Consider the following 72,089-nt stretch of genomic DNA (forward strand, 5'->3'; position numbering starts at 1 on the left):
GCAGGAGAAACAAAAGCAAAAATAAACTATTGGAACTTAATCAAGATAAAAAGCTTTTGCACAGCAAAAGAAACAGTCCACAAAACTCAAAGACAACCTACAGAATGGGAGAAGATACTTGCAAATGACCTATCAGATAAGGGGCTGGTATCCAAGGTCTATAAAGAATTTCTTAAACTCAACAGCAAAGAAACAAACAATCCAATCATGAAATGGGCAAAAGACATGAAGAGAAATCTCACAGAGGAAGACATAGACATGGCCAACAAGCACATGAGAAAGTGCTCCTCATCACTGGCCATCAGGGAAATACAAATCTCCTTTTCTTGATACTTGTTTCCTATTCCAGTGGCTGCGATTATCCAAAACTTTTCTTTAGCTTTTTCAGGACAGATAAAAGACTGTTGGTCTTAAGTGCTCCATGTTTTGTACTGACTTTGTTATTCATTCAGGCTAATTTCAACGGAGATGATAAATTACCCACAGCATTTCTTTCCTTTTAGACTTCAGCTTTCATCCTATGTCCTAAAAATGTTTTCCTTCACCTTTCAGTGCCTTCAGCCCCTCTTCTTCTGAGGTTTATAGAGGTTATCTGTAAGATTAGCAGGCCTTCTACAGTGTACCTGACCGTACGTGAAATGGAAATTCGTCTGATATTAGTATTTTTTATTTTATTTTTATTTTTTTAGAGAGAGAGTGTGTGTATGTGAGTGGTTGGAGGAGAAGAAGAGTAAGAGAATCATAAGCAGGCTCGACCTCCAGAGTGGGGCCTGATTCAGGGTTCAATCTCATGACCCTAAGATCATGACCTGAACAAAAATCAAGAGTCAGATACTTGGCCACTGAGTCATCCAGGCACTCTATATCTGATATTAGTATAACCATTCATTTTTTTTTTTGAGAATTTGCTTTGTGTGTTCAATTTTTTGAACCTTCCTTTAAAAACCTCCCATTTTTAGTTTTTATTACTCTGTGATTTTTTTAAAATTTAATTTTTTTAAAAGCAGTTTTAGTTTACAACAAAATAAAAAGGGAGGTACAGAGATTTCCCATATACTCCCTGTTCCACGCATATGCTTAGCTTTCCCTGTAATCAGTGTCGTTCATTTTTACCAAGGATGAACCTAAAATGACACATCATAATCAGCCTTTAACCATTAGTGGCAAATTGCGAGGGCTGGTAGTTTCAAGAACAATAACTAATTAAACATACTGCCTTAGCTGTCCTGTTTAATTTTTTTTTTAAGATTTTATTTATTTATCCATGAGACACACACACACACACACACACAGAGGTAGAGACACAGGCAGAGGGAGAAGCAGGCTTCACGCAGGGAGCCCGATGTGCGACTCAATCCCGGGTCTCCAGGATCACACCCTGTGCTGAATGTGGTGCTAAACTGTTGAGCCACCCAGACTTCCCAAATATGAGCTCTTTAAAGAAAATTTCTGCTGTTGTCAGTTGTAGCATTTAAAAAATGCATCTATTATCACAGCAAACCTATTAATATTATTCTACTTCATGTATAAAATAAGAGTTCAAAAATGTTTACTTCTGTTTCACTCCTTCTTATCATTCTTCTATTTTTACCGTATATTTTATTTCTCCATGTTTCATAAATCCTAGTATATTGCCAGTATGTTTTGCTCCCTTACTTTTCCTCTGTCAATGGCTTCAGTTACCAAGTACACAAATACTAGGCTGGCTAATATTATCTCATAAGTTGTCAGGTCGCTGTACTTTTTTTTAGCATTGTTCTTTTCATTAGTTTAAATATTTTACATACCTATACTTTTAAGTTCTTTTTATTCCCTAAACTGTCAAATTCTGCTATAAAAGCCCATGTATATAGGCAGTACCTCTTTTATAAGAAAACATTCACTAAAATCATACAACATTACAAGTAACCCCATCTTCATATACATGAAATAGAGCTCACAACATTCAAGCAAGATATAAAATTATGCAGAAGGAAAAATAAATACTGTTAATTACCAGAAAGTTTGAAAACTCTCACTGACAAAGGACAGTGTGTCTGAGTCCTGGAATTAGTTTGCTACCCTTTTCCAAGGTTCTACCAGATGTAGCCAGATCTGAACTTCTATGAATTGTTTCAGCTTTCACTCATGTGACACCTAATCTAGGCATGCTGGAAGAATAATGTAATTATTTGATTAATATTTTGGAAAATAGAGGTCTTAGTATTGAATTATAATTTCTATTAGACTACACTTAAATACATTTTATCTGGTTTAAATACATTATACCTGGTTTGGATGAAGGGCCTCCTGTTTTTCAGCTCCAATTTGTTCTGTATAGCTTCAGTCATGAAGATTGTGTTACTTCTTTGGCTCACTATTCTGTCTAGATTTTCAAATTCTATTCTAGATTTGGGCCTTGACTTCCTGCCAAGTGGCTGCTGCCTTAGACTTTTACTTTAGCTTCTTTTTGGCTATGTCTTTCCTACATATTGATTTCCCCATGTTCTTGGACTTCTGCTTCTCTAGGCATGGACTCTTTTCACTTATAAACATGGACTTTGCCTATCTTACTCATTATTGCAAATGTAGCACCATAACAAAGATTTGTCTATATTAGGTATAAGTGCATATTTTGCAGATAATATAATGTTAACTGTGGGCCCAAAGGGCCATTACCATTCTCTGTATGCACTCTGTCTGCATTGTTCTCTTGGCCCAGTTTCTAGTGTCAGCTGGGCCTCCCGTCAAATATGTCTTACTTTCTCAGGTCATTGAAGGAGGGTCTAATTATGGATAATGTGTGAGTAAATTGAAAAGTCTTACCAACAAAATCTAAACTTCAACATTTTCTGGATGACTATTTGGTTTGAACAGACTGATTTCCTACTCATATGTTTTATTGAATAGTTATAACACTTTCATTATTAAGCATTTCATATAAATATATTTTATCAATATAATAGAGTACAAAAGAACCAATTTAAAATATACATATGTGCATGTAAATAGTGTTAAGAGAAATTTAAAGAATTACAAAATATGATTATTTTCATCTACCTTTTGACAAACCTTTGACACTAACATCTATTGCTTCTCCTAGCACTAATATTCCTGCCTTATCATGAGTAAAGTCTCTATTTACATTTTTCCTTGGGTTCTGTAACTTCCCAGGTTCATACATGGTTCTATTTCAAATCTGTTGCTATAGGATTTGAGGACTATGTGTTGTAAGAAGCCAATAAATGAACCATCTCATATTGTACTGTTCTCACATTGGTGTCTAGGACATAAGTACTCATGTAATGTGGCATTTTAAGACAAAGACATTATTATTCATCCTCTAAAACACTGCCTTCCTCTTCTCCACATGGAAAAACATAAGAGAAAAATCACAGCCAAAGAGAAGGAATTTTGTTTTAGCTCTTTTCCAAGGATACATTTTTTTCCTTAATTCAATTGCTTTCCTACCCATTTTTCATTTGCATTTTAAAGCTATATGATTTAGTGCAGTTCTGATCCATATAGCATCTACTAGTCATTATTGAGCCCCTGAAATGAGATTGTTCCAACAAAATATACTGTGAATGTAAAATACATACTGTATTTCAAAGACCTTGCCTACACCAAAAAAATGTAAACTATGTTATTATTAAATCTTTTATATTTATTTTGCATTGAAGTGATAATGTTTTAGATATATTGATTTCAACAAAATACATTAAGATCCATTTAACTTTTTCTTTTTATATTTTAATGTGGCCACTAAAATATTTAAAATTAAATGGCTCACATTAGACAGCACTGTTCTAGGGCAGCCTGGGTGGCTTAGCGGTTTAGTGGTGCCTTCAGCCCAGGACGTGATCCTGGAGACCCGGGATTGAGTTCCACGTTGGGTTCCCTGCATGGAACCATTTTCACTCTCTGCCTCTCTCTCTCTCTCTGTCTGTCTCTCATGAATAAATAAATAAATAAAATCTTAAAAAAAGCACTATTCTAGAGGATATCATTATTAGTGTCAATTATTTTAGTGGGATAAAGTTGTAATTAATCTGTTCACCTTGTTTTTCAAATGATCCTATCAGTGCTGCTTTTTTGAAAATATTGCTTTGATGGGAGCCAAAAATATTTAAAAGTTGCATATAAGCACAACAATGCAAAGCCTTCAAAAATATATGTTTTAAATATAAAGATATTACCGTCTATTTTGGAAGACAAGACTTGTATCTAACTTTCTCAGTCATGGATGGTACATGTTTTAAATCCCTTGATGTAGCCCTTTTTGTGCATTCGGTGTTCAAGCTTTCTAACAGTTAACTGGAGAGATCTAGGTTTGTTGTACAATGTGACCCTGGTAGAGATTAATTATGAAAGTTTGTAGTCCCTTGACTTGTAGATGTTAATATATGATAGTGTTAAAACTAGTAGACTTTTAATATTCCCTAAGAGATAGTAGCTTCAATTTACACTAGCACATTGTATTTTCATATTTGTAAGACCTTCTTGTTTTTATTATGCACACTTTAAACCAAGTCATTTTTTTCTTATGTTGAAATGTGTGAGGAAATGAGATTTTTGGGAATTCTTTTTCAAGTTATAAAGAAAAAGGGCATCTATGGTATGAACCTAATTGGATCTTGACATTTTTTTAAAAGAAAGATTTATTTTTTTAAAGAAAGATTATTTATTTATTAGAGAGAGAGAGAGAGAGTGAGAGAGAGAGAGAGAGCACAAGCAGAGGGAGGGGCAATGGGAGAGGGAGAGGGAGAAACAGACTTTCTGCTAAGTGTGGAGTTGGACATGGGGCTTGATAGCAAGACCTTGGGACCATGACCTGAGCCAAAGGCAGATGTTTAACTGACTGATACACCCAGGAACTCCAACATTCTTCTTTTCCTTTTGAGAAATATATTATTCCTAGTTAAAATGTTTATTATGTGCTTTTAACTATTGCTTCTTAATTATGTGAGCCCATATGTGTTTTTCAAATGGTAGCTCACAGTGATATCCAGGAGCAGAGGACTGAAATATTGTTCTTCACTGTGAGACAGAGAAGACAAAGAAATGGATAGTTTGTTGAATGAAAGTTTAAGTAGTCTAAGGATGAATCAGTTAAGGCTGAAGAACCTAGATTTGGGGGAGAGTATTGATATTAAAATATTGATAGATTTTCCTTCCATGGTCAAAACAAGGAAACACACTTTTAAGTTGTTATTGAGGCATAAAATCTTATATTTAGAAAGGATCTTCTAAAACAAATTGCTCACTGTTCTCAGGGGTAGGAGATAAGTAACATGAAACACAATGGAACCACCTCATTTGTTCCCAAGAACCTACCTTTTTTGTGGTAGTTGTGCAAGGCTTACAATTCAGATCTTTAACTCTCTATGTAATGCTTTCTTATTTTGCCAGGTACCTTACGGCCTATAGGTGCCTTATTCCATTCCCATTCTCTCCCACTGAGAACAACATATCCCTGGAACTCATATTTATATTCCCCCTAACCAAACTTTGTACTCTGATAACAAAATATTCTATCTATTTTTGTGTCTTAATAGCTAACAGAATTCCCAGGATGCAAAGTGTGCTTAGAAACTGTCCACTTCCCTCATGGCAAGTGATGCAGAGCATTTTCTCATGTGCTTGTTGGCCATGTGTGTCTTCTTTGGTGAAATTATTGACCATGTCTTTTGCCCATTTAATGATTGGATTGTTTGTTTCTTTGCTGTTGAGTTTAATAAGTTCTTTATAGATCTTTGACACTAGCCCTTTATCTGATATGTCATTTGCAAAACCACAATGAGATACCATCTCACACCAGTGAGAATGGTGAAAATTAACAAGACAAGAAACAACAAATGTTGGAGAGGATGTGGAGAAAGGGGAACCTCTTGGACTGTTGGTGGGAATGTGAACTGGTACAACCACTCTGGAAAACTGTGTGGAGGTTCCTCAAAGAGTTAAAAATAAAGCTACCCTATGACCCAGCAATTGCACTGCTGGGGATTTACCCCAAAGATACAGATGCAGTGAAAGACTGAGACACCTGCACCCCGATGTTTATAGCAGCAATGTGCACATAACCAAACAGTGGAAGGAGCTTCGGTATTCATCGCAAGATGAATGGATAAAGAAGCTGTGGTCTATGTATACAATGGAATGTTACTCAGCCATTAGATGACGAATACACACCATTTGCTTTAATGTGGATAGAACTGGAGGGTATTATGCTGAGTGAAGTAAGTCAATCAGAGAAGGACAAATATTATATGGTTTCATTTATATGAGGAATATAAAAAATAGTGAAAGGGATTAAAAGGAAAAAAGAGAAAATGAGTGCGAAATATCAGTGAGGGTGACAGAACATGAGAGACTCCTAACTCTGGAAAACGAACAAGGGGTAGTGGAAGGAGAGGTGGGCAGGGGGATGGAGTGACTGGGTGCCGGGCACTGAGGGGGGCACTTGACGGGATGAGCACTGGGTGTTATACTATATGTTGGCAAATTGAACTCCAATAAAAAATATACAAAAAACCAGAAACTGTCCACTTAATATGAAAACAATGTTTAGATATTATGTTTTCAAAATTGTAAATTATTATTATTGGATAATATATTTTAATTTTCCAATCTTTAACTCATTAGCAGAGCTGTTTGTGCATACCATTAATTATGACAACCTGGATCCAAAAGATAAATGTCTAAAGCACAAGCCCACTGGGGAGGAGAATTTAAGAGTCTCTCAAATATAATGAAATTCATTACTTATTGTTGGATGAATGAGAAATCCATGCAAAACCCGTCTCCTCTTGCAATGCTTATTTCAAATAACTGCCCATTTGCAGAACCAATTACAGATGAATAGTAACACTCTATCATTTAGGACTGAAATTTTACTTCCATGTCTTTGTCTCCTATAAGCTTCCTTCTATGAAAATGAGAATAAGAAGGCATTACACATTACACAACTCTACCCAAAAATTTCCTCAAATACATATTCATGATTGTAAAGGCATAGCATATTCACAGCTGTGTATTACAAACCCTTAATTTCTCACCTTAAAACCTGCCCCAAGGACCCCAGTATTTTGTTAAAATAAGATAATATGTATGGGAAAAGCAAAAGGGGTCAATGATGTTGTTATAGGAAAAGTTAGAGAAAAGGGAACTATAATATAACTTAAGTTTTATTAATGAAGACACAATATCCAATTTACCCAGTGTAAATTTCAACTCACAGATTTGAATTTCAGTCTATTCACCAATTATTGATTAAAAGCTCATCCTATATTATGAATGCAGAGATCCAGTTGTCCTTACTACCATCCTTTCTTCAGTAATCTCTGGATTCCTTGCTTGATCTCCTGAGTTCGCACTCCATAAACAATGGGGTTGAGGGCTGAGAAGATGACATGATGGAGGATATTGAGCAAGACTGGCACATCAGGGGAGACTTTCTTCTTCACCACAAGAGTGAGCACGAAGACCAGAAGGATGGTGCTGAAGAAGAGGATAAGGATGAAATGAGAACCACATGTGCTCAGGGCCTTGGCCATAGCACCCTCTGCCTTGAGTCCCAGCACAGCTCGCAGTATGAGGCTGTAGGAGAGGAAGATGAGGATGAGGTCAGATCCTAGCAGTGTCCATCCTACAGCAAACTGGTAAAGGCGATTGATGGTGACATCATCACAGGAGAGTTTGGAGACAGACATATTGGCACAGATGCAATTCTCAATGACATTTCTCCCACAATAATTGAGTCGGGATGATAGAATTGGGATAGGCACTGTTAAAATCCCATTTCTGGCCAAAATAAAGGCAGCAGCCTTAGCTACAAATTGTTCTGTGATGATGGATGGGTACCTCAGTGGGTGGCAGATGGCCACATAGCGGTCATAGGCCATGACCATGAATGTGCAAGACTCCATGGAAAGGAAGCAATTCATGATGTACATCTGGATAAAGCAGGCATAGAAGTTGATGGACTTGAGGTCAAACCAGAAGATGGCCAGGACCTTGGGGATGACAGTGAGGCAGACAACAATGTCTAACAGGGAGAGGAGGCTGAGCAGGTAGTACATGGGCTCATGAAGAGAGGCCTCTAGCTGGATGGTGACCAAGAGAACACTATTCGCCCCCATGGCCAGGAGGAAGAGGAAGCTTAGGGGCAGGGACAACCAGAGCTTCCAGCTGGGAGACCTGACAAAACAATTCAGGAGGAAGTCTGAAACCTCAATGGAGATTGTACCATTTGGATGTGCTGTCATATTTTGCCAAATATTTCTACAGCGTTCTTTTTATGATCTGTAAAATTAGGATAAAAATTAGCTAGTGACTGAAGACACATGACTTTACAACAATTTGCTTCATCTGGGTGAAACTTGTTAGTTCTAGCAGGTCATCCAGACCCATGTGAATTCATCTGTTTATTCTTTGTGGTCTGCTACTAGGACATTCCTATCACTTTAAATAGTATAGAGGACTTAGGAAAGATGGTTTATTTATACATTTTTGATTAGTTCAAGATTTATTTTTAATGGAACTATTATGTTCTTGCAGAATGTATAAAGAAGGGAAAAAATTGCTTCAGAACTTCTTTGTGACAGGTTAGTCTCTAAATTTGTCCTTATAAGGTTCTTCCTTTTTTTAATGTCCACATAGGCCACCATGTGATCATTTAACTGTAACAATATGCACAGATAAGTAGTAGAACCAGGCACAAATAGGGACTCAGATAAATGTTCCTAGTTCCCCATTCTACCTCTATTCTGAGTTTTCAAATGGAGTTTGATTTAATTGCATTTAAAAAAATGATACCCTGGGAATCCCTGGGTGGCTCAGTGGTTTAGCACCTGCCTTCAGCCCAGGGCATGATCCTGGAGTCCCTGGATTGAGTCCCACATCAGGCTCCCTGCATGGAGCCTGCTTCTCCCTCTGCCTGTGTCTTTGCCTCTCTCTCTCTCTCTCTCTCTCTCTCTTTCTGTGTCTCTCATGAGTAAATAATAAAATGTTTTTTAAAAAATGATATCCTGAAAATAAAGTTATTTAATTTTCATTTTGTCTAAAAATTTTAATTAGGTAGGTATGGATCCTGGCAAATAATTGCTCCTTCCCCTATACATTTGCATATTGTAGGATTCTTAACTTCTGGAAGAAACAATATTAAAAGGAGCATAAGTAATTGCCCATAGGAATGTGAGAGTGATACCTGTCATGGAAGAAGATGAAGTTGTTTGTTTTATTTGTAATAGTGTGTGGGTGATGAAGACTACCTTTAAAGTTTTCATCCGCTTTCTGTTTTTCTTTATATCATATCCTCAGTATAATGATCCAGCTTCTTTTGTCTAGTAGTTTTATGCTTTGCCTTGGTAGAGTGGCCCACAAGGCATGGGAGATACTGGAATTGCAGGAAGTCATGAAGACAAAAACCCGTGGACAAATAAAGCTAGTCTTGAGTTGTTGACCAAAAACTTTCTCCTGTCTTGGGCACTATGTTCATTGAACTCTGCCTATCTGTTATTTTTTTCTCATTAGATACATTTACTTATAAGTTTGAAGGATAAAGTAATACTTCTTGCTCAGCTCAGACCTTGCTACAATGACCCACAGCATGTACATCCTCAAGCCACCAAATGAAAATACTCCCTTAAACTGCTTTCATCATTTAGGTTTTGTCATTTGATCTTTACTGATTGCATCTTTTGTTCCTACTCTCTGTAAAAGTTTGACATTTGGCTCTTACAAGTCAGAACACCAAATCTTACCATTTCCAAGAAGATTTTCATCTTCAGGGATGTCAGAGTATTCTTGGAAAGAATTAGGGATTCATTGAATAGAAAGAGGGAAAAACTTGAAATGACCATTGAAGGGTACAGCCACATGGAAGAAATGGTAATTCAGACAGAAATGCTCATGGAGAAGTATAGAGGAAGAGGCAGATTTTCTTTGTCTTCTGAAGAACTTTGGGATAATTATTTCTAGCACCAGAATGAGACTTCTGAGGACAATGTAAAGGGACTATTTTATCTGTACTTTCTACTCGCTGACTCTTCTTTTCTCCTATTTTCTTTGGAATGTTCTCTTACATGTTCTTCAATCTACAACTCATCCAATAAGCATTGAACTATCTACTCAGCCCTAGAAACAAAGTAGCTGAGACCATCTATGTCCTTCTTCCCCTCTCCTGTTTTAACCTTGGATTGCAGTCAGAGCTAGGCATGACAGCACTTAGGCTGAGGAACCAGAGCAAATGACTACTGGTTCCAGGTAGGGACAGGATGAAGAAGCCAGTGAAGTTGAAGGGCAATGATCCAAGCAGAGACCCTGCAGGGCAAGCTTTTTTCTCAGGCTTCAGGATGGACCCCAACATAGCACTATGGAAGCTCTGTTTGAAGAAGAGGAGGGATTGTTAAGGACCACCTATCTCCATAAATACAGACACAATTGTGAGACATCTCTCTCAGTATTTTTTCAGACATTAATCTGAACAAATCAGTCATAGATATCTCTTTGATCCTATGATCTGTGCATAATTTTCTATTTTTGGTGACAGTAGTTTGTAGAAATTATTTAGATTGAGCTGAAATCTGAGGAATTACTTTCTGACTGTCGTTGACCCTCAATTGGGCTCTAGGCCTTCAATTTCTGAAGCTATATAGATTATATTTAATTCCTGTGCCATGATTAAAACATTTGTGGGCATATTCTTTGCTCTAAAGCTAGCAAATTTTCATTTTCAGAGATGAAAACCTAGTCTGATGTCCACATAGTATACTTCCCCAGCCCCCTCTGCTTATTAATCTCCTATGGACAAATTCCTGCTTCTCTGCATTTTTGGCACCACTGAGCAAAAGATCCTAAAAGGCAAGAGGATGGCAAAAGTAAAGTCTCAGAGCACAAGTTCTCACATGGCCTTCTGACATGAGTCAGGATGCCATCTCTATTATCCCATTTTCAGGCTAATTTCATCAGTACTGACTCAGGAATGAAATGGAGCACAGATCTGACTGAAGAGAAAGGTCCCTCTCCCCTGCCTCCCAAGTTCTGGCTAATATTGGTATAGTTGCCTCTCAGGTACCCTGTAAGCAGACTTACCTACAGAGAATGTGGAGCATGGGGTCCACTGATACTGGGATTCTGGTTAGTTCCTGAAGTATCTAAGGTAGTTATAACTACAGAGCCTCAGGGACTTTGTCCTCTGTGAATTTCCCATCCCTAATTCTTTGAGGCCAAAAGATCCTCCTGGGACAGACAGACAGGCAGGTATGAGAAGAAAATAATTTTCTTTCTCTCTAAAAGTGAGGAGTTAATCCAGCCCCAAATTGATTGTATGTTCTGTAGGCAGTCTTCTGGATGTAGGGGTGTTACATGCATGCATGCATCCATCCATCCATCCATCCATCCATCCATCCATCCATCCATGTTCATGCTCCTTTGCATTTGCATGCTCAGTGCCTTCCACAGGTCCAATAAGCTCATTCAGAAGTTCTCATGGGCTTCCTGCACATAATTGTTAGATATATACCTCCAAAATTATGCTATTGAGAGGATTGATGTTAACTTACTGTGACTTTTATGATGGCATCATAATAATAATGCAAGAGAACCTTAAAAAATATCCTGGAGGAAATGTAAAGTGCTTTTCAGAGAGAAATTTCACAGAAATTTTATTCTCTAACAAGAGATGTTTTAAATGGGATGTATATACAACAGAATATTAGAAAACACGATTTTTCCTTTATTTTTTACTTTCGTTTTGAATTTTTTAAAAAAAATTTTTATTTATTTATGATAGTCACACACAGAGAGAGAGAGAGAGAGGCAGAGACACAGGCAGAGGGAAAAGCAGGCTCCATGCACCGGGAGCCTGATGTGGGACTCGATCCCAGGTCTCCAGGATCACGCCCTGGGCCAAAGGCAGGCGCTAAACCGCTGCGCCACCCAGGGATCCCTCGTTTTGAATTTTATGTGAATTATTCACACCCCTCAAGTAATAGGAGCAAGCATCGTCAGTTATTTATTTTCATTATTTTTTTTTGAGTGTAGTTGACACAAAATGTTCCATTAGTTTCAGGTGTGTAGCATAGTGTTTCATCAAGTCTGTACATTATGCCATGGTCACCCCAAAGCTACCATCTGTCACCATACAAAGCTATTACAATACCATTGAATATATTTCCTATGGTGTGCCATCATCATCTGTCTCTTGAAAGTGCTTCTTTTACTGTTGGGGATTTACCCCAAAGATTCAGATGCAATGAGACACTGAGACACCTGCACCCCAATGTTTATAGCAGCAATGTCCACAATAGCCAAACTGTGGAAGGAGCCTCGGTGTCCATCGAAAGATGAATGGATAAAGAAGATGTGGTTTATGTATACAATGGAATATTACTCAGCCATTAGAAACGACAAATACCCACCATTTGCTTCAACGTGGATGGAACTGGAGGGTATTATGCTGAGTGAAGTAAGTCAATCGGAGAAGGACAAACAGTGTATGTTCTTCATTCATTTGGGGAATATAGATAATAGTGAAAGGGAATAGAAGGGAAGGGAGAAGAAATGTGTGGGAAATATCAGAAAGGGAGACAGAAGATAAAGACTCCTAACTCTGGGAAATGAACTAGGGGTGGTGGAAGGGGAGGAGGGCGGGGGTGGGGGTGAATGGGTGACTGGCACTGAGGGGGGCACCTGACGGGATGAGCACTGGGTGTTATTCTGTATGTTGGTAAATTGAACACCAATAAAAAATAAATTTATTATAAAAAAAAGAAAGTGCTTCTTTTGCTGTAGTTTTACTTCTCTTTCTTCTGTGTATCTCAATATCACTCCTATTTCTGCTTTCTTCACAAAAGTAAAAATGCAGAATTTTAAATTATGTCTTTCTAATTAATCTTAAGTATGGTTATTGAGGTAGTGTGCTTATGGGGAAGAGCTTGGATATTCAATTTATACAAATATTCTTGTTTTGTAAATCTGATGGTTTTTGTTTTGTTTTGTATTTAGAGAAAGAGTGAGCACATTGGGGGGCAGGAGGAGCAGAGGGAGAGAGAAACCCTGAGATCATGACCTGAACTGAACTCAAGATTCAGATACTTAACTGATTGAATCACCTAGGCACCTCATCTGATGTTATTCTTTGTTTGCACTCAACATTACATCTTAAACATCTCTCCATATTGTTTTGTGAAAGTCCACTTCATTTTTTTTACCATTGTTCAATTCCTACAATGTACAATGTACAATTCCAATTGTACATTTCCCTCTTCTTTTTTATAATAAATTTATTTTTTATTGGTGTTCAACTTGCCAACACACAGAATAACACCCAGTGCTCATCCCGTCAGGTGCCCCCTTCAGTGCCAGTCACCCATTCACTCCCACCCCCCGCCCTCCTCCCCTTCCATCACCCCTAGTTCGTTTCCCAGAGTTAGGAGTCTTTATCTTCTGTCTCCCTTTCTGATATTTCCCACACATTTCTTCTCCCTTCCCTTATATTCCCTTTCACTATTATTTATATTCTCCAAATGAATGAGAACATACAATGTTTGTCCTTCTCCGATTGACTTACTTCACTCAGCATAATACCCTCCAATACCATCCACGTCAAAGCAAATGGTGGGTATTTGTCGTTTCTAATGGCTGAGTAATATTCCATTGTATCCCTCTTTATGTAAGTAGTCAACACTCAAGTGACCTATAATTGTTACTGAAAATAACGCTGTCAATATCCTTGTATGCTTCTCTTTATAGACTTAAAATGGTATATGTGGAGGATTTTTTTCAGTGGAGGATTTTTTCAGTTATAACATACAAAATTTGTTTTTCACTAGGAGTTATCAAATTTCTCTCCAAAATATTTTTAAAAATCCCCCTAGAACTTCCTTAAGTTTATTTATTTTCACATTCCTTACATCATTAATGCTATGTTTTTTTAAAAAATAAAAACCTAGATGTATATAAATTAGTATTTTATTTTATTTTTTGTATTTTATTACTTTTAATTAGAATTTTTTTAATTTTATTTTTTAATTTTTTATTTTTTTAATAATAAATCTATTTTTTATTGGTGTTCAATTTTCCAACATACAGAATAACACCCAGTGCTCATCCCATCAAGTGCCCCCCTCAGTGCCCGGCACCCATTCACCCCTCACCCCCTGCCCTCCTCCCCTTCCACCACCCCTAGTTCCTTTCCCAGAGTTAGGAGTCTTTATGTTCTGTCTCCCTTTCTGATATTTCCTACCCATTTCTTCTCCCTTCCCTTCTATTCCCTTTCACTATTATTTATATTCCCCAAATGAATGAGAACATATAATGTTTGTCCTTCTCCGACTGACTTACTTCACTCAGCATAATACCCTCCAGTTCTATCCACGTCGAAGCAAATGGTGGGTATTTGTCATTTCTAATGGCTGAGTAATATTCCATTGTATACATAGACCACAGCTTCTTTATCCATTCATCTTTCGATGGACACCGAGGCTCCTTCCACAGTTTGGCTATTGTGGACATTGCTGCTAGAAACATCGGGGTGCAGGTGTCCCGGCGTTTCACTGCATCTGTATCTTTGGGGTAAATCCCCAGCAGTGCAATTGCTGGGTCGTAGGGCAGATCTATTTTTAACTCTTTGAGGAACCTCCACACAGTTTTCCAGAGTGGCTTCACCAGTTCACATTCCCACCAACAGTGCAGGAGGGTTCCCCTTTCTCCGCATCCTCTCCAATATTTGTGGTTTCCTGCCTTGTTAATTTTCCCCATTCTCACTGGTGAGGTGGTACCTCATTATGGTTTTGATTTGTATTTCCCTGATGGCAAGTGATGTGGAGCATTTTCTCATGTGCTTGTTGGCCATGTCTATGCCTTCTTCTGTGAGATTTCTCTTCATGTCTTTTTCCCATTTCATGATTGGATTGTTTGTTTCTTTGCTGTTGAATTGAATAAGTTCTTTATACATCCTGGAAACTAGCCCTTTATCTAATGGTCCCCTGCATATTCTTAGACCATAATGCCTTGAAATTAGAACTAAATCATAAGAAGCAGTTTGGAAGGATTTCAAACACGTGGAAGTTAAGGACCATCCTGCTAAAAGATGAAAGGGTCAACCAGGAAATTAAGGAAGAATTAAAAAGATTCATGGAAACTAATGAGAATGAAGATACAACCATTCAAAATCTTTGGGATACAGCAAAAGCAGTCCTGAGGGGGAAATACATCGCAATACAAACATCCATCCAAAAACTGGAAAGAACTCAAATACAAAAGCTAAACTTACACCTAAAGGAGCTAGAGAAAAAACAGCAAATAGATCCTACACCCAGCAGAAGAAGAGAGTTAATAAAGATTCGAGCAGAACTCAATGGAATAGAGACCAGAAGAACTGTGAATATATTTTGAAAATTCCATTTTATCTTATTTTTTTCTTTTGAGTTTTAACTATTATATTTTGGGGGCTTGCCTTCAAGATTATAGTATGATCTCTAACTATTAAGAGTTTACCTTCAAGTGGTAACACATATTTTCATATATTTTTTTTTTATTGGTGTTCAATTTACTAACATACAGAATAACACCCAGTGCCCGTCACCCATTCACTCCCACCCCCCGCCCTCCTCCCCTTCTACCACCCCTAGTTCGTTTCCCAGAGTTAGCAGTCTTTACGTTCTGTCTCCCTTTCTGATATTTCCCACACATTTCTTCTCCCTTCCCTTATTTTCCCTTTCACTATTATTTATATTCCCCAAATGAATGAGAACATATAATGTTTGTCCTTCTCCGACTGACTTACTTCACTCAGCATAATACCCTCCAGTTCCATCCACGTTGAAGCAAATGGTGGGTATTTGTCATTTCTAATAGCTGAGTAATATTCCATTGTATACATAAACCACATCTTCTTTATCCATTCATCTTTCGTTGGACACCGAGGCTCCTTCCACAGTTTGGCTATCGTGGCCATTGCTGCTAGAAACATCGGGGTGCAGGTGTCCCGGCGTTTCATTGCATTTGTATCTTTGGGGTAAATCCCCAACAGTGCAATTGCTGGGTCGTAGGGCAGGTATATTTTTAACTGTTTGAGGAACCTCCACACAGTTTTCCAGAGTGGCTGCACCAGTTCACATTCCCACCAACAGTGTAAGAGGGTTCCCTTTTCTCCGCATCCTCTCCAACATTTGTTGTTTCCTGCCTTGTTAATTTTCCCCATTCTCACTGGTGTGAGGTGGTATCTCATTGTAGTTTTGATTTGTATTTCCCTGATGGCAAGTGATGCAGAGCATTTTCTCATATGCATGTTGGCCATGTCTATGTCTTCCTCTGTGAGATTTCTGTTCATGTCTTTTGCCCATTTCATGATTGGATTGTTTGTTTCTTTGGTGTTGAGTTTAATAAGTTCTTTATAGATCTTGGAAACTAGCCCTTTATCTGATATGTCATTTGCAAATATCTTCTCCCATTCTGTAGGTTGTCTTTGAGTTTTGTTGACTGTATCCTTTGCTGTGCAAAAGCTTCTTATCTTGATGAAGTCCCAATAGTTCATTTTTGCTTTTGTTTCTTTTGCCTTTGTGGATGTATCTTGCAAGAAGTTACTATGGCCGAGTTCAAAAAGGGTGTTGCCTGTGTTCTTCTCTAGGATTTTGATGGAATCTTGTCTCACATTTAGATCTTTCATCTATTTTGCGTTTATCTTTGTGTATGGTGAAAGAGAGTGGTCTAGTTTCATTCTTCTGCATGTGGATGTCCAATTTTCCCAGCACCATTTATTGAAGAGACTGTCTTTCTTCCAATGGATAGTCTTTCCTCCTTTATCGAATATTAGTTGCCCATAAAGTTCAGGGTCCACTTCTGGATTCTCTATTCTGTTCCACTGATCTATGTGTCTGTTTTTGTGCCAGTACCACACTGTCTTGATGACCACAGCTTTGTAGTACAACCTGAAATCTGGCATTGTGATGCCCCCAGATATGGTTTTCTTTTTTAAAATTCCCCTGGCTATTCGGGGTCTTTTCTGATTCCACACAAATCTTAAAATAATTTGTTCTAACTCTCTGAAGAAAGTCCATGGTATTTTGATAGGGATTGCATTAAACGTGTATATTGCCCTGGGTAACATTGACATTTTCACAATATTAATTCTGCCAATCCATGAGCATGGAATATTTTTCCATCTCTTTGTGTCTTCCTCAATTTCTTTCAGAAGTGTTCTATAGTTTTGAGGGTATAGATCCTTTACATCTTTGGTGAGGTTTATTCCTAGGTATCTTATGCTTTTGGGTGCAATTGTAAATGGGATTGACTCCTTAATTTCTCTTTCTTCAGTCTCATTGTTAGTGTATAGAAATGCCACTGACTTCTGGGCATTGATTTTGTATCCTGCCACGCTACCGAATTGCTGTATGAGTTCTAGCAATCTTGGGGTGGAGACTTTTGGGTTTTCTATGTAGAGTATCATGTCATCGGCGAAGAGGGAGAGTTTGACTTCTTCTTTGCCAATTTGAATGCCTTTAATGTCTTTTTGTTGTCTAATTGCTGAGGCTAGGACTTCCAATACTATGTTGAATAGCAGTGGTGAGAGTGGACATCCCTGTCTTGTTCCTGATCTTAGGGGAAAGGCTCCCAGTGCTTCCCCATTGAGAATGATATTTGCTGTGGGCTTTTCATAGATGGCTTTTAAGATGTCGAGGAATGTTCCCTCTATCCCTACACTCTGAAGAGTTTTGATCAGGAATGGATGCTGTATTTTGTCAAATGCTTTCTCTGCATCCAATGAGAGGATCATATGGTTCTTGGTTTTTCTCTTGCTGATATGATGAATCACATTGATTGTTTTACGGGTGTTGAACCAGCCTTGTGTCCCAGGGATAAATCCTACTTGGTCATGGTGAATAATTTTCTTAATGTACTGTTGGATCCTATTGGCCAGTATCTTGTTGAGAATTTTTGCATCCATGTTCATCAGGGATATTGGTCTGTAATTCTCCTTTTTGGCGGGGTCTTTGTCTGGCTTTGGAATTAAGCTGATGCTGGCTTCATAGAACGAATTTGGAAGTACTCCATCTCTTTCTATCTTTCCAAACAGCTTTAGGAGAATAGGTATGATTTCTTCTTTAAACGTTTGATAAAATTCTCCTGGGAAGCCATCTGGCCCTGGACTCTTGTGTCTTGGGAGGTTTTTGATGACTGCTTCAATTTCCTCCCTGGTTATTGGCCTGTTCAGGTTTTCTATTTCTTCCTGTTCCAGTTTTGGTAGTTTGTGGCTTTCCAGGAATGCGTCCATTTCTTCTAGATTGCCTAATTTATTGGCGTATAGCTGTTCATAATATGTTTTTAAAATTGTTTGTATTTCCTTGGTGTTGGTAGTGATCTCTCCTTTCTCATTCATGATTTTATTAATTTGAGTCTTCTCTCTCTTCTTTTTAATAAGGCTGGCTAATGGTTTATCTATCTTATTAATTCTTTCAAAGAACCAACTCCTGGTTCTGTTGATCTGTTCCACAGTTCTTCTGGTCTCGATTTTGTTGAGTTCTGCTCGAATCTTTATTAACTCCCTTCTTCTCTTGGGTGTAGGATCTATTTGCTGTTTTTTCTCTAGCTCCTTTATGTGTAAGGTTAGCTTTTGTATTTGAGTTCTTTCCAGTTTTTGAATGGATGCTTGTATTGCGATGTATTTCCCCCTTAGGACTGCTTTTGCTGCATCCCAAAGATTTTGAACGGTTGTATCTTCATTCTCATTAGTTTCCATGAATCTTTTTAATTCTTCCTTAATTTCCTGGTTGACCCTTTTATCTTTTAGCAGGATGGTCCTTAACCTCCATGTGTTTGAGGTCCTTCCAAACTTCTTGTTGTGATTTAGTTCTAATTTCAAGGAATTATGGTCCGAGAATATGCAGGGGACAATCCCAATCTTTTGGTATCGGTTCAGACCCGATTTGTGACCCAATATGTGGTCTATTCTGGAGAAAGTTCCATGTGCGCTTGAGAAGAATGTGTATTCAGTTGAGTTTGGATGTAAAGTTCTGTAGATATCTGTGAAATCCATCTGGTCCAGTGTATCATTTAAAGCTCTCGTTTCTTTGGAGATGTTGTGCTTAGAAGACCTATCGAGTATAGAAAGAGCTAGATTGAAGTCACCAAGTATAAGTGTATTATTATCTAAGTATTTCTTCACTTTGGTTAATAATTGATTTATATATTTGGCAGCTCCCACATTCGGAGCATATATATTGAGGATTGTTAAGTCCTCTTGTTGAATAGATCCTTTAAGTATGATATAGTGTCCCTCTTCATCTCTCACTACAGTCTTTGGGGTAAATTTTAGTTTATCTGATATAAGGATGGCTACCCCTGCTTTCTTTTGAGGACCATTCGAATGGTAAATGGTTCTCCAACCTTTTATTTTCAGGCTGTAGGTGTCCTTCTGTCTAAAATGAGTCTCTTGTAGACAGCAAATAGATGGGTCCTGCTTTTTTATCCAGTCTGAAACCCTGCGCCTTTTGATGGGGTCATTAAGCCCGTTCACATTCAGAGTTACTATTGAGAGATATGAGTTTAGTGTCATCATGATATCTATTCAGTCTTTGTTTTTGTGGACTGTTCCACTGAACTTCTTCTTAAAGGGGAATTTTAAGAGGCCCCCTTAAAATTTCTTGCAGAGCTGGTTTGGAGGTCACATATTCTTTTAGTTGCTGCCTGTCTTGGAAGCTCTTTATCTCTCCTTCCATTTTGAATGAGAGCCTTGCTGGATAAAGTATTCTTGGTTGCATCTTCATCTCATTTAGGACCCTGAATATATCCTGCCAGCCCTTTCTGGCCTGCCAGGTCTCTGTGGAGAAGTCTGCTGTTACCCTAATACTCCTCCCCATAAAAGTCAGGGATTTCTTGTCTCTTGCTGCTTTAAGGATCTTCTCTTTATCTTTGGAATTTGCAAGCTTCACAATTAAATGTCGAGGTGTTGAACGGTTTTTATTGATTTTAGGGGGGGATCTCTCTATTTCCTGGATCTGAATGCCTGTTTCCCTTCCCAGATTAGGAAAGTTTTCAGCTAGAATTTGTTCAAATACATATTCTGGCCCTCTGTCCCTTTCGGCACCCTCGGGAACCCCAATTAAACGTAGGTTTTTCTTCCTCAGGCTGTCGTTTATTTCCCTTAATCTATCTTCATGGTCTTTTAATTGTTTGTCTCTTTTTTCCTCAGTTTCCCTCTTTGCTATCAACTTGTCTTCTAGGTCACTCACTCGTTCTTCCACCTCGTTAACCCTCGTCGTTAGGACTTCTAGTTTGGATTGCATCTCATTCAATTGATTTTTAATTTCTGTCTGATTAGCTCTAAATTCTGCAGTCATGAAGTCTCTTGAGTCCTTTATACTTTTTTCTAGAGCCACCAGTAGCTGTATAATAGTGCTTCTGAATTGGCTTTCTGACATTGAATTGTAATCCAGATTTTGTAACTCTGTGGGAGAGAGGACTGTTTCTGATTCTTTCTTTTGAGGTGAGGTTTTCCTTCTAGTCATTTTGCTCAGTGCAGAGTGGCCAAAAGCAAGTTGTATTGGGAAAAAGAGAAAAAGAGAGGAGAGAAAGAAGGAAAGAAAAGAGAAAGAGAAAAAAAAAGGGAAGAAAAAGAAAAAAAAACGAAAAAAAAAAAAAAAAAGAAGAAGAAAAAGAGAAAGAAAAATAAAGGAGAAAAAAAGGGGGTGGGGGAAGGAAACAAATCAAAAAGCAAAACAAAACAAAAACAAAAACAAAAACAAACAAACAAAAAATGAACCACCGGGGAGTATCTTCTGATTCTGTGTACTTTAAGTCCCTTGGCTTCTCCTGGAAGTTGTCAGTCTAGCTGGTGTTCTGGGGGAGGGGCCTGCTGTGCTGATTTTCAGGTGTTAGCAGTTGGGGGAGCTGCTGTGCCCCTGCCTGGTGCAGGGCTCAGTGGGGGTTGTTTACCCCGTGAGGCCACAGGAGGAACAGCCCCAGTGGCGGGGCAGCTCTGGAAACCTGGATTCAGCCCCCGCAGTAACTCCGGAGCTCTCCGTCTGCAGGGCCTGGAGGCCCCGGGCGGGGCCGCTGATCTGCTCAGCTGGGGCAGGAGCGTCCTCGCTGTCCTGGGCCCTCCCGGCCTCTGCCTGTCCCGGGGGGAGGCCGGACCCTGGGCTGTGTCCCGGCGCCCTGTGCTCCGGACCCTGCGCTGTTGGATTCGCGCTCCCGCCCCGCAGCCCCCTCCGCGGAGCCGCCGCCCGAGCCCCTCCGAGCTGCTCCTGGAACCGCGCAGCCCCCTCCGCACGGAGCCTCTTCCTCTGCCCGAGCCCCCCCGAGCTGCTCCCGCCCCGCAGCCCCCTCCGCGGAGCCGCCGACCGAGCCCCCCGAGCTGCTCCGGGTCCCGCCGTGCGCGCTGCAGCCCTTAGGGAGCTCGGCGCACTCTCCTGGGCGCGCAGTTGCTGTTACTGTCCCGGGGAGCCCCAGGGCATCCCCGCCCTCCTGGGTCCTGCTCCAACTCCCCGCGAGCCCCTTTCCGCCCGGGAAGGTCGGTGCAGCTCCTGCTCCTCCGGGACGGGGCTCTCCTGTCCTGGGGACACTCGCCCCGGCCTCAGCCCGGCTCCTCGCGGGGCCCCTCCCCCTTGGAGGCCTTTGTTCCTTTATTTCTTTTTCCCCGTCTTCCTACCTTGATAGATGCGCGAACTCTTCTCACTGTAGCATTCCAGCTGGTCTCTCTTTAAATCTCAGGCCGAATTCGTAGATTTTCAGGATAATTTGAAGGTTTTCTAGGTAGTTTGGTGGAGACAGGTGATTTGGGGACCCTACTCTTCCGCCATCTTGCTCCTCCCCCCATATTTTCATATATAATGTAAAGATTTGCCATGATGTAGTTCCATTTCTTCTTTTCTGTTTTGTGCTATTATTGTCATACATCTTATAAACCACACAACACATTGTTATTTTTTGTTATAGACAATAATTTTTAAATAACTATAAATAATTTTAAAATCTTACAATTTACCCACATACAACAAATTCTGATAGTCTTTATACCTTTCTGTACATCTGTATTTACATTAGATAATTTTCCTTCTTCTTTCAAACATTTTTGTAGTATGAGTATATTGGTGAAAATTATTTCAACTTTTGTATATTAAAAACATATGCCTGTTTTTGGAAAGCATTTGTAGGGAATAGAATTGTAACTTAATTTTTTTTTCTCATGGGATACTTGTGTGGCTCAGCAGTTTAAGAGTCTGCCTTCTGCTAGGGATGTGATCCTGGAGTCCTGGGATTAAGTCCCATATGGGGCTTCCTGCTTGGAGACTGCTTCTCCATCTCCCTGTGTCTCTGCCTCTCTCTGTATCTCTCATGAATAAATAAATAAATTCTTAAAATTTTTTTCTCTTTTAATCTTTTGAGATATTGCTCTATGTTTTCTTGCTTGCATTGTTTTTGATAAGAAATCTGTGTCATACTTAATTTAGTCTCTCTTTTTTAAAGATCTTATTTATTTGATTTGTTTTCTCATTGGTTTTATAATGACATGTAGTCAATTCCTAAGTATACATCTTTTTTTATAAATTTATTTTTTATTGGTGTTCAATTTGCCAACATATAGAATAACACCCAGTGCTAAGTATACATCTTATTTGAGTGGTAAACCTGTCAGTGGAATTGTTTACACTATCACTTAGATTTCTCATATGTATTCAAACCAAAGTGAGTAAAAAGGTAGTTCTGGTCTTACCTCTAAGCTCTCATCTGCCCCTCAGCAATATTTTATACAGTCCTCAGATCATGGAATTTTGCATGAAATATGATATCCTTCACGTTTGATGTTTAATGTAAAAACTCAGAGGACAAGGATAGTGTATGAATTATATTCCTAGTAACTAGCATACATTTAATATTTTTTTTACATTTAATAATTTATTCAACTTGTATTCAGACATTGATTTCACAAGTATTTATGGTCTCTACTGTACCTAGCACTGTTTGGACACTGGAAATACAACAATAAACACATCAGGAAAAAGTTCTTGCCCTTCTGCTCCTTAAATTTTAGTAAATGTAGGGCTGACTAAACAAATGAGCAAAATGCACTATCAGGAGATATGATTAAGGCAGAACAAGGAAACAGAGAAGACATTAAGGCATCATTTGTGCTTTGGGAGAATATTATTGGATGTTATTTTAAAATACTGTGGACAGGAAGACCCAAGGAGGGAAGGGGCTTTGTGGTCAGAGGAACAACAAGCAAAAAAGTCCCAGAGACAGTGGTTCATGTTTTTAAGAAGCTGTTAGGGAGGCAGTCCTGACTGAGGGACTGAAAGAGGAGATCAGATATGCAAGGAATCCCACCTATACAAACAAATTCCTCCCTCCTCTGGGTTTATTGATGAGTTTTAATCTAACCCTTCTACATTGATTTTACATGTTTTTGGGTTTTCCACCAGGCCTTTTTGAGTAATGGGATCAAGATTTATGTATGTTATAGTCTCATTTTCTAGTTCTGTGCTGTACATACCGTAACTATCAGTAAATATGTTTGAATGCCTGAGGGAAAGACTAAAGCATAATGGTTACTGTCAATATTTTTTAACAGTTGCTTTTTTATCTCATTTTACTTTTCTAAAGTCAATGCACTGTCAGTAAATACCGATGCTTACTATCAGCCACACATCTTTAAATTAGTATTTATTTTCTATCACTGACCCTAAAAGGGATTTAATCAGGAGCATACAAGGAGGTGTGATGCAGAGTCTTCAGCATCAGGCTGGGGGAAGTAAGAGGGAAACCATACAGTTCATATCTTCAGGCATGTCAAGAGAGAGGATTGATTAGGACTGTAATTTTATCTCCAAGTCCCTGCCTTCCAGTAGTGATTTTGCGTATCGGTGGTTGAGAGAAGTCAAGCTGGAACAAAATTACTTGAATCTCTCTGTTACCCTCCTCAGTAATTTCCTAATTCCCTCTTTAATCTCCTGGGTTCGTATCCCATAGACAATGGGATTGAGAGCTGCAGGAATTACATGGTGTAGGACATTAAGTAAGATGGGAATATCAGGGGAAACTTTTTTTTTGGCAATGTGGGTAAAAACCAAAACCAGCAGGATGGTGCTAAAGAAGAGGATGAGAATGAAGTGAGAGCCGCATGTGCTCAGAGCTTTGGCAGCTGCCCCTTTTGCCTTCAGTCTAAGAACAGTTTTTAGGATGAAGAGATACGAGAGGAAGATGAGCACTAGGTCAGAGCCCAGAAGAGTCCAGGCCACAATTAACTGGTATATTTTGTTAAGGAAAACATTATCACAGGAGAGCTTGGACACAGAGAGGTTGGCACAGATACAGTTCTCAATTATATTTTTTCCACAATAATGGAGCTGGGCAGAGAGGATAGGAATGAACATAGTAAGAAGTGCATTCCTTGCCAAAATAAACATAGCAGCCCTAGCTACAAATTGATCAGTGATGATGGAAGAGTACCTCAGTGGGTGGCAGATGGCCACATAGCGGTCATAGGCCATGACCATGAATGTGCAAGACTCCATGCCAAGGAAGCAATTCATGATGTACATCTGAATGAAGCAGGCAGAGAAGCTGATGGACCTGAGATCAAACCAGAAGATGGCCAGGACCTTGGGTATAACAGTCAGGCAGAGGACGATGTCCAGCAGAGAGAGGATGCTGAGCAGGTAGTACATGGGCTCATGCAGAGAGGCCTCCAGCTGGATGGTGACCAGGAGAACACCATTGGCCCCCATGGCCAGGAGGAAGAGGAAGCTTAGGGGCAGGGACAACCAGAACTTCCAGCTGGGAGACCTGACTAAACAATTCAGGAGGAAGTCTGAAACCACAACTGAAGTGGTGCCATTTTGGTGCGCTGTCATATTTTGCCAAATAGTTCTACAATTTTCCTTTAGTGATCTGTAAAATTAGGATACAAATGAACTATTAATTCAAGACACATGGATTTAGAGCCATTTGCTTCGCTGAGCTAAAACTTGTGAGTTTTAGCAGGTCATCCAGACCCATGTGAATCCACCTGTTTATAGTTTGTGCCGTGTTCCTGGGATACTCCTATCACTTTAAGCAGTATAGAGGCTTGAAGAAATATGATTTGTTTATACATGTTTGATTTGATCAAAGTTTATTTTTAATAGGATTGTATAGTCTTTGCAGAAATGAAAGAGTAGGAATTACTCAGTAAACTACTTTTTGACAGTTTTGTCCTCAAGTTTGTATGTTTTACATATTTTCTGTTTTTTATTCTTTAGTGACCACATACACTAGTACATGACAATTTTACTTTTACAATATGCATAGAAGTGGCAAAGCCAGGCCCAAATAGGGACTCAGATATGTGTCCCTAGTTCTTCATGCCACCTCATTCTGATTTTCTGGAAGTACTTTGCTTTAAATACAGATTTAAAAAATGATACTCTGGTAATAAAGCTTATCAGTTTTCATGATTTCTAAATAGTCATCTAAGGAGGGACATGAGGATCCTCCCAAATTATCATATTCACCCCCCTCTATATGTTTTCAGATTTGTAGGATTCTTAGCAACCTTAAAAGGAGAAGAAGCAATCTATATAGCTATGTGAGAGCCATATCTGCTGTTAGACAAGGTGAAAACTTGATTGTTCTGCTTGAAATAGTGTGAGGGTGTTGAAGTCTATCTTTAAAGTTTGTACGTCCCCTTTTGTATTTTATTTTCCCATCTTAAATGTAATGATCCAGGTACATATTCCTCTGCTTCTGGGCATAGTTCAATGTTGTCATGTTCCCTTATCACTTAACCTCCTCCCCTGGCATTCTATTAGGTGCTAGGATCACAGTATTGAAAAAGAAACTGTCCTTACTCTCAGGAAGTAGAAGTAAAACCCATTCCGGGGGCAATGAGTAATAATAAGAACAAATGACAGGATCTTGCCCAAACTATGAAAAGAGTGTAGGGTTAGCAGAGTCACTGTAATGTGGGCCATAGACTGGTGAAAAGGGATTGTAAATAAAGTGAAGTGGTCCTCTCTAGTTTACATGAAAGGTGAAGGATTCTAACACATGGCTGTAGGTTTGCAAAGGCAAGGTCCAGTTTTCTGGGATCCTTCACATCATGATGTCCATTTTAGATAAATCTGTGTACATGCACCAAGTCTCTGTGGTGTTATTTTGTGGGTACAGAAACACTTTTTCATTAGAGGTTTATGTACTTCCTTGTTTGTCATTCTTTGCTATGTAATATAAATGGCATATTAGTTTGGGAACTTTTTTTATTTCCTGTAACTATACTCAAATATGCTAGGGCTTCATTCTGTTGAATTATTTGGCATCCAATGAGATATGTTATAATATCACATTACTAATGAGAGAATTTATATCTCCCAATCTTATCCACCCATACTGTATCACATTGATCTTTTGCCTGCTTATATAGTGGGTGGGTGGGAGTAATTTCTAGGATTCCTCTGCATCTCAAGAGTAATTGTATGATAATGTGTTTGCCTAACAGTTCTATAAAAAGAAAAGAAATCTCACCATGATACAAGGAATTGTTTTGACAACAGAATCTGATGGAGGAGAAATAGTATTGGAGTGGGGATAGGGTGGCAAGGAAGGAAGTTTTAATAAAACTGTGAACCCAGATCTGAACAATATTTTCATCCCTTTGGAAACACACTTCCTTTTGGAGTGGTTCAAATAGTACTTTTGTTTCTGTTTATGATCCTCTATTCTCCAAATGCAGTTCCAGTCCTGCTCAGCTGACTCTTGTTACATTCTGTTCATTAGAGAGACCCTGTTAAGAGCTGGGGTTTGCTCTCACATGAGGGAGGAGAGGCATTCCCTTCCAGGGCTCCTTTCTTCACTTTTGATACTCTGCTTCCCCAGGCAAGAGTTTGTGTAGCTGGGGTCAGCAAGGCATGGCTCCCTCCTCATATGTAGAAGAGATTTAGATGGCTTTCCCATTGTTGTTCTCTTGGTATAATAGATACCTCAGTAGTAACTTTGGCAATTTGGGGATGAATTTTAAACATATTATTTCATTTGTGACTCACACCACTGTGAAGTAGTAGGATAAATTGACCATTATAACAATTTATCTTTTGAAATGGCAAGTTGAGATTCAGTGATTTTATGCATATTTACACAGTTTAATTAGTAGGGTTCAGTTGTGGAAGAAATAAAATTTACATCCAAAGCGCGTGAATATATGAATATACCTGCGTTCTGGGTTACCACAGTGATGTAGCAATGGGTATCTGAACTGTCATTCCATTTTATATGTTTTTATGTTCCCCTCTTTTACCTTCACCACCACCACTCATGCACATACAATCCTTCGGCAGTTTTCCAAAAATCTGAAATTCTCCTTTTAAACACACTTACCAGTCTGACTCCTGCTTCCACTGCTCAGAGTCCAATTTTCTTCTTTCTTTCCCTTTATTTTGTGTATCTTATTATTGTTTCCCTTCTAAGTAGCCACCCAGTCTGGGTTCAATAAAGATTTTAAATCAATTTCCATAAGCACAATCTCTGATTTATTTTTCTGTCACAAAACTGTATACCCTCCACTTCCCACGTCAGCTTATCTTGGCTATCCTTTGCCTTGTTTGAGTGTCTTACAAAGACTGGGAGATATGAAGATAAAAACCAAGGGAAAAGTGACATCCAGGCTTGATGGGTGACCAAAGGACCTTCTGTAAATCCTGGGCATCATGTTTATTCAACTCTATCTTTCCCTCTCATTCTTTTTGAATACTTTTACTTGTATTTTTGAGGCATAACTAACTAATAGCACCTGCTCAACCCAGAGCTTACCACAATGACCCTCAGCATGTACAACAGCAGGCTGTCGAACTCCAAATATTCCATCCAAATCCACTTTCATCATTTAGGTTTTGTCATTTGTATTTGCTCATCACACCCTCTCATCCTATTCTGCCAAATTTTTACATTTAATCCTTCTAAGACACAGCCCCAAATCTCACCAACTCCAAGAAACTTTCTTTCTCTAGGGTATTCCATGTATTCTTTGACATAATTAGGGTGTTGTTGCATGGAAATAGAGGAAATGTTGAAATAACCTTTGGAAGATAGAGACTAATGGAAGAACTGGTAATTCAGACATGAATGCTCATGGAGAAGTAACGAGGAAGAGGCAGATTTTTTTTGTCTCCTGAGGAACTTTGGGATAATTATTTCTTGCACCAGAATGAGACTTCTGAGGACAATGTAAGGGGATTATTTTATCTGTTCTTTCTACTCATTGACTCTTCCTTTCTCTTCTTTTCTTTGGAATGTTCTCTTACATGTTCTTCAATCTACAACACATCCAATAAACATTGAACTATCTACTAAGTCCTAGAAACAAAGTAGCTGAGATCATCTATGTCCTTCTTCCCTTCTCCTGTTTTGACCTTGGATTGCAGTCAGAGCTAGACAATGACAGCACTTGGGCTGAGGACGCAGAGCAAATTACTACTGGTTCCAGGTAAGGACAGGATGACAAAGCCAGTGAAGTTGAAGGGCAATGATCCAAGCCGAGACCCTGCAGGGCAAGTTTTTTCCCAGACTGCAGGATGGGCCCCAACATAGCACTATGGAAGCCCTGTTTGACGGAGAGGAGGGGTTGAGAAAGATCACCTAACTCCGTAAATTCAAACAGATTTGTGAGACATCTCTCTCAAGTATCATTTTGAACAACATTGATATGAATGAACCTGTGACAGATACTTCTATGATCTGTGCAAAATTTTCTGTTTTTGGTGGCAGTAGCTTGTAGAAATTCTTTAGATTGAGCTGAATCTGAAGAACTACTTTTGGACTTCCACTGACCCTCACTTGTGGTCTCTGTCCTCAGCATCTTGAGTTATTTAGATTAAATATAATTCCTATACCATGATTCAAGCCTTTGTGGGCAGAAGCTTTGCACTAAAGTCCCTATGTTTCAATATGTACATTTGAAAACCCCAAATCACCTAAACTAAACTACAGATGATGCACTTTTCATGCTGGCTATAGCAACCCCTATTAGTCTCTTATGGGTGATTGATTTCCTGCTTTTCTACTATCTCTGGCATCACCCAGCAAAAAAATCGAAAAAGGCAAGATGATGGCAAAAAGGAAGGTCCCAGAGCACAGGTTCTCACATGTGCCACCTGACTTGAGACAAAATACAATCTCTACTATCCCATTTTCAGACTACCTCAGCCATTCTGACTCAGGAATGGAAAAGTGCACAAATCTGGACTGAATAAGAAGGTTCCCCCTTCTTTCTCCCACCCCCACCCCAGGGTTCTGGCTAATATTGGTATAGCTGCCTCTCAGCCACCCTCTACACAGACTCACTTACAGAGGATGTGAAGCACGAGGTCTGCTGATATTGGATTTCTGTTTAATTCTTGAAGTATCTGGAGGTAGTTATAACTCCAGAGCCCAAGGGACTTTACACTCTGAACCTCTTCATCCCTAATTCCTTGGGCCCAAGAGGTCCTCTTAGGACTGATAAGTAGGCAAGTGTGAGAAGAAAATGATTTTCTTTCTCTCTAAAAGCAAGGAGCACTGGTAATCCAGCCCTATATTGACTGAATTCTATAGGACTCTTGATTGATGTTGACTTATGACTTTTATGATGGCATTATAATGATAATAATTCAAGAGAGACTTGTAACAAATATTCCTGAGAAAATGCATATTGTTTTTCAGAGAGATAATCCTATAGAAATTTTCATTGCACTAAAGATTTTTTATTTTTATCTTTTTTATTTTTAAGATTTTATTTATTTATTTATTTATTTATTTATTTATTTATTTACGAGAGACAGAGAGAGAGGCAAAGACACAGGCAGAAGGAGAAGCAGGCTCCATGCAAGGAGCCCAATGTGTGACTTTAACCTGGGATCTAGGATCATGCCCTGAGCCAAAAGCAGGCACTCAACCAGTTAGCTACCTAGGCATCCCCAAAGTTTTTTTAAATGTGAGGTACATGGAACTTATACTAGGAAATATTGCTTTAAATTTTTTTTAATTTCCACTCGAACTTTGTGTGAATTTTTCATATTCCCACATTATGGGAGCCAGCATCATTGGTTTCTTTATTACTTTTTTATTTTTATGTATTTTTTTACTTAAGTATGGTGGATACCTAGTGTTGTATTAGTTTCAAATGTACAACATAGTGATTTGCCAAGTTTATACATTAGGCTGTGTTCACTAGCTACCATCTGTCACTATCCATTGTCATTAAAATATCATTGACCATATTCCCTATGCTGTGCCATCATCATCAGTTTCAATAAGACCTTTTTTTGCTTTATTTATTTATTTATTCTTTTTTTTAAATTTTATTTTAAGCCCAATGGTGTTATGGATGATACCATCAGGCAGTTTGGTTTGTATATGTTCCATGCTGGACCATGCAGATTACCCAACCAGTGACATGCATACTCCTTGCCATTGTGACACCTCTCTTCTCACAAGTGGGAATTTCAAGTGACAGACTAAAGCTGTTTGCTATCAATTTTGCAAAAAACACATCTGCCAGATAGCCAAAATTTTGTTAAGAGACTGAAATCAATTAATATTCTAATTTGTTACCTGTCATTAGTGTCACATTATATTATGCCAAGTCAAAAGTGATAACCTTTATATAACATATGCTCCTAAAGGAAATTTTTTTTTCTTTTTTTTATGATAGTCACACAGAGAGAGAGAGAGAGAGGCAGAGACACAGGCAGAGGGAGAAGCAGGCTCCATGCACCGGGAGCCCAACGCAGGATTCGATCCCGGGTCTCCAGGATCGCGCCCTGGGCCAAAGGCAGGCGCCAAACCGCTGCGCCACCCAGGGATCCCCTAAAGGAATTTTTTTTGCTTTAGAAATTCATTTATCTGTTAGAGAAATAGAAATAATAACAAATTAATTTATATTTAACTTTCACTTCTTCTAATGGCAGCACTCATTTCTTTGTTTCTCTTCATATCCAAGTTTCTGTCTGCATCATATTCTTTCTTCCTGAAGAGCTTCTTTTAACATACTGTTTGTAGTTCATGTCTGAAGGCAACAAATTCTTTCAGTTTTCCTTTTTCTGAACAAGTCTTGTCTCTCATTCTTTTTGAAAGATATTTTACTTGATTTTTAAAAATAAATTTATTTTTTATTGGTGTTCAATTTACCAACATACAGAATAAAACCCAGTGCTCGCTTGTCAAGTGCCCCCCCCCAGTGCCCGTCACCCATTCACCCCCACCGCCCACCCTCCTCCCCTTCCACCACCCCTAGATAATTTCCCAGAGTTAGGAGTCTTTATGTTCTGTCTCCCTTTCTGATATTCCCCACACATTTCTTCTCCCTTCCCTTCTATTCCTTTTCATTATTATTTATATTCCCCAAATGAATGAGACCATATAATGTTTGTCCTTCTCCGACTGACTTACTTCACTCAGCATAATACCCTCCAATTCCATCCACATTGAAGCAAATGGTGGGTATTTGTCATTTCTAATGGCTGAGTAATATTCCATTGTATACATAAACCACATCTTCTTTATCCATTCATCTTTCGATGGACACCGAGGCTCCTTCCACAGTTTGGCTATTGTGGCCATTGCTGCTATAAATATCGGGGTGCAGATGTCCTGACGTTTCATTGCATCTGTATCTTTGGGGTAAATCGCCCAGCAGAGCAGATCTATTTTTAATTCTTTGAAGAAACTCCACAGAGTCTTCCAGAGTGGCTGCACCAGTTCACGTTCCCACCAACAGCGCAAGAGTGTTCCCCTTTCTCCACATCCTCTCCAACATTTGTTGATCCTGCCTTGTTAATTTTCCCCATTCTCACTGGTGTGAGGTGGTATCTCATTGTGGTTTTGATTTGTATTCCCCTGATGGCCAGTGATGCAGAGCATTTTCTCATGTGCATGTTGGACATGTCTATGTCTTCTTCTGTGAGATTTCAGTTCATGTCTTTTGCCCATTTCATTATTGGATTGTTGTTTCTTTGGTGTTGAATTTAATAAGTTCTTTATAGATCTTGGAAACTAGCCCTTTATCTGATACATGATTTGCACATATCTTCTCCCATTCTGTAGATTGCCTTTTAGTTTTGTTGGCTGTATCCTTTGCTGTGCAAAAGCTTCTTATCTTGATGAAGTCCCAATAGTTCATTTTTGCTTTTGTTTCTTTTGCCTTCGGGGATGTATCTTGCAAGAAGTTACTATGGCCGAGTTCAAAAAGGGTGTTGCCTGTGTTCTCCTCTAGGATTTTGATGGAATCTTGTCTCACATTTGGATCTTTCATCCATTTTGAGTTTATCTTTGTATATGGTGAAAGAGAGTGGTCTAGTTTCATTCCTCTGCATGTGGATGTCCAATTTTCCCAGCACCATTTATTGAAGAGACTGTCTTTCTTCCAATGGATAGTCTTTCCTCCTTTATCGAATGTTAGTTGACCATAAAGTTCAGGGTCCACTTCTGGGTTCTCTATTCTGTTCCACTGATCTATGTGTCTGTTTTTGTGCCAGTACCACACCGTCTTGATGACCACAGCTTTGTAGTACAACCTGAAATCTGGCATTGTGATGCCCCCAGCTATGGTTTTCTTTTTTAAAATTCCCCTGGCTATTCGGGGTCTTTTCTGATTCCACACAAATCTTAAGATGATTTGTTCCAACTCCCTGAAGTAAGTCCATGGTATTTTGATAGGGATTGCATTAAACGTGTAAATTGCCTTGGGTAACATTGACATTTTCACAATATTAATTCTTCCAATCCATGAGCATGGAATATTTTTCCATCTCTTTGTGTTTTCCTCAATTTCTTTCAGAAGTGTTCTATAGTTTTTAGGGTATAGATCCTTTGCCTCTTTGGTTAGGTTTATTCCTAGGTATCTTATGCTTTTGGGTGCAATTGTAAATGGATTGACTCCTTAATTTCTCTTTCTTCAGTCTCATTGTTAGTGTATAGAAATGCCACTGACTTCTGGGCATTGATTTTGTATCCTGCCACGCTACCAAATTGATGTATGAGTTCTAGCAATCTTGGGGTGGAGACTTTTGTGTTTTCTATGTAGAGTATCATGTCATCGGCGAAGAGGGAGAGTTTGACTTCTTCTTTGCTAATTTGAATGCCTTTAATGTCTTTTTGTTGTCTGATTGCTGAGGCTAGGACTTCCAGTACTATGTTGAATAGCAGTAGTGAGAGTGCACATCCCTGTCTTGTTCCTGATCTTAGGGGAAAGGCTCCCAGTGCTTCCCCATTGAGAATGATATTTGCTGTGGGCTTTTCATAGATGGCTTTTAAAATGTTGAGGAATGTTCCCTCTATCCCTACACTCTGAAGAGTTTTGATCAGGCATGAATGCTGTATTTTGTCAAATGCTTTCTCTGCATCTAATGAGAGGATCATATGGTTCTTGGGTTTTCTCTTGCTGATGTGATGAATCACATTGATTGTTTTATGAGTGTTGAACCAGCCTTGTGTCCTGGGGATAAATCCTAACTGGTCATGGTGAATAATTTTCTTAATGTATTGTTGGATCCTATTGACTAGTATCTTGTTGAGAATTTTTGCATCCATGTTCATCAAGGATATTGGTCTGTAATTCTCCTTTTTGGTGGGGTCTTTGTCTGATTTTGAATTAAGGTGATGCTGGCCTCATAGAATGAATTTGGAAGTACTCCATCTCTTTCTATCTTTCCAAACAGCTTTAGTAGAACAGGTATGGTTTCTTCTTTAAACGTTTGATAGAATTCCCCTGGGAAACCATCTTGCCCTGGGCTTTTGTGTCTTGGGAGGTTTTTGATGACTGCTTCAATTTCCTCCCTGTTATTGGCCTGTTCAGGTTTTCTATTTCTTCCTGTTCCAGTCGGAAAATATGCAGGGGACAATCCCAATCTTTTAGTAATGGTTCAGACTCGATTTGTGACCCATTATGTGGTCTATTCTGGAGAAAGTTCCATGTGCACTTGAGAAGAATGTGTATTCAGTTGAGTTTGGATGTAAAGTTCTGTAGATATCTGTGAAATCCATCTGGTCAGGTGTATCATTTAAAGCTCTCCTTTCTTTGGAGGTGTTGTGCTTAGAAGACCTATCGAGTATAGAAAGAGCTAGATTGAAGTCACCAAATATAAGTGTATTATTATCTAAGTATTTCTTCTCTTTGGTTATTAATTGATTGATATATTTGGCAGCTCCCACATTCAGGGCTTATATATTGAGGATTGTTAAGTCCTCTTGTTGGATAGATCCTTTAAGTATGATATAGTGTCCCTCTTCATCTCTCACTACAGTCTTCGGGGTAAATTTTAGTTTATCTGATATAAGGATGGCTACCCCTGCTTTCTTTTGAGGACCATTTGAATGGTAAATGGTTCTCCAACCTTTTAGTTTCAGGCTGTAGGTGTCCTTCTGTCTAAAATGAGTCTCTTGTAGACAGCAAATAGATGGGTCCTGCTTTTTTATCCAGTCTGAAACCCTGCGCCTTTTGATGGGGTCATTAAGCCCGTTCACGTTCAGAGTTACTATTGACAGATATGAATTTAGTGTCACCATGATAACTATTCAGTCCTTGTTTTTGTGGATTGTTCCACTGAACTTCTTCTTAAAGGGGAATTTTAAGAGTCCCCCTTAAAATTTCTTGCAGAGCTGGTTTGGAGGTCACAGATTCTTTTAGTTGCTGCCTGTCTTGGAAGCTCTTTATCTCTCCTTCCATTTTGAATGAGAGCCTTGCTGGATAAAGTATTTTTGGTTGCATCTTCATCTCATTTAGGACCCTGAATATATCCTGCCAGCCCTTTCTGGCCTGCCAGGTCTCTGTGGAGAGGTCTGCTGTTACCTTAATACTCCTCCCCATAAAAGTCAGGGATTTCTTGTCTCTTGCTGCTTTAAGGATCTTCTCTTTATCTTTGGATTTTGCAAGCTTAACTATTAGATGTTGAGTTGTTGAACGGTTTTTATTGATTTTAGGGGGGGGATCTCTATTTCCTGGATCTGAATGCCTGTTTCCCTTCCCAGATTAGGAAAGTTTTCAGCTATGATTTGTTCAAATACATATTCTGGCCCACTGTCCCTTTTGGCACCCTCAGGAACCCCAATTAAACGTAGGTTTTTCTTCCTCATGCTGTCGTTTATTTCCCTTAATCTATCTTCATGGTCTTTTAATTGTCTCTTTTTTCCTCAGTTTCCCTCTTTGCCATCAAGTTGTCTTCTATGTCACTCACTCATTCTTCCACCTCCTTAACCCTCGTTGTTAGGACTTCTAGTTTGGATTGCATCTCATTCAATTGATTTTTAATTTCTGCCTGATTAGATCTAAATTCTGCAGTCATGAAGTCTCTTGAGTCCTTTATGCTTTTTTCTAGAGCCACCAGTAGCTGTATAATAGTGCTTCTGAATTGGCTTTCTGACATTGTTTTGTAACCCAGATTTTGTAACTCTGTGGGAGAGAGGACTGCTTCTGATCTTTCTTTTGAGGTGAGGTTTTCCTTCTAGTCATTTTGCTCAGTGCAGAGTGGCCAAAAGCAAGTTGTATTGGGAAAAGGAGAAAAAGAGAAGAGAGAAAGAAGGAAAGAAAAGAGAAAAAGAAAAAAGGAAGAAAAAAAGAAAAAAAAAAGAGAAGAAAAAGAGAAAGAAAAAGAAAGAAAGGAAAAAAAGGGTAGGGGAAGCAAACAGAAATCAAAAAGAAAGAAAAGAAAAGAAAAGAAAAAAACCACGGTGGAGTATCTTCTGATTCTGTTTACTTTAAGTCCCTTGGCTTCCCCTGGAACTTGTCCGTCTAGCTGGTCTTCTTGGGGAGGGGCCTGTTGTGCTGATTTTCAGGTGTTAGCTCTTGGGGGAGCTGCTCTGCCCGCTGCCTGGTGCAGGGCTCATTTGGGATTGTTTACCCCCTGAGGCCCCAGGAGGAACAATCGCAGCGGCGGGGCCAGCTCTGGAGCCCTGGATTCAGCCCCCGCAGGAACTCCGGAGCTCTCCGTCTGCATGGCCTGGAGGCTCCGGGGCGGGGCCGCTGATCTGCTCAGCTCGGGGCAGGAGCGTCCTTGGGGTCCTGGGCCCTCCCGGCCTCTGCCTGTCCCGGGGGAGGCCGGATCCTGGGCTGTGTCCCGGTGCCCTGTGATCCCGGTCTGCGCTGTTGGATTCACGCTCCGGCTGTGCAGCCCCCTCCGCAGGGAGCCTCTTCCTCTGCCCGAGCCCCCCCCGAGCTGCTCCCGCCCCGCAGCCCCCTCCGCGGAGCCGCCGCCCGAGCCCCTCCGAGCTGCTCCGGGTCCCGCCGTGCGCGCTGCAGCCCTTAGGGAGCTCGGCGCACTCTCCTGGGCGCGCAGTTGCTCTGTTAGTGTCCCCGGGAGCCCGAGGGCATCCCCGCCCTCCTGGGTCCTGCTCCAACTCCCCACGAGCCCCTTTCCGCCCGGGAAGGTCGGTGCAGCTCCTGCTCCTCCGGGACGGGGCTCTCCTGTCCTGGGGACACTCGCCCCGGCCTCAGCCCGGCTCCTCGCGGGGCCCCTCCCCCTTGGAGGCCTTTGTTTCTTTATTTCTTTTTCCCCGTCTTCCTACCTTGATAGAAGCGCGAACTCTTCTCAGTGTTGCATTCCAGGTGTTCTCTCTTTAATTCTCAGGCCGAATTCATAGATTTTCAGGATGATTGGAAGGTTATCTAGGTAATTTGGTGGGGACAGGTGACTTGGGGACCCTACTCTTCCGCCATCTTGACCCTCCTCCTGCTTTATTTATTTTTTAAATATTATATTTATTTATTTGAGAATGAGAGAGAGTGAAAGAGAGCAAGTGCAAGAGCAGAGGGAAACACAGAGGGAGAGGGAGGAGACTGCGAGCAGAGATTCCAATGAGGGGCTCTATCTCATGACCCTAAGATCATGAGCCAAAGTCGATAGATACTTAACCAACTGAGCCACCCAGGGGCCCTTCATTTTGGTCTCTTTTTCTTTTTTTTCTGCACATATCATCATTTCTTTTATTTCTCTTCCCTTCAGAAAAGTGTCAAATTAATCTCTAAAGTTTTTATATAACTGTATGTTCATTTATAGGCTGTAGTCTTGGACATTGAATTTATATAAATGGTGTTGAGTTATAAATGTGAGGTTATTCTTTGATTTCATCCAACACTAAATTTTACATCTGTCCATGTTGCTCTATGTACATCTAATTCATTATTTTTACCTGCTATTCAATTTCCTTTATGTGCATTTTCCCCTCTTACTAGTTGTCAATACCTCAGTGATTCATAATTTACTGTTAGCAAAAATAATGTTGCTGTCAATATCCTTGTATACTTGTCTTTATAGACCTAAAATATCTGTTTTTGTGCAGGCCTTGCTTCTTTTCTGATATGACATAAAAATAGTTAATTTTACTAGTAATTATCAAATTTCTTTCCAAAATATTACAAAATAGCCCTAGGGATTACTAAAGTTTCTTTAGTTTTCACACCTCTTACACCATTTGAATGTTACCTTTTTTAAAAAGCTTGGTGGATATAAAATAGTATCTCATTATTTTATTTATTTTATTTTTTTAATGAATTTATTTTTTATTGGTGTTCAATTTACCAACATACAGAATAACACCCAGTGCTCATCCCGTCAAGTGCCCCCCTCAGTGCTCACCACCCAGTCACCCCCACCCCCCACCCTCCTCCCCTTTCACCACCCCTAGTTCGTTTCCCAGAATTAGGAGTCTTTATGTTCTGTCTCCCTTTCTGATATTTCCCACCCATTTCTTATCCCTTCCCTTCTATTCCCTTTCACTATTATTTATATTCCCCAAATGAATGAGAACATATAATATATAATAGTATCTCATTATTTTAATTAGAATATCTCCTGATAGCTGAGATTTGTTCACATATTATTTAGTCATTTGGGATTTCCATACCTTGAATTATATGTTGTCATTTCTTGCCTTTTATAAATTAATTTTTGTTTATTGTGTATTACAAAATCTTGGACTTTTAAATATGAGAGCCCCTTTATGGCTAGATATTGATAGTATCTCCTCTAATCTGTCATGTACTGTGAGTTTTAGTGTATGCTATCCAATATTCAGTAAAAATTCTTTAATGTGATCAAGTCAAATTTTCTAATTTTCTATGGAACGATTTTCTCTGGGGTTCTTATTTAGGAAATATTCCACCAGATCACAAAGATGGGATAGCTGGGTGGCTCAGTGCTTGAACCTCTGCCTTTAGCTCAAGTCATGGTCCTGGGGTCCTGGGATCAAGTCCCACATTGGGCTCCCCATGGGGAGCCTTCCTCTTCCTCTTCCTCTTCCTCTTCCTCTTCCTCTGCCTATGTCTCTGCCTCTCTCTGTGTGTCTTATGAATAAATAAAATCTTAAAAAAATCACAAAGATTATTTTGTTTGTTTTTGTTTTAATTTATAAAAAACTTAATGCATTATGTTTCATACTGATGTATTTATATCTGTTTGTGGTTTATACTGTCAAAATCAAGGCGTGGTATTACTTTAGTATATACTTCTATCATTCTGGCAACTATGAAAATGTGAAGTAGTGTCTTGCCATTTTTATAAATATCTTTTACTTTGATTCCCTGAGCATCTCAGCAGTACTCTGAGTACTCTGATGGTGTGTCCCAGAACTCCCCATGTTCCATCAAGTGTGGGTTACTGCCAGCAGAATGGTATCCATCAGCAGCAGGCTCCAGTGTATGGTCTGAAACTTTTTTGTTTTGCTGGTGGAGGTGCTGTTTGGCATAGTAAGTATTTTTTAATATTTCCTTTGTTCATAGGTTAAGTAACTTTATTTTTCTTCATGTAGAGATAAATGATTGATCCTTTTCCCACTGATTTGAGGTGTCAACTGTATTACCTATAAAGTTTCATGCACACATGGCTGTGGTTCTGTTCCACCATTATTTTTTATTACTATTTCTTCATAGTATAAGCTATAACATGGCAAGGGTGAGTTTTCATTTGAATTTTATCCAAACATTTTTAGGGTTTCTTTGGCTTGTAATTTTATTTAGAAAGGGGAACCCTCTTACATTGCTGGTGGGAATGCAAACTGGTGCAACCTCTCTGGAAAACATATGGAGGTTCCTCAAAAAGTTAAAAACAGAACTACTCTGTGATCCAGCCATTGTGCTCCTAGATATTTTCCCTAAAGGATACAAAGGTACTGGTTTGAAGGGATACATGCAACCCATGTTTATAGCAGCATTATCAACAATAGCCAAATTATGGAAAGAGCCTAAGTATCTATCAACTGATGAATGGATAAAGAAGAGTTGCGATATATATTGGAATATTATTCAGCCATAAAAAGAATAAAATCATGCCATTTGTAATGACATGGAAGGAGCTAGACAGCATAATCCTAAGTGAAATAAGTAAGTTAGAGAAGGACAAATATATTATTTCACTCATATGGGAATTTAAGAAACAAAACAAAGTGGACATGGGGAGAAAAGACGGGAAAACCAAGAAACAGGCTCTTAACTATGGAGAAAAAAAACTAATGATTACCAGAGGGGAGGTGGGAGAGAGGATGTGTTAAATAGGTGATGGGGATTAAGGAATGTACTTGATGTGATGAGCACTGGGTGTTGTATGGAAGTGTTGAATCACTAAACTGTACACCTGAAACCAATTTTACACTATATGTTAGCTGAGTATAATTTAAATAAAAACTTGAAAAAAAATCTGAGTAAAATAAACAAACAACAGTCCCAGACTTATTTGTTACAGGGCCCTGTCATCTAAGTTTCTTGGAGTGAAGCAAATCTGTAACAATCTGTGGCTCTATAAGGAAAACTGAACCAACATGTACACATTTGAAAAACTGAGTATATGGCAGATGTATGTTTTATACCTTAGTTTCTTTTCCTTAGCATTATATTGTGAACATATCATTAAACTATCTTTTTAAAAAAAGATTTTATTTATTTATTCATGAGAGTCACAGAGAGAGAGGGAGAGAGAGAGAGAGAGAGAGGCAGAGACATAGGCGGAGAAAGAAGCAGGCTCCATGCATGGAGCCTGATGTGGGACTTGATCCCGGGACTCCAGGATCATGCCCTGGGCTGAAGGCAGGCGCTCAACCACTGAGCACCCATGCATCCCAAAATATCTTTGAAATATCAAAGATAAATGTGTGTGTGTGTGTGTATGTGTATATTTATATATATATATAAATCAGTGTCACTTTTGTCATATTTTATTGGTTGTGAGTGAGTCACTGGAAACAGCCCAGATTCAGCAGGTGGGATACTGGCATGGACTTCTTTCTTCAAGGAGTATAAAATAATATGTGGCCATCATTAAATCTTCCATACATGATGTGAATTTTTGCTTATTATTAAATTGCTTTGATTCTGATTTTCTTTTGTTTCTATCTCCATCCTTTTATTTTCTACTTCAACTACCCAAAATACCACCAACATGCATCAGAATGTTGGAGGCTGCTTGGAAATCCATCTAAGGCAGTAGGTGATCTGCACATAGCCTTTAGAATGAACTCTTTTTCTCCAATATCACAATATCTAGGTGCTTTCATTTTTTATTATCTAATTCGTCGCTCTACAATATCTTTCAATCTGTAGTCTTGAATTTTAAAAATTAATGAGCAGTCTTCATTTCATCTCTTCAAGTATATTCTATTTCTTTAATACTTCATGTGACTCTTATTAGACCAAAGTTACATTGTTACATAGTTGCATATTATGTCTTACCAATTTATCCTCCTTCCTTCTATATCTTTTGACCATTATCTAACAGGACCAGGAAATTTTCTTGGCCCAGTCCAGCTCATTAATATTCTACTCAGTTACATTTATTCACCTTTCACTCATACACTAACTGCCTTATATCATTTTTTGATTTTTAAAGCAATTAGTTATTGGGGCACCTGGGTGGCTCAATTGGTTAAGTTTCCAACTCTTCATTTTAGCTCAGGTCATGATCTTGGGGTCAGGAGACTGAGCCCTGTGGTGGGCTCCATGCTCAGAGGGAAGTCTGCTTGAAATTCTCCCACTTCTTCTCCTTTTACCCCTCTCTCACTCACACTCTCTCTCTCAATAAATAAAAAAACATGTATTTTCTTTTCTTTGTTTTTGTATAAAGATTTTATTTATTTATTCATGAGAGACACACAGAGAGAGGCAGAGGGAGAAGCAGGCTCTCCGTCATAAGCCTGTTGCAGGACTCAGTCCCAGGACCCCGGCATCATGACCTGAGCCAAAGGCAGAAACTCAACCACTGAGCCACCCAGCAACCCATAAAATATTTTTAAAAGAAATGGTTCTTTATCACAAATGAATGTTGCAACTTCATATTTCCAATATTCTTTATTAAGTCTCTGAAGATATTAATGCTTTTATTTATCTAAAAATGCTTTGTACTTACATGCTAACCATTTTTTGAAAGATTTTATTTATTCATGAGAGACACAGAGAGAGAGAGAGAGAGAGAGGCAGAGAGACACAGACAGAGGGAGAAACAGGCTCCATGCAGGGAGTCTGACGTGGGACTTGATCCTGGGTCTCCAGGATCATGCCCTGGGCTGAAGGCAGTGCTAAACCACTGAGCTACCTGGGCTGCCCCATGCTAACCATTATTAATTTATTCTTAATGTTATTCTTTCTTGCCCATTAATTCTGATTGTTATGTTATGGTTGTTCAGTTCATTGCCTTTTTCCAAGTGTCATTATTTTCTTATTTTATATTCTGTATGCATATGTCCCTGGGACAATAGGTAGCTCCTATAGAAAATATACGTGGAGGTAGGGCAAGAGATGAAGAGCTAGATCTAGGCCACAAATCCTCCAGCTAGATTTTGTGATCGTCACCGCAGAGAAAGTTTATTGCTGTCTGGGTTTTCATAGTTCTTATTTCCTACACCCTAGGCAAACCAGCTCCTTAAGTGACCTTCCATTATCCCTGCTCCAGAACAACTCTTGTCCAGGAATTAGTCAATGAAATTAGTAAAATTCTATAGACCTCAATTGGGACAAAAAAGGGACTTCATAGGGTTTACAAGTACCTGACCATGACAAATGCCCTGAGTTTTTATTCGTACTCAATAGCTTCAGGGTTGGTCAAGGTATTCTCAAGGGAAAGCATGGGAGAAATAAAGAACCAACTAAAATCTTTCCCCTTTACCCAGTTTTCCATACTGCTTATCCTCTCCTGGTCTATGTCATAGGCAGCAAACCAATTCTGACTTCAAAGATTCATATGGGTTTGTGTTATATTCTGAGATTCAGGAACTTCTCAGATGTTGTTGGCACACTCAGGGTTTGGGGCTGGGGGCAGGCTGCATTATCAGAGGCTTATTCTATGTATATTGAGGTGATCTCATGGGCTTTTGATAGGTGGTTTGTTTGTTAATATAATGAATTAGACTGTTATTTGTAGTTAAACCAACCTTGAGTTAAACTAAACTGCATCTTATCCATTTTGATGTATCAAACTTTTTGTGTATTCCTCAATTTAATTTGCTGACATTTCGTTTACTTTTTGGATCTGTCTTTGGAGGGTATATCTTCATCATATTTTCATATAATGTATTTTTCTGGTTGGTATATGAGAAAATTGGCCTCATAATATGAGTGGGGAAGTATTTCCTCCCTTTTACTTTTGTGGAAAAGTCTGTGTGGAGTAGTATTTATTATTTTTTTTTCTTTCTTAAATACTCCTTAGAAAGTATTTGTGTTACTAGTGAAGTTAGTAGGTCTAGAGTTTTGTTGTTATTTTGTTTTGTTTGCAAAGGTTTTTAACTACTTATTGAATTAGTAGATATAGACCTATTCAGGTGGTCATTTCTTCTCTAGTGAGCTTTGGTAGTTGTTGTGTTTCAAAGAATGAGTTTATTTCATCTAATCAAAAAATTCATTGAAATAAAGTTATTCATAATAAATCCATGGCCATCTTTTTAATTTGTATAAGATCTCTAGTGATTTTACCTAGTTCATTCCTGATACTGATAATTTGTGTCTTATCTCCATCTTCCTCCTTCCTCTCTGTATTTCCCTAATCTGTCTGAGTAAATTTGAGCATCTTATTAAATTATCTCTCTTCTCAAAGTAAAATATTTTAAAGGAAGTTTCCTATTGTAATCTGTTTTCTGTTTCATTGATTTCTGTTCTGATATTTCTTTTTTCTTTTTTTTTAAATATTTTATTTATTTATTCATGAGAGACCCACAGAGAGAGAGGCAGAGACACAGGCAGAGACAGAAGCTGGCTCCATGCAGGGAGCCTGACATAGGACTCAATCCCGGATCTCAGGATCACACCCTGGGCTGAAGTCGGCACTAAACCGCTGTGCCACCTGGGCTGCCCTATTTTTTTTTCTTATTTGGAGTTTCATTTAGTTTTCTTTTTTAATTCTTTTAATGGTAGAACTTGATCATTGATTTGAAAATTTGTATTTTTAATAAAAGCTTTAAAGCTATATATTTTTCTCTAAGTATGGTAGATTTTGAACGACATGGGTTTGACTTAGGTGAGTCCATTTATACAGAGATCTTAAAATAAATGTGGTATAGTTGTAGTTTGATTCCTATTTCCCTGCTAATCAGAGATGTTGATCATCTTTTCATGTGTCAGCTGGCCATCTGTATATCTTCTTTGGAAGAAATGTCTATTCATATATTCTGTGCATTTTTAATTGAATTATTCATTTTGGGGGTGTTGAGTATATTATGAGTTCTTCATATATGCTAGATACTAACCCTTTATCTAATATGTCACTTTGAAATATTTGCTTCTATTCTGTATATTGCCTTTTAGTTTTTTTGATTGTGTCTTTTTAAATTAAAAATTTATGTATTTTGAGAGAAAGAGAGAGAGAGAGAGAGAGAGAGAGAGAGAGAATGAGCATGGAGAGGGGGAGGAAGAGGGAGAGGGAAGAAAGAATCTTAGATAGACTCCACAATGATCATTGAGCCCTACTTGGGGCTTGATCCCATAACCCTGAGATCGTGACCTGAGCTGAAACCAAGAGTTAGATGCTTTATTGTGTCTCAAAGATTTTGGTCATTGAGTTTTCATTTTCATTTGTCTCTTTTTACTTAAAAATTTTTAAAAGATTTTATTTATTCCTGAAAGACACAGAGAGATGAAAAGACATAGGCAGAGAGAGAAGCAGGATCCATGCAGGGAGCCCCATGTGGGACTCAATCCAGTTCTCCAAGATCATGCCCTTGACTGAAGGCAGATGCCAAACTGCTGAGCTACCTAAACATCCCTATTTAAAAAATTTTTTAATTTAAATTCAGTTTTATTAACATACAGTGTATTATTAGTTTCAAAGGTAGAATTTAGATATCCATCAGTTGCATATAACACTCAGTCCTCATTTCATCAAGTGCCCTCCTTAATGTCTAACACTTAGTTACCCCATTTCTTCACCCACCAACCCTCCAGAAACCCTTAATTTGTTTCTTATAGTTAAGAATCTTTTATGGCTTGTCTCACTCTCTGTTTCTATCTTATTTCATTTTTTCTCCCTTTCTCCTATGTTCATCAGCTTTGTTTCATAAATTAAACATACAAGTGAAATCATATATTTGTCTTTCTCTGACTGACTTATTTTGCTTTGCGTAATATCCTCTGGTTCTATCCAGGTGTTTGCAAATAGCAAGACTTCATTGCTTTTGATGGCTGATATATATATATAGATATATAGATATATGTATATCTATATATCTATATCTATATCTATATATATACACACACACACACACACATAATATCCTGATTATCTTCTTCAATCTAGTGGCAGCCGATAGGGTGGTACCGTAAGATAAAATGACCTTCAAATTTAGCAGATAAAATAAATGGCTGTCAGATAAAGTCCTTAGGAAGGGAAACACTGGAGCCGGATATAAGGCTGAACTCCAAGCCAGTACAAAAGCATTTCCGAAAATACCAGATGTCTCAAGGCAGGACTTGTTTCTTTTCTAAACTGAAATAATCTGCTACTTAGGGACAGTAGGGTTTATTTTATTTTATTTTATTTTATTTTATTTTATTTTAATTTAATTTAATTTTATTTTATTTTAATTTTAGGTAGTTTATTACACAGATCAGCTCATCAAAACAACACTCTCATCAAGAACAATTAGAAAAGCTAGTAAATTCTAAAATCATATTTTTAAATGCATGGAACTTCAGAAGCAGTAAGGATTAGAAGGAGTAAAATTCCAGAGAGGGGAGTACTGTATGCTGAATATCTGTGTCCCTCCTAAAAGTCATATGTTGAAACCTAATTCTCAATATGATGTTATTTGGAGGCAGGGCCTTTGGGAGGTCATCAACCCATACGAACTAGGGGTGGTGGAAGGGGAGGAGGGCGGGGGGTGGGTGGTGAATGGGCGACGGGCACCGAGGGGGGCACCCAACGGGACGAGCACTGGGTGCCACTCTGCATGTTGGCAAATTGAACACCAACAAAAAATGAATTCATTATTAAAAAAAAGTCATAAGGGTTTAACTCCCATGAATGAGATAGGGTTTATTTACTATGGGGACCTTTGCTGTGCAGATGAATATTTTTACAGTCGCCCTCATAACATCCCACCCCTCGTCTGTGGCCCAGGGAGGGGGCGGAGCTCCAGAGGTGAGCTGAGGTGCCTGTGCTGTCTTTGAAGCCCCATTAAGTTGTTAAGGCATTTAGTGCCCCAGACAGTGCCGACTGCAAGGGCAGTTCAAATCCCTGCCCAGATGGGGATGGGGTGGTGAAAGAGGAGGCTTGGATTTCTCTCCTGGTCAGGGTGCAGAAGCTTCCTTGGTCAGGGGCAACAGTTGGTGGGGGAGAGGGGGGGAGGGGAAGCAGTAAACTAGCCAGACTGTGAGACCCCCATCCTTGGCCTTTTTGTCATTCAGAGGGGAGCAATAAGAATGTGTCAGAAGAAGGGATTGTGGGGGTATTGTGTATGTGTGTGTGTGTGTGTGTGTGTGTGTGTGTGTTGGTGTGTTGGGGCTCAGAGGCTCTGCACAAAAGAGCCAGGAGATGCTGGAATGCTATCGCTCTAGGCAGCCCCGTTGGCCATGCCAAATCCCCCTGAAGGACCCTTAGATGATTCAAGGACTCCTTGTTGCCTTCAGTCAGCCCTGAGGAGAAAGGAAGCTGTTTGCAAGCACAGAGCCCCAGCCCACAGGTTCCTGGAGAAGTGCCTTGGAATCTGTTTGTTGAAGGTTTTTTTTTTTTTTTTTTTAAGATTTTATTTATTTATTTGAATGAGAGAGAGCACAAGCAGGAGGAGCAGCAGGCAGAGGGAGAGGGAGAAGCAGACTCCCTGCTGAGCAGGGAGCCCTATGCAGGGCTGGACCACAGGACCCTGAGATCATGAGCCAAAGGTGGATGCTTAACCAGCTGGGCCACCCAGGCGCCCCTGTTTGTTGCAGATTTGATGGGAACTGACAGGAACTTGGAGGGAATTAAGTACCAAAGGTGAGGAGAGTGCCCAAAATCTGTGCAAGGGTCTTCGAAGTGAACTTCTTGATGGGAAGGCACAAGACCTGGCATTTTGCCTCTACTCACTTTTCAAGGAGAAGTACAAGCACAAATGGGGAAGATATATCTATATGAATGAAACAGCCCCCCAAATAACATCAAATGAAGCATTGCAGCTGTGGTTATCATCCTAGTGGTCATGGAAACTCTTGTTATTGGGGTTAGCAAACTTCTGTAAAGAGCCAGGTAGTAAATATCTTAGGCTTTTTAGGCCATAGAGTCTCTTTTTCCAACTACTCGACTCCGCCTTTGTATAATAAAAGCAGCCATGGACCATATATATATATATATACACACACACACATACATACACACATACACACACACATATATATATCACATCTCTTTTATCATGTATTTTTTATTTCTTATTTTTATTTGTCTGTTAACTGGTTGACTAGTAGCACATTGAACTTCTATGTGTTTATGTATTTTTCCAGGTTTTTTCTTGTGATGGATTTCTGAATTCACACCTTTTTTGTTGGAAATTGGTATAATCACAATCTTTTAAAATTTATTCAGACTTGTTATGTGGTCCAATATGTAATCTATCCTGGATAATGTCGCATGTGCACTGGAAAAGAATGTTTTTTCTATTTGTTGGATGGAATGTTCTGTATAAATCTGTTTTGTCCATCTGATAGAATGTGTTGTGCAAAGACATTGTTTCCTTATTGACTTTGTGCCTAAATGATCTATTCATTGGTGTAAGTGGGGTGCTAAACTCACATACTGTAATTGTATCACCATCAATGCCTCTTTTTTTTAATTTCTAAATTTATTTTTTATTGGAGTTCAATTTGCCAACATATAGAATAACACCCAGTGCTCATCCCATCAAGTGCCCCCCTCAGTGCCTGTCACCCAGTCACCCCCACCCCCCACCCTCCTCCCCTTCCATCACCCCTAGTTCGTTTCCCAGAGTTAGGAGTCTTTATGTTCTGTCTCCCTTTATGATGTTTCCCACACATTTCTTCTCCCTTCCCTTCTATTCCCTTCCACTATTATTTATATTCCCTAAATGAATGAGAGCATACACTGTTTGTCCTTCTCTGATTAACTTATTTCACTCAGCATAATACCCTCCAGTTCCATCCACGTCGAAGCAAATGTCTCTTTATGTTCATTAATATTTTTTTAGGCTTTTGAAATATCCATTTTTAATATTTGTTGGGGAAGGAACTCATAATACCAACTTAGTTTATCTGTTCAGGACATGAATGGAAATCATGTCAGTCCCAAATGTGTTCATTAATATTTACTTTATGTATTTAGGTGCTTAAATGTTGGATATATGGATATTTATAATTGTTATATCTTCTTGAATTGATCCCTTTATCATTATGTAATACTTTCTTTGTGTCTTGTTACAGTCTTTGTTTTAAAATCTATTTTATCTGGTATAAGTATTGCAATCCTGGCTTTATTTATTTATTTATTTATTTATTTATTTATTGGCTTCCATTTATATGGAAAATGTTTTTCAGTACTTCACTTTCAGTCAGCATGTGTCTTTAAGTCTGAAGTGAGTTTTTCTTTTAACCCATTCTGTCTTTTCATTGTAGTATTTAGACCATTCACATTTAATTAACTATTGATAGGTTTGTAGTAATTGCCATTTTGTTCATTTTTTTTGGTTGCTCATATAGTTCTTCTGTTTTGTATATATTTGTTTTTTGTTTTGTCTCCTCTTTTTCTTTTCTTTTGTAACTGATGATTTTCTGTAGTGTTATGTTGGCTTTCTTTCTCATTTTTTTTTGTATTTATTAGTAGGTTTTGAGGTTGTGGTTACCATAAAGTTCAAATATAACATCCTAAGTATACAGCAGTCTGTGTTAAGTTGATAACCTTGTCAAATAGAACATTTTTTGTTGTAAGATTTTCCTGTGAATGTATCATAACCCTTGCTGGCCTGCAACATTTCTGCAGAGAAATCAGATCATAGTCTTATGGGATTTGTGTTGTATGTAACTTTTTGTGTTTTTTTTATTTTGCTGCTTTTAAAATTCTCATTTTATCTTTAAACTTTGATATTTTAATTAGTATATGTTGTTGTCTGAATCTCCTTGGGTTCATCATTATGGAGACCTCTGTGCTTCCTGAACCTAGATGTTTACTACCTTCTCTAGGCTAGGGAAATTTTCAGCTATTTCTCCAAATCAGCTTTCTGTTCCTTTCTCTCTCTTCTCCTTCTTCTTCAGAGACCTCTATAATGTGAATGTTTGTTTGCCCCATGTCCAAGAGATCCATTACTTTTTAAAATTTCTTTTCAAATTTCAAATTTCAAACCCATCCTCGTTTTTTCAAATTTCTTTTTCGTTTCTCTTAAGCTTGGGTGGTTTCTTTCTGTTATTTTTTCAGATTGCTGATCATTTATTATACCTCCTCTAATCTACTGTTGATTCCCTCAGTGTATTTTTCACTTCAGTTGTTGTATTCTTCAACTTTTTTTTTTTAATTTGTATTTTCTATTTCTTTGTTGAAGTTCTCCCTGAGTTCTTCCACTCTTCTCTCAAGGCCCCTGAGCATCTTTATGATCATTACATTATACTCTTTATCAGGCATCCTGCTGTACTCTCAGTTATTCTTCTGAGCTTTTATTTTGTTCTTTCTTTTGGAGCATTTTCCTCTGTGTCTCAATTTTTTTTGACGTCAGTGTTTGTTTCTATGAATTAGGTCAAATAGCTACTTCTCCTAAACTTGAAGGAATAGTATTGATTATGCTCATCTTTTTTTGTGGCCCACATGTGCTTGGCTACAGGCTGGCTGGAGTTGTGGCTATTGTAGGCTGGGATATGGGGAAGACAGCATGATGGAGTTGCATGGTGGGATGGCAACAGGTGAAGTGGGCATGGTTGGGGATGGTCCTCAGGTTTTCTGTTAAGAGAGTAAACTGGCAGGACAGGTGAAGCCAAAGTGGGTGCAGGCTGTAGGATTCCCAGGGCTTTAAATGAAGAGGGCACCCTGAAGGAACAGCTGTAGCTGAAGTGGGTGCAGGCTGGGGAAGTCCTGGGGCTCTATGCAAAAAAGGGCACCTTGGCAGAATAGCTGAAGTGGAAGTGGATATAAAACAGAGCATTTGAAAACTCTATATTCAGTGAGATCTTGGCAGGGGGCTCGTAGGTTCACAACATGGGCTATGGGCTACATCAGGTCCTTGGATGTTCTGTGCAGAGGGTGCCCAGGCAAGACTGCTGTTGTTTAAGTGAGCATGAGCTGGGAAGTTTTCTATGCAATGGGTACCCTGGCAGGAGAGCTGAAGGTGGAGTGAGTGGAAGCCTGGATATCTTGGGGCTTTCCACACTGAAGGCACTCTGGCGGGAAAGCTGTAGCTGAAGCAGATGCAGTCCAGGATGCCCTGGGGTGCTCAGCACAGGGATACCCTAGGGGAGGGGCTGGATCTGAGCCAGTTATAAGTAGGGGTGTCTCGGGGAACTCTGCGCAGGGGGTGCTGTGTGGGGTGGCTAGAACCAAGGCATACACAAGATGAATAATGGCATGGATGTGTCATTATAATATCAAATGCAGTATTTTCATTACACCAGGAATCCTCTGTGCTCTGCTGACTCTTCTCTGTACTGCTCCTCCTCACTCACCCAGGAACTTCTGATCTTTTTATTGTCTGCCTAGTGTTGCCTTCCCCAGAATGTCATATAGATGGAACCATGTGGTATGTTGCCTTTTCACACTGGCTTCTGTCACTCAGTAATATGCATTTAAGGTTCCTCCATGTCTTTTTATAGTTTGATAGCTCATTTCTATTAAGTCCTGGATGATATTCTATTGATATACCTTGGTTTATTTATCTACTCGCCTACTGAAGGACACCTTGGTTGCTTGCATGTTTTGGCAATTATAAATGAAGCTGGTATAAACATTCTTGGGTAGGTTTTTGTTTAGAAATACATCTTCAACTTATCTGTGTAAAAACCAAGGAGTACACTTGCTGGATCAAATGGTAAGAGTATGTTTTGTTTTGTGAGAAACCACCAAATCATCTTTTATTTTATTTATTTTTAAAAGATGTTATTTGTTATTCATTACAGACCTACAGAGAGAGGCAGAGACCAAGGCAGAGGGAGAAGCAGGTTCATTGTGGGGAGCCCGATTCGGGACTTGATCCCAGGACCCTGGGATCAGACCCCAAGCCAAAGGCAACCCAAGTGTACTCCAAATCATCTTTTAGACTGGCTGTAGCTATTGTGTTCCCACCAGCAATGAATGAGAGTTCCTCTTTCTCCATTTGGTTTCCAGCCTAGGTTGTCAGTGTTCTGGATTTTAGCTATTCTACTAAATATATAATGGTATCTCTGTGTGGTTTTAATTTGCATTTTCTTCATGACCGTAATGTGGAACAACTTTCCTTTCCTTTCCTTTCCTTTCCTTTCCTTTCCTTTTATTTTCTTTTTTTTCCCCTCACCTGTGCATCTTGTTTGGTGAGGTGTGTGTTCTGTGTATTTGCAAATATTTTCCAAGGTTTATAACTGAGCTTCCCATTCTCTGGACATTGATTTTCTCAGAGTGGAAATTTAACTTAATTTAATTACTTTATTTTTTTGAAGATTTATTTATTTATTTGTTTGTTTATTTATTTGAGAGTGAAGAAGAAGAGATCACATGAGCAGGGTGAGAGGCAGAGGGAGAATGAGAAGGAGAAAGCAGATTCCCTGGTGAGCACAGAGCCTATAGCAGGGCTTCATTTCTGGACCCTGAGATCATGACCTGAGCCCAAATGAAGAGTAGAGTTGCTTAACTGACTAAGCCACCCAGGCACTTTGGAGGTTTTAATTTTAATGAAGTCCAGTTTATCAGTTCTTACTTTCATGGGTTGTGTCTTTGGTGTTGTATCTAAAAAGGCATCATTATATCTAAGGTCATCTAGGTTTTCTCCTATGTTACTTTGTAGGACTGTTAAGGTTTGATGTTTTATGTTGATATCCAAGATCCATTTTGAGTTAACATTTTTTGTATGTGTGAAGTATGCAAGGTTTGTGTCTTGGTCTATCTATCTATTATCTATCTATCTATCTATCTATCTATCTATCTATCTATCTATCTATCTATCTATCATCTATCTATCTATCTAGTTATTTATTTGCAGATGGCGGTCCAGTTATTCCAGCACTGTTTGTTGAAGACCTGCCTATGATTTTATATTGAAAGTGAATTTCTTGTTAACAGCATATAGATGAGGCTTTTTTCCCTCTCTTTCCAAATCTCATATGTCTATTTGTACCTTTAATTTGGATCATTTAGATCGGAATTTCTCAGCTTGTAAAGACAGTTTGGTCAGACAATTGTTTTTGTAGGTGTGTGAGTTTGTTCTATATTATTATGGGTTTATTTAACAGCATTCCTGGGCCTACCTCACTAGTTGTCAGTAGCACCATATGCCGAAATTCACCTCTGCCCCCACAGTTGTAAGGAGCAAAAATGTTTCTAGACATTGCCAAATGTGTTCTGGAGGCCAAAATTGCCATCACTTCCTGAACCACTGATTTAACCTCATAAATTTGCAATGTTGATGTGATTAATGCCCACTATTGGCTTCTTTTACTCTGTATGGCAGTGTAGTTGCAGCAGAGACTAGATTACCTTAAAAATCTGAACTTTTTAGGGACACCTGGGTGGCTCAGCAGTTGAGCTTCTGCCTTAGACTTGGGGTGTAATTCTGGATGATCAGGTCGCACACTGGGCTCCTGCTTGGAGCCTGCTTCTCCTTCTGCCTGTGTCTCTGCCTCTCTATGTATCTCTCATGATTAAATAAATAAAATCTTAAAAAATATGTGAGCTTTTTAATGAAAATTTCTGTTGTCAGTTGTAGTGTTTAAAAAATGCATCTTTCTACTAATGTTGTGCTACTCCACATATAAAGTACAAATTCATAAAAGTTTGCTTCCATTTCACTCCTTCTTATCATTCTTTCATCTTTACCATAGATTTTATTTCTACATATTTTATAAACCTTATATGTGCCACTATGTTTTGTTCCTCTACACCGTCTCTGTTTTCTACTACCAAGATTACAAATACTGTATTAGGTAACATTATCTCATCAGTCATCAGGTATTCTACATTGTTTTCAGCATTATTTCTTTCCATTTTTAGATTAAATAGTTTACATTTCTATGCCTTTCTATTGTTTGTTTGTTTTTCCCCTGCACTCTCAAATCTGCTATGGAAGCCCATATATAGGCAGTACTTCTTTTTTCAAAATTCACTCACTAAAATGCAACATTGCCAGTAACATTCAAGCAAGATTTAAAATTATGTAAAAAGAAAATGTAAAGAAATAGTTTGTTAATTACCAGGAAGTTTGAAAACTCTCACTGACAATGGACAATGTGTCCTGAGTCCTAGAATTAGATTGCTACTGTTTTCCTAGGTGTTATTGGAAGCAGCCAGATCTGAACTTCTATGAATTGTCTCAGCTTTCACCATGTGGCACCTAATCTAGGCATGCTGGAGCAATAATGTAATTATTTGATCAATATTTTGGAAAGCAGAAGTCTTAGTATCAAGTTATCCTTTCTGCTAGAATACACTGTGTTACATTTTCTTAAGATTGTGCCTGTTTTTAATGAAGGGCCTCCTGTTTTCCAGCCTGCATATCTTCAGTTTATATGATTGTGTTACTTTGACTCAAACTCAGGTTCCTACTATCATATTCTGTCTAGACCTTTAAATCTTATTCTAGATTGGGGTCCTGATTTTCTGCCAAGTGGTCACTGCCTTTGAACTCTACCTTAGCTTTTCTTTGGCGATGTTCTTCCTACATATTGATATTTTTCCTTGCTTTTTGGACTTCTGTTTCAACCAGACACAGATCCTTTGCATTTATAAACATGGACCTTGCCTATCTTGCTCCTAACTGCCAACCTAGCACCATAACAATGATTTTTCAATATCAGGTATTTAAATGCATATTTTGCAGATAATATGACAACTGTGGGCCCAAAGGGCCATGACTGTTTCTATATGTATTCTGCATTGTTCTCTTAGTCCAATATCCAGCAATAGCTGGGTCTACCCGCAAATATCTGTCTCATTCACTTTTCTGGACATTGAAGGAAGGGTCTAGTTATGGATAATGTGTAAGTAAACTGAAAAGTCTGAGCAACAAAATCTGAGCTTCAACATTTTCTGGATATGGCTATTTAGTTTGAACAGACTGATTTCCTCTCACATGTTTTATTGAATAATTACAACACTTTCACTATAAGCATTTTGTATAAAATATATTTTATTAATATAATAGAGCACAAAATAACCAATTTAAAGTATACATATGTGCACGTAAATATTGTTAAGAGAAATTTAAAGAGTTATAAAGTATGATTATTATCATCTACCTTTTGACACTAACATCCATTGCTTCCCCTAACACTAATATTCCTGCCTTATCATGAGTAAAAGCTCTACTTACATTTTTCCTTGGGTTCTGTAACTTCCAAGGTTTATATGTGGCTCTATTTCAAATCTGTTGCTATTTGAGGGCTATGTGTTGTAAGAAGCCAATAAATGAACCTTCTCTTACTGTACTCTTCTCACATTGGTGTCTAGGACATAAGCACTCATGGAATGTAGCATTTTAGGACAAAGACATTATTATTCATCCCCTAAAACACTGCCTTCCTTTTCTCTACATGGAAAAACATAAGGAAGAGAAAAATCACAGCCAAGAAAAAAAGTTTGGCTCTTTTCCATGAAGGATACATTTTTCCTCAATTCAATTGCTCTCCTATCCATCTTTCATGTACGTTTTGAAGCTGTATGTTTAGTGAGTTCTGATCCACTAAGCACCTATTAGTCACATGTGGCTATTGGGCAACTGCAACATGATAGTCCTGACTGAAATATGCTGTGAATATAAAATATACACTGGATTTGAAGACCTAGTATTAAAAAGGAATGTAAATTACATTATTATTAATGTCTCATATTTATTAGGTGTTGAAATGATAATGTCTTAGATATATTGGATTCAATATGATACATTATTAGGATTAATTTAACTTATTTATTTATTTATTAAAGATTGTATTTATTTATTCATGAGAGACACAGAGGGAGAGAGAGAGAGAGAGAGAGAGGCAGAGACACAGGCAAGGGAGAAGCAGGCTCCGTGCAGGGAGCCCGACATGGGACTCGATTCCGGATCTCCAGGATCACGCCCTGGGCTGAAGGCGGCGCTAAACCTCTGAGCCACCAGGGCTGCCCTCAATTTTTTTATTTAAATGAGGCTACTAAAGTGTTTAAAATTAAATGTGTGGCTCACATTGGCCCGCACTGTGCTAAAAGAGATCTTTATTAGCGTCAATTATTTTGGAGATAAAGCTGTCATTAATTTGTTCACCTTGTTTATAAAATGAACCTGTCAATACTGCCTTTCTGTGTTAATACTGCTTTAAAGGGAGCCATAAATGTGTAAAAGCTGCATATAAGCATAACAATGCAAAGCTTTCAAAAATATATGTTTTAAATATAAAGATATTACCAGTTTATTTTGGAAGACAAGACTTGGGTTAAATTTTCTCAGTCGTGGGTGGCACATGCTTTAAATACCCTCATTGTGGCCCTTTTTGTGCATTCAGTGTCCAAGTTTTCTAAAAGCTAACTGGAGAAATCTGGGTTTATTGTAATGTGACTCTGGTAGAAATTAGTCCTGAAAGTTTTTGGTCCCTTGATGATTAGATGTTAATATGTGATAGTGTTAAAACTGGTAGACTTTCAATATTCCCTAAGAGATTGTAGCTTAAATTTACATTAGCATATTATATCTTCATATTTGTAATATCTTCCTGTTGGAGTTATGCTACTTTAAAGCAACTCAATTTTTCTTATGTTGAAATGTGTGAGGAAATGAAATTTTTGGGAATTCTTTTTCCTATAATAAAGAAAAAAGGCATCAATGGTTTGACCCTAATTGGAGCTGGACATTCTTTTTTTTACTTTTGAGAAATATATTATTCCCCATTCATATGTTGCTTATATGCTTTTAGCCATTGCTTCTTAATTATGTGAGTACATGGTTATTTTTCAAATAAGTAGTTCACAGTGATATCCAGGAGCAGAGGAATGAAGTACCCATTTATCATTCTTCACTGTGAGATAGAGAAGACAAAGAAATGGACAGAGTTTTGTTGAATGAAAGCTTAAGTAGTCCAAGGATGAATCCAAGTGCTTTAAGGGAAGGCTGAAAGACCCAGATTTTGGCGACAGTATTGGTACCAACTGTTGAGAGATTTTCCTTCCACAGTCAAACAAGGAAACACACTTATAAGTTGTTATTGAGGCACAAAAATCTTATATTTAGAAAGGACCCTTTTTTGGGTAAAGATATTATTTATTAGAGAGAGAGAAAGAGAGAGAGAGAGAGCATGGGGCAGAGGGAGAAGGAAAAGCAAACTATCCTGCATCAGGGAGCCTGGCACAGGACTCGATCCTGGGGCTCTGAATCAGGACCTAGGCTGAAGGTAGAGGTTTAGCTGATTGAGCCACTCAAGTGCCCCTCAGAAAAGATCTTCTAAAGCAATTATTCACTGTTCTCAGGGGTAGCAGATGAGTAACATGAAACACAATGAGACCAATTCATTTGTTTCCAAGAACCTACCCTTTTTGAGGTAATTGTTCATGGCTTACAGTTCAGATCTTTAACTCTCTATCTAATGCTTTCTTATATTGGTAGATATCTTACTGCCTATAGATATCTTATTCTATTCCTCATCCTCATATTTGTATTTCCCCTAACCAAACTTTGGGCTCCTAACAGCAACAATATTCTATTTTTGTGTCTTAATAACTAACAGAAATAGCAGGACACAAAGTGTGCTTAGAAACTGCCCATATAATGTGAAAACAAAGTTCAGATACTGTATTTTCAATATTTTAAATTATTATTACTGGATTATATATTACAAACCTTGAACAACCTGTAACTCATTTGTAGAGCTATATGTGCATACCATAAACTATGACAGCTTGGATCCAAAGATAAATGTCTGAAGCACTAACCCACTGGGGAGAATTTAGGAATCTCTTGAATCTAATCAAACTCATTGCTATGTTTTTGCACAAATTAGAAATCCATGCAAAACCCCTGTGTCTCTTGTCATGCAAATTTCCTAATGACCATCCAGCTGCAGACTCAGTTACAAACCAGTAGCAACTTGCCATGTTTTAGGACTCAAAATTCACTCTTGTTTTGTTTCCAATATGTTCCCTTTTAAGGAAATAAGAATAATAATGTGCTACATATTACACAACTCTACCCCCAAAATCCACATTTGTATATTCACTTATGTAAAGACATGACATATTAACACTTGTACACTTAGGAACATAAATTTCTCACTTTAGAACATGCCCGGTGGAAATCCAGTATTTTGTCAAAATAGGATAATATGTATGGTAATAAAAAAGAGGCTAAGGATTATGTTAAAGGAGAAGTGAGAGAAAGGAAACATACACTGACACTTAAGTTTTATTAAAGAAGGAACAATATCCAATTTCCCCAGTTTGAGATTATAACTCATAGATATGAATTGCAGCTCACTCACCCATTATTGATTCAAAATCATTCTAATTTAGGAAGGCAGAGCTCCAGTTGTCCTCACTATCACCCTTTGTTTAGTAATCTCTGGATTCCTTGCTTGATCTCCTGAGTTCTCACTCCATAAACAATGGGATTGAGGGCTGCAGGAATGACATGGTGGAGAACATTGAGCAAGACTGGCACATCAGGGGAGACTTTCTTCTTTGCCACATGAGTGAGCACGAAGACCAGAAGGATAGTGCTGAAGAAGAGGATAAGGATGAAGTGAGAACCACATGTGCTCAGGGCTTTGGCCATAGCACCCTCTGCCTTGAGTCTCAGCACAGCTCGCAGTATAAGGCTGTAGGAGAGGAAGATAAGGATGAGATCAGATCCTAGCAGTGTCCAGCCTCCAGCAAACTGGTAGAGGCGATTGATGGTGACATCATCACAGGAGAGCTTGGAGACAGACATATTGGCACAGATGCAATTCTCAATGACATTTCTCCCACAATAATGGAGTCTGGATGAGAGAATGGGGATAGGCAATGTAGAAATAGCATTCCTGGCCAAAATAAAAATGGCAGCCTTCGCTACAAATTGTTCTGTGATGATGGATGGGTACCTCAGTGGGTGGCAGATGGCCACATAGCGGTCATAGGCCATGACCATGAATGTGCAGGACTCCATGGCAAGGAAGCAATTCATGATGTACATCTGAATGAAGCAGGCATAGAAGTTGATGGACTTGAGATCAAACCAGAAAATGGTCAGGACTTTGGGGATGACAGTGAGGCAGAGCACGATGTCCAATAGGGAGAGGATGCTGAGCAGGTAGTACATGGGCTCGTGCAAAGAGGCCTCCAGCCAGATGGTGATCAGGAGGACACCATTGGCCCCCATGGCCAGGAGGAAGAGGAGGCTGAGGGGCAGGGAGAAAGAAAGTTGCCAGCTGGGAAACCTGACAAAACAATTCAGGAGAAAGTCTGAAATCTCAATGGATATGGTCCCATTTTGATGTGTTGTCATCTTCTGTCATATATTTCTACAGTTTTCCTTTAGTGATCTGTAAAATTAGGGTAAAAATTAGCTACTGCATCAAGACACATAAATTCACTACAATTTGCTTCACCTAGGTGAAACTCGTGTGAGTCCTAGCAGGTCATCGAGTCATGTAAATTCATGTCTTTATTCTTTGTGTTCTGACCCTGTTCTGATATTTCTATCACTAAGCAGTGTAGAGGACTAAGGTATATGGTTCATTTATACATTTTTGATTTGTTCAAGTTCTGCTTTTGAGAGAATGTTATGTCTTTGTAGCAACAAAAGAAAGGATAAAATTACTTTGAAAAGTACTTTGGACAGATGAGTCCCTAGATTTATCTTTATAAGTTTCTTCTTTTTGTTTTTTTGTTCTTTAATGACTACCTACCTATATAACACATGACAATTTAACTCTAACAACACGCAGAAATGAGTAAGAGTCTGTCACAAAGTTTAACTAGGTACAGTTTCCTAGTTTTCCATGCCACTCCTGCTCTGAATTTTCAGCTATAGTTGGCTTTAATAACAGATTAAAAATACTATATCTTGGCATGAACATTAGTTAATGTTCATTTTCTCTAAAAAGTCATTTTAATTTGGTGGGTGTGGATCCTGCAACATAATTGCCAATACATCTTCATATGTGTGAGATTCTTGACTTCAGGAATGGAACAATGTAAAAGTAGAATGTGCACTTGCACATATGTATGGAGGAGGCATATGTGTCATTGAAGAAGGTAAGCATTGATAATTTTCATTGAAATAGTGTGAGAGTGATGAAATGTACTTTTATGTACTTTCATCTCCCTTCCGTTTCCCCATCTACCTCCCATACAATGATCCAGGTCCTGCTGTCTAGTGGTTATACTTTGTCTTGGTGGATTGGCTCACAAAGATTGGGAGATGCTGCATAAGCTGGAAGTCGTGATGGTAAAAACCCATAGACAAATAACGTCCAGTCTTCAATTGGTGATCAAAGGACCTTCTCTTGTCTTGAACACTATGTTCACTCAACTCTTCTTTCCGTTTTTCTAGTTGGATACCTCATGCCTCTAAAATCTAAATTCTCTTTCTAATCACCACTTTTATCATTTGCATTTTGTCTTTTGTTCTTGCTTATTGCATACTCTGATGCTACTCTGAAAAATTTTACCTATAATTCTTATACATTAGGGCTCTAAATCTCACCATGTCTGGGAAGCTTTTCTTCTTCAGGCATTTCAGAGTATTCTTGGGAGGAATTAGGAATTCATTGCATGGAAGGAGGGAAAATATTGAAATGAGAATTGGAGGATACAGCCAAACGGAAGAAGTGGAAATTCAGGCATGAGTGTCCATGCAGTATTCATAGAGAAAGAAGCATGTTCTCTTTGTCTCCTGAAGAAGTTTGGGATACTTATTTCTAACTGTAGGGTGAAATTTCTGAGAACTCCACAGGACCATTTTTTTAAGAGATATAATTTAATTCAATAGTAGTACATAAAATCTGTAAATTTTTAAGCTTTACACAATGAATGAAGAAGAAGAATGAGGAATTGTTAAAATTATATTTAAAAATAGAGTAAAGGTAAGTTAATGTTTAAAAAATAGAATTTCCAAAATATCATATATGAGGAAATAATTATATAGTTCTTGCTTATAAATTAAAAGTCTTCATTTAAGACATTGATTCGCATTGTATATTGTTATAGTAGTTAAAGTTTGAGTCATATGATGCCTTACAAATTATTCATGATAATACAGAAAAAATTCATAAGAATATATGTATATTGATAATGATATTATATAATAGGTATAGATTATCAATATTTAAGAATACCTTAACTGGAGAGAATTAAAAACACAGTATCTATACAGAATTATCTCTCATTCTTCTCGATCTATCTCCATTTGCTTACCTCTCAAGTAATTAGCATAATGTGAAATATAGTTTATTACCTTTTAAAATTGTTTCTATATAATATATTGAATATATATTTGTATATATATAACGTATATATATATATGTTTATATATATACAATGTAATATATGTTTCAGACATAGGAGGATTTTTTAATCCATTCTTGCCACTCACTCTTTCTCCTTTCTCCTTGTTTCTAGGATGTTTCTACATAGTCTTCAATCCATAGTTTATCCAACAAGCATTGAACTTGAACTACCTATTCAGCCCTAGAAGTAAAGCTTTTGAGTCTATATATGTCCTTCCCCATTCCTCTTTCAGCCTTGAATTGCAAATAGGGCTAGCCAGTGACAGTAGTAGGCCTAAGGACTAGAACTGATGACTACTGCTTCCAGGTAGGGACAGAATGCAGAATCCAGTGGGTTGAAGGGCAATGATAAAAGCAGAGAACCTGCAGGATGGGCTTTTTCCCATGCTGTAGGACAGACCCTCAGCATAACACTATGCAAGTGCTGTTTGAAGTGGAGGAGGAATTGTTAAGCACCACCTAACTCCATGCACACAGACACAATTGTGAGACATGTCTTCCATGTACCATTTCAGACATCTTTGCTCTGAACAAACCAGTGACAGATATCTCTATGATCCTATGGTTTGTGCATAATCCCCCTTTTTGGCAGGCATAGATTTTAGAATTTCTTTAGATGGAGCTGAAATCTAAGGGGCTATCTTCTGACTCTCATGGATCCTCCCACTGTGGTCTGTATCCTCAGTCTCTGAAGTTGTAGAGATTAAATTTAATTCTTGTGCCATGAGTCAGGCATTTGGGGATAGAGTCTTTGCCCTAAAGCTTCTAAATGTTCATAATCACAGATGAAACCCCCAAATTTTCTAAACTGAGCTCCAGATGATATATTTCCCTAATCCCCTCTGCTCATTAATTGGCTATGGACAAATTCCTGCTTCTCTGCATTACTGACACCACCCAGCAAAAGATCCAAAAAAGACAGAGGACTGCAAAAGGGAAGGTCCCAGAGCACAGGTTCTCACATGTGCCTCCTGACCTGGGACAGAATGCAGCCTCTTCCACCCCATTTCAAAGTACTTCAGCTGTATTGAGTTAGGAATGGAACAAAGTACAGATCTGGACTGAAGACAAAGATCTCCCCCATGTTCTTGCTAATCTTGGTCTAGTTTCTCCTCGACACCCTCTTACCAGACGCACCTACAGAGGATGTGAGCAAGGAGGCCGGCCCCAGCAATACTGGAGTTCTGATTAGTTTCTCAGGCATCTGGTATAGTTATAACTCCAGAGCCTCAGGGACATTGCCGTCTGGGAACTTCTTCCCATCACTACTCTTGGGCCTAAAATGTCCTCCTGGGACAGACAGGCAGGCAGGTGTGAGAAGAAAATTATTTTCTTTCTCTCTAAAAGTGAGGAGCTCTGTTAATCTAGCCCAACATTGACTGTGTGTGCTGCAGGAATTAGTCTCCTGGATGTAGGGGTGTTACACACATCTGTCCATCCATATTCATACTCCTTTGCACATGCAAGCTCAGTGCCTTGTATGGGTACATAAGGCTCATTCAGAAGTTCTCATGGGCTTCCTGCACAAAACTGTTTGATAAGCCCTCCCAAACCATCCTATCTAATGGATTGATGTTAATATATCATGGCTTTTGGCATTACATTTTAATGATAAACATACAAGAGAAACTTAAAAAAAATTCCTGAAAAAATACAATGTATTTTTCAGTGAGAAAATCCGATAGAATTTTTTTCCTATAGTGAAAGATGTTTCAAATGGGATGTATATACAACTCTATACTAGGAAATATGATTTATTCCTTTTATAAAAATTTTAATTTTGAACTTCATGTGAATTATTTCTATCTCTCCAATATTGGGAACAAACGTGATCAGTTTCTTTATTTTCTATTTATTTGTTTTCATTAATTTTTAAAAATTTGAGTGTAATTGACACACAATGTTACCTTAGTTTCAGATATACAACATAGTGATTGGACAAGTCTATACATTATGCTATGCTCACCTCAGGTGTAGCTATAGTTTGTCACCATACAAAGCTATTACAGTATCGTTAACTATGTTCCTTGGGCAGTGCCACCACCTTCAGTCTCTTTGCAGGCCTTCTTTTACTCTATTTTTACCTCTCTTTCTTCCATAGATCTCAACATTGCTATTCCTCTTTCCTTTGGGGGAGTGAAAACTCTGGTGTTCTTAAAATATGTCTAATTAAACTTAAGTATGCTTATTAGTTACATGTTTGTTGATGATAGGAAAGGTTGGAAATGGAATTGTAAAAATTTCATTGGTTTATAGATCTGATGGTATTCTTTGTTTATACTTAACAGAAATTTGTAAGCATCTGTCCATGTTGCTCTATGAAAGTCAACTTCATCTTTTTAACTGTTTGATTCCCATTACGTGCATTTTTTCTCTTCATGTAAGTAGTTTAGGCCCTAAGGACCCATAATTGTTACCAAAAATAATGTTGCTTTCAATATCCTTGTACACTTCTCTTTATAGATCTAAAACCAGTATATGTGGAGGATTTTTAATTCAGTGAAAGCTATAAAAGTATTTAATTTCCATAGAAATTATAAAAATTTCTCCCCAATTATTTATAAAATATTACTAGAAATAATTACAGTTTCTTTATTTTTCACATCCCTTCCACCATTAGATGCTATTTGTTAAAAAAGTGTAAGAATGTAAAATACTGTTACTATTTTTAATTTGATTTTCTCCCGATAGCTGAGCATTGTTCATATACTGTTGAGCCATTTGTGTTCTTCACACTGTGAATTGTATGTTGACTTCCTTTATCTGCTTTTTCTATTAATTTTGTTTTCCTGCATATTGTCAAAATATCTATGCATATTTCAAATATTAGAGCTCCTTGTTGGTTAGATATTGCTTGTCTCTCCTCTAGTCTGTTATGAAGCTCTCAGTTTTAGTGTCTTCTGTCCAGACATCTTTCACTTTGATTGAGTCAAATTCTATTCTTCTGTGAATAGATTTTCTCTGTGGATCTTATTTAGGGGTCACTTCACAAGATCACAAAGTGCTTTTGTTTATTTGTTTTTGTTTGTTTTATTTTTTGTAAAACAGTGCATTATGTTTCATACTGATATATTTAAATCTGCTTGTGGTTACATTGTGAATAGTAGGGAGTGGTATTAAGTTAGTATGCAGTGCTATATTCATAACAGCTGTGAAAATACTAAGTAACGTGTTGCTATCCACAACAATTTATAAATTTCCTCTACCCTGAGTCCCCTATCACCTCAGCACTACCTTGGGCACTCTCATGGTGTCTCCTACACCTCCCCATGACCCATGAAGTGTTGATGCTGCCCCAGAGTACGCCCGTCAATGGCAGCTACAGTGCATAGTCTGAATAGCTTCTGTTTTCTTGACAGAGTTGGTGCGCCATTTACTAAATCTTTTCTTTCTCTAAATTTAAACACAATTGCCTAAGTTTTAATTATGCTCTAGACTTTAAAGTATCCACCCACCTTGTTGACCCATGTACTCTATGTAAACTTTCCTGGGTGTGTTTGTTTTGTTTTACTTTTAAAAAGAAATTAAATTCCAGTTAGCTAACATACAGTGTAATCTTAGTTTCAGGTGTGCAATACAATGATTCAACACTTCCATGCATCACCCAGTGCTCATCACAGCAAGTTCACTCTTTCAACTGCATATTCAGCCCATTCCCCACTCCCTCCTGTCTGGTAACGGTAACCATCAGTTTGCTCTCTATAGTTCACAGTCTGTTTCTTAGTTTCTCTTTTTTTTCCATTTATTTCTTTTGTTCCATAAATTACATATATGAATGAAATCATATAGTCTTTGTCTTTCTCTGACTTATTTCACTTAACATAATACTTGGCTCCACCAACATTGTTACAGATGGCAAGATTTCACAAGATCACAAAGTTATATATATATATATATATATATATATATATATATATATATTCATCACATCTTCTTTATCTTCTTTATCCATTCTTCAGTTGTTGGACACGTGGGTTGTTTCCCTCATTTGGCTATTGTCCATAATGCTGTTATCATTTTCAGGGTACATGTATCCCTTTGAACAATATTTATGTTTTCTGCACATTTTTTAATTGAAGGTTTGTTTCCTGAGGTGTTGAGTTTTATAAATTCTTCAGGTATCTTGGGTACTAACGCTTTATAGATATGTCATTTGCAATTATTTGCTCCCGTTCTGTAGGTTGACTTTTAGTTTTATCGATTATCTCCTTTGCTGTGCAGAAGCTTTTTATTTTGATGAAGTCCCAATAGGGCATTTTTACTTTACTTTTCCTTGTTTCAGGAGACATATCTAGTAGGAAGTTGGTATGGTTGATGTCAATGAAGTTGCTGCCTGTGTTCTCCTCTAGGATTTTTATGATTTCAGGTCTTACATGTAGGTCTTTAATCCATTTTGAATTTATTTCTGTGTGTGCTGTAATAAAGTGCTCCAGTTTCATTCTTTGCATGTCACTGTTCAATTTTCCCAACACTGTTTGCTGAAGAGATTGTCTTTTTCCCATTGGATATTCTTTACTGTTTTGTAGATTACTTGACCACAGAGTTGAGGGTCCAATTCTGGGTTCTCTATTCTGTTCCATTGATCCATGTGTCTGTTTTTGTGCCAATACCGTACTGTGTTGATCACTACAGCTTTGTAAGGCAACTTGAAGTCTGGAATTGTGATGCCTGTAACTTTGCTTTTCTTTTTCAAATTTGCTTTGGTGGTTTGTGGTCTTTTGTGATTCTAAACAATTTTAGAATTGTTTGTTTTAGCTCTGTGAAAAATGCTGTTGATAGCTTGATAGGGATTGCATTAAATGTGTAGATTGCTTTGGGAAGTATAGACATTTTAACAACATTTTTTTTTCTAATTCATGAGCAGAGAATATTTTTTCCTTTTGCATCCTCTTCAATTTCTTTTTTCAGTGTTTTACAATTGTTATATCTTGTTGGATTGTCTCCTTTATGATTATATAATGCCCTTCTTTGTCTCTTTTTAGTCTTTGACTAAACTCTAGAAAAAGACTAAAGTCCAGTTTTTCTGATATAATTATTGCTACTCTGGCTTTCTTTTGACATCCATTTGCATGATAGATGTTTTTCCAACCCCTCACTTTTTATCTGTAGATGTGTTTAGGTCTAAAATGAGTCTCTTCAGATTATGAGAGACTCCTAACTCTGGGAAACGAACAAGAGGTGGTAGTAAGGGAGGTGGGCGGGGGGGTAGGTATGACTGTGTGACGGGCACTGAGGGGGGCACTTGATGGGATGAGCACTGGGTGTTATTCTATATGTTGGCAAATTGTACTCCAATAAAAAATAAATTAAAAATGAGTCTCTTGTAGGTAGCATATAGATTTTTTCTTTTTTTTTTCAGTTCATTCTGACACCTAGTGTCTTTTGATTCGAGCATTTTACTCATTTACATTAAAAGTAACTATTGATAGATATGTATTTTTATTACTCATTTGTTTTTGTTTCTGGAGATGTTCTCTGATCTTTTCTTGTCTTTGTCACTTTTGTTATTCCCTCTGCACTCAAAGAGTCCCCTTTAATATTTTTGGCAGGGCTGGTTTAGGGTCAAGGACTCCTTTAATTTTTTGGGGGAAATGATTTATTACTCCTTTGATTTTGAGTGATAGCCTTACTGGAAAGAGTATTCTTGGTTGTAGATTTTTCCCATTCAGCACTTTGTATATATCAAGGCACTCCCTTTTGGCTTGCCAAATTCTCTTGTGAAATCTCCAGCTAGCTGTATAGGTCTTCCTTTGTAAGTTAAGGACTATTTTTGTCTTTCTGCTTTTAAGATTTTTTTTCTTTACCAGTAAATTTTGTTAATTTAATTACAATAGGTACTTGTATTGGCCTGGTTTTGTTCATTTTGATGGGAGTTCTCTGTATGCCTGGATCTGGATGTCTGTTTCCTTCCTCAGGTTAGAGAAGTTTTCTGCTATTATTTCTTGAAATAAATTTCCGACACCTTTCCTCTCCTTTTGGTATTCCTATAATACATATGTTAATACATTTGTATTTCTTTTATAAATTTATTTTTTATTGGTGTTAATTTGCTAACATATAGAATAACACCCAGTGCTCATCCTGTCAAGTAAGACCTCAGTGCTCATCACCTAGTCACCCCAACCCCCACCCACCTCCCCTTCCACCACCCCTAGTAATACATATGTTAATACATTTGATGGAGTCACTGAGTTCCCTAAGTCTATTCTTGTTTTCCATAATTCTTTCTCTGTTTTGTACATCTTTATTATTTTCCATTGTATCGTCTTGTAGTTCACTATTTTTTTCCTCTGCTTCTTCCAGCCTGCTCTTTATTGCTTCAGGCTTGTTCCCAATCTCATTTGGTGCATTCTTCATCTGTGATTGATTCTTTTTTTAACTCTGTATCCCTGTGGTAAGGATGTCTCTGATGTCTCCTATTCTTTTGCCAAACCCAGTGACTATCCTTATGACAGTTGCTTTAAAATTGCCATCAGGTATGTTACTTATATTTGTTTCACTGAAATCTCTGGCTGTGACCTTATCTTATTCAATCATTTGGAATAAATCCCTCCATCTTGCTATAGTCTCTGCCATCTTCTCTGTGTTACAAAAGCCAGTAATGTCTCCTGCTCCTGAAAGTAATGGCCTTATGAAGAAGAAGAGGTCATGACACTTCAGAGAGTGTTTCAGATGTGTTCTGCATGTACTGTGCTGTTGTGTTGTGGCTGCTTTACCCTTTAGGCTAGTCATCTGCAGAGGTTCTGCTTGTCTGCTGTGTGCAGTTTGGTGCTTGACCTGAATGTGAGTAATTTTAACTAGGTGTGCTCTGATCTGCTTGTTAAATGAAACCCGACCCCAACTCCACTAGAACTGTGTCCCTGCAGAACACTCTGGTCAGGAGACATGGTGTGGGCAGGTGTGTGTGTGCTGATCTTCTGGCTTGAGGGGCCTGCTCTGTTGGGACTGAGTCAAGCTTGACTGAGAAGGGCAGTCTGCCAGAGTGTAGGGGGTGGGGGGTAGGGTTTGGTGTATGCAAGTTAAGCAGCCAGTGTAGCCTCTGAGCTGCTTCTCTTAGTTGTCTCTGTGTTTATTTTTAGAAGCAGGAGATGGAAATCATGCCAGCCAGCTCCTTTGTTCCTGGAGAGGAGTCCATGAATTCTTCCCCCTAGTGATGCACTCTCCCCACAATGTGCCCCAAGCATTTTTCAGATGGTTATTTCCAAGCTGTCTTCCTTGAGTTGTTTGCCTGCCTTGTCTCCAGGAGCAGTGTAGTACCCTCTTGGCTGTATCCCAGCCATGCCTGCAGACCTTTAAAATTCCAGGCTTTAAGCCCCACTGGTTGGAAGAACTCATGAAGTTCAGCCTTTCTCATTTCCAAGCCATTGGTTTTGGGAAAATGATCTCCCTGTGCATTTCCTTGTGTGCTTTTCTCTCTCACCCTTCTTTGTGACCACAGCTCCATCCCCTCTATAGAATCTGTGACCCATGTCTCTCTCTTCACTTTGTACCTTCCTTGATGTGGCTTCTACTCTTCCTTTAGTTATGGAGTTTGTTCTGTCAAACTTCAGGTTGATTTTGGAGGTATTTAGGATGATTTGATAATTACCTAGTTGTGTTTGTGAGACTGAATGAAGCTAGGGTCCTCCTACTCTACCACCATTCTCCCTTTCTCCCCCTCGGTGTACTACTAAGTATTTCTGAATACCATCCCTACTTACAGTGTTATAAGCAATTTTATTTTTATCTCTGTATCTTATCTTTATTTATCTTATTTTTAGCTTTCTATCTCTATATAGAGATAAATATTTGATCTTTCTCTCACTGACTTGAAGTGTAAACTTTACTGTATACCAAGGTTCATGCACACATGGTCGTGTTTCTGTTCCGTCATTGGTGTGTTTGACTTTACTACTATGACAATGCTACATTATTTGTATTAGTATTGCTTTGTAATACATAATATTATATGGTAGGGTGAGTTCCCATTTGAATCTATCCAAGTATTTTTAGTTATTTACAAAATTTTGTAGATTACTTCTATATATATAGTTTATAATTGGCATCACTTGTGCCATATTCTGTTGCTTATGAGTGAATCCCTGGAATCAGCCCAGATTTAGCAGGAGGGAGACCGGACTTGGCTTCTTTATGAGAGGGAGTGTTAAAGAATTTGTGGCCATATTAACACCTTCATTGTGAATTGCAAATTTTTATTTTTTAATCATTTTTTGTGTATTACTAAAATTACATTATTTCTGGTTTGCTTTTGTTTCTACTCCATCCTCTTATTTTCCACTTCAACTCCTCAAAATACCACCAGTATACATCAAAGTCTCAGAATCTGTTAGGAACCTACCAAAGGTAATATGTGACCTACACATAGCCTTTAGAACTGTTTTTTTTTCTGATGTCATAATATATCTAGTAGGTTTTATTTTTTTAAATAATAAATTTATTTTTTATTGGTGTTCAATTTGCCAACATACAGAATAACACCCAGTGCTCATCCCGTCAAGTGCCCCCCTCAGTGCCCGTCACCCATTCACCTCAACCCCCCGCCCTTCTCCCCTTCCATCACCCCTAGTTCGTTCCCAGAGTTAGGAGTCTCTCATGCTCTGTCTCCCTTTCTGATATTTCCTACCCATTTCTTCTCCCTTACCTTCTATTCCCTTTCACTATTATTTATATTCCCCAAATGAATAAGAACATACAATGTTTGTCCTTCTCCGATTGACTTACTTCACTCAGCAAAATACCCTCCAGTTCCATCCACGTCGAAGCAAATGGTGGGTATTTGTCGTTTCTAATGGCTGACTAATATTCCATTGTATACATAAACCACATCTTTTTTATCCATTCATCTTTCGATGGACACCGAGGCTAGAAGGTTTTATTTTTGACATCTAATTTGTCTCTATAAAATACCTTCAAACTTCAGTCTTACATTTTTTAAATTTTAGAGCAGTCTTTCATTTCACTTTCTTCAAGTATGTTCCCAGTCTATTTCCTCATGTGACTCAGGTACTACCAAATTTACATTGTGACATCCTTGCATATGATCTCTTATTCATTTCCTCCTCCTTCTTTCTGTGTCTTCTAACCATTATGTAATAGGACTATGAAACTCCTTGGCCTGATCCAGCCCACTAATATGCCCCTCAGCTGCATTTATTTAGCTGTCCAGCTCATCCACTGACTGCTTTATGGCAACTGGTTTATTTTTTTTAATTTAAATTTTAGTAAGTTAACATACAGGGTGGTATTAGTTTCTGGAGTAGAATTCAGTCATGCACCACTTACATGCAATATCCAGTGCGCATCACAGCAAGTGCCCTCTTTAATATCCATCAACCATCTAGCCCAACTCCATCCACCTCCCTCTATCAATTCTCAGTTTTCTATCATTAAGAGTCTTTTATGGATTGCTTCCCTCTCTCCTTTTTTTCTTTTCCCCTTCTCATATGTTCATCTATTTTCTTTCTTAAATTCTACATATGGTTCAGATCATACTATATCTGCCTTTCTCTAACATATTTCATTTAGCATAATATACTCTAGCTCCATCCACATTGCTGTAAATGGCAAGATTTCATTATTTTTGATGGCTAATATTCCATAGTCCAATATTCCATATTCCGATATATATGGAATAAATATATTTATATAAATACATATTTATATATTTATTATTATATAAACATGTATATATTTATTTATATATACATATTTATTTATATATATACATATACATGTCACCTCTTCTTTATCCATTCATCAATTGATGGATATTTTAGTTCTTTCAATGATTTGGCTATTGTTGATAACGGTACTATAAACATTGAGGTGCATGTACCCCTCTGAATCAGTATTTTTGTATCCTTTTGGTAAATAGCTAGTAGTCCAATTGCCTGTTTGTAAGGTAGGTCTATTTGTAACCTTTTGAGGAACCTCCATGGTGTCTTCCAGAGTGGCTGCTCCAGTTTGTATTCCCACCAAGAGTGCAATAGGATTCTTCTTTGCATACTAGCCAACACCTGTTGTTTCTTGAGTTAATTTTAGCCATTCTTCCTGGTGTGAGGTGATATCTCATCACGGTTTCAATTTGTATTTCCCTGATGATAAGTGATGTTGAGCATCTTTTCACGTCTGTTAGTTATCTGGATATTCTTCTGAAAGGTGTCTATTCATATCTTCTGCACATTTCTTGACTGGATTATTTGTTCTTTGGGTGTTGAGTTTGATAAGTTCTTTATCGATTTTGGATACTAACCCTTTATCAGGTATGTTGCTTGCAATTATCTTCTTGACTCCATAGGCTATCTTTTAGTTTTGTTGATTGTTATCTTTGCTGTGCAGAAGCTTTTATCTTTATGAAATCCCATTAGTTCATTTTTGCTTTTGTTTCCCTTGCCTCTGGAGACAAGTCTAGTAAGAAGTTGCTACTACTGTCAAAGAGGTTTCTGCCTAAGTTATCCTTTATGATTTTGATGTTTTCCTGTCTCACACTTAGGTATTTCATCCATTTTGAAGTTGTGTGTGTGTGTGTGTGTGTGCACTGTAAGAAAGTGGTCCAGTTTCATTCTTCTGCATGTTGCTTTCCAATTTTTCCAGTACCATTTGTTGAAGAGACTGATTCCCCACCCCTTACTGGATATTCATTCCTGCTTTGTTGAAGATTAGTTGACCAAATAGTTGTGGCTTCATTTCTGAGTTTTCTATTCTGTTCCATTGATCTATATGTCTGTTTTCATGCCAGTAGCATAATGTCTTGATGTCTACAGCTTTTTAATATAGCTTGAAGTCCAGAATCATGATGTCTCCTATCTTACTTTTCTGTTTTAGGATTGCTTTGGGCATTCAGGGTCTTCTGTGGTTGCATACAAATTTTAGGGATGTTTGTTCTAGCTCTGTGAAAAATACTGATGTTATTTTGATAAGGATTGCATTTAATGTGTAGATTTCTTTGAGTAGTATAGACATTTTAACAACGTTTGTTCTTCCAATCCATGATCATGGAAGGCTTTTCTATTTCTTACTGTCCTCTTCAACTTCTTGCATTAGTGTTCTATAGTTTTAAGAGTACAGATTTTTATACCTTTGGTTAGGTTTATTATTAGGTATCATCTTGGTTTTTGATGCAATGACAAAGGGAATCGATTCCTTGATTTCTTTTTCTGCTGCTTCATTGTTGGTGTATAGAAATGCAACAGATTTGTGCACAATGATTTTATATCCTGCAAGTTTGGTGAATTCATGTAGGAGTTCTAATAATTTTTTCAAGGCTTTCAGGTTTTCTACATTGAGTATTATATCATCTGCAAATACTTAACATTTGACTTCTTCCTTGTCAGATGGAGTGCCTTTTATTTCTTTTGTTTTCTGATTATGGAAGCCAAGACTTCCAGTATGATATTAAATAGTAACGGTGAGATTGAACATCCTTGTCTTGTTCCTGACCATTGAGGAAAGGAGCAGTTTTTCCCATTGAGGATGATATTAGCCATGGGTCTTTCATATATCTTTACGATGTTGCAATGTCTTCCATCTATCCCTACTTTGTTGAGGGTTTTTTTTTTTTATCAAGAATCGATGCTGCATTTTGTCAAATGCTTTTTCTGCATCTATTGACAAAATCATATAGTTCTTATCTTTGTTTTAAATAATGTGGTGTATCATGTATATTGATTTGTGAATATTGAACCAATCCTATAGCCCAGGAATAAATTCCACTTCATTGTGGTGAATAACTATTTTAATGTACTGTGCAATTCAATTTAGAGTATTTTATTGAGAATTTCTGCATCAGTGTTTATCAGCAATATAGGCCAGTAATTCTGCTTTTTAGTGTGGACTTTTTTTTTCTCTATATTTTTTCTCGAGTTCAATTTCCCAACATATAGCATAACACCTAGTGCTCATCCCATCAAGTGCCCCCCTCAGTGCCTGACACCCAGTCACCCTAACCCCTGGCCCACCTCTCCTTCCACTATCTCTTGTTCATTTCCCAGAGTTAGGAGTCTCTCATGTTTTGTCTCTCTCTCTGATATTTCCCCCCCAATTTTTTCTCCTTTCCCCTTTATTCCCTTTCACTAATTTTTATATTCCCCAA

At 38.2% G+C, this 72,089-nt stretch overlaps 3 protein-coding genes across 3 annotated transcripts; all 3 read right to left on the reverse strand.

Annotated features, from left to right (window-relative positions):
• Nucleotides 1-7,298: 7,298 nt before the first annotated feature.
• LOC144295323 (olfactory receptor 56A3-like) lies at nt 7,299-8,252 on the reverse strand. Its single transcript, XM_077867706.1, has one exon. The coding sequence runs from the start codon at nt 8,244-8,246 to the stop codon at nt 7,299-7,301; it is 948 nt and encodes a 315-aa protein (XP_077723832.1). The 5' UTR covers nt 8,247-8,252.
• A 15,624-nt stretch (nt 8,253-23,876) lies between these two features.
• LOC144295324 (olfactory receptor 56A3-like) lies at nt 23,877-24,836 on the reverse strand. Its single transcript, XM_077867707.1, has one exon. It carries the CDS (start codon nt 24,834-24,836, stop codon nt 23,877-23,879), a length of 960 nt encoding a protein of 319 aa, XP_077723833.1.
• Nucleotides 24,837-57,048: 32,212 nt separating this feature from the next.
• On the reverse strand, nt 57,049-57,993 carry LOC144295326 (olfactory receptor 56A3). Its single transcript, XM_077867708.1, has one exon. The coding sequence runs from the start codon at nt 57,991-57,993 to the stop codon at nt 57,049-57,051; it is 945 nt and encodes a 314-aa protein (XP_077723834.1).
• Between the last annotated feature and the right edge of the window lie 14,096 nt (nt 57,994-72,089).

Source organism: Canis aureus, chromosome 23, assembly GCF_053574225.1.
Source record: "Canis aureus isolate CA01 chromosome 23, VMU_Caureus_v.1.0, whole genome shotgun sequence".
NCBI lineage: Eukaryota > Metazoa > Chordata > Mammalia > Carnivora > Canidae > Canis > Canis aureus.

What these genes read in the sequence shown, in the direction of transcription:
- LOC144295324 (XM_077867707.1), bottom strand. Translation starts at nt 24,836, where the DNA reads ATGACAGCGCACCAAAATGGCACCACTTCAGTTGTGGTTTCAGACTTC.
- LOC144295326 (XM_077867708.1), bottom strand. Translation starts at nt 57,993, where the DNA reads ATGACAACACATCAAAATGGGACCATATCCATTGAGATTTCAGACTTT.
- LOC144295323 (XM_077867706.1), bottom strand. Translation starts at nt 8,246, where the DNA reads ATGACAGCACATCCAAATGGTACAATCTCCATTGAGGTTTCAGACTTC.